Below are 72,089 nucleotides of genomic sequence, written 5' to 3'. Positions count from 1 at the left end.
AACAAACGGAATACGTACATATTAATTGAAATAAAAAATGAAATCAAATGCCATTAATGGGAATTTGTTATATGCCACCTAAGTGGGTTGAAGTCAGGGCAAGATTCCTCTCTGGTGCCTCTCAACATTTATTTTAACCTCTTAGATCGCCATCTAAAAGTCTTACCACAGTGGCAACCAAAGGAAAAGTCCAAAAGTCTTTAAAAAAGGACCTGATTCAGGAACACACTGGGGATGAAAAGCATCACAGCAGCTGCTAAATGACCTACATGTGACCGCCAGGTGGGTAAGAGCGGCCGCACATCATACTTTTTTACTCTTGCAGTGCGTGGCACTAATTATCCTGCCAGCGACCACACACTGCAGGACCCAACCTGCTGCAACAGTGAGGGTAAGTATGTGGCGCTATCATCCGGTGGCCCACCAGGTATTTGCCAGATCGCCAGTCTGGGTCTGACGTCAATGGAAGTTTGGAGAACATAATTATGCCTCTTTACAAAGCATTATTAAAGTTCCAATCAGAACATGCAGTTCGATGTCAGGCACCAAATAATAAGGAAAAAAGTAACTGAACTATAATGAGTACAACGAAAAACTAGACAATAATGAGGGCAATGGGGGATTTGAGCTACAAAGATCATTTAGCTGAATTGGATTTATTTCCTCAAGAAAATAGGAACCTAGGAGGTGACCTTGTCATAACCTACAAATACATGAATGATCTATATGAGGCCCATCACTTCTTCACGCAGACAATAGAGATTGGGAGACAGCACTACTGCGCATGTGTGTTCCTGAATCTCACTGTCCCACCAAGCTCTTCTTTTGTCCCAAAATGCAGGATAGAGGTAGAGCTTGGTGAGACAGTGGGATAAAGTTGCAAAATCGCACACAAAGTGAGACATTTGGGGGGCGCTTGACATTTACTAACTATATAACCATACCTTTGAACTATCCGTGTTTTGCCCGGAGACTCCGGAAGAAGCGCAACACTCCTCCGGGTCCCACCGGAAAACTCCAGGTCGCGCCCCACTCCCTGCCCATTTTCCCCTTAAACAGCAGCGTGTTCCACGGCGTTAGCGTGATCCCATTATGTGTCTATTATTAAATGTTTAATACAACCAGTCTCCTGAAAGCCTTCTTTGCATGAAGCGTCTATATAAAAAAGTCAGTAATCAAGAACACTTCAGAAGAGAAAAATAACCCCCCGTAGTAAATAATCAGGTTCCAATCGTTTTATAAGATGATAAATTATTGTTTTAAAAGGATTTGGCAAAAGCCAGTTGTTTTACGTGATATTATAACACTGCTGCTGTGCTGATCCAAACAAATACCAAATGAACGCATCTGTCCCTTTAAGGAAAGGAGTTAAGGGAAAGGAGTTAAGGGAAAGGAGTTAAGGGATATGCTCATTAGAAACGTCGTCAAATTGAAATCTAAATATTTAAACAGTCAATTACCTCTTTCATAATGCAAGAAGAAAATGCTTATCCATAATATCTGATGCCGTTAACAAACCTTAATGATTTCACCCAAGTATTATTGGGGAAGCCCTAGAAGGAGTAAAAGAAGAAGAAGGTGTAAAATTGCTGTGTATTAAGTTGAGTAAAAAGTTTGAGAACAACACACGTATCAAAAATTGTGTTATCGTTTGTGAAATTCTATTTAGTCCGCTATGTTATTTCAGTTGCTCTATTAGCCGGTTACAAGCAAATCCTTGATCTCCTCAACTGACGTTACACTTTGGAGGACTGTGTCGATTCGGCATTTAAAGCATGGAGAGCCAGGATATGATGTCATAACCCAGCACGCAGCGGTGAGGACCGCAGCTGTGAAGAGTACAACTGGTAGTGCCCAAGGTAAATATGCCACTGCCTATACCAATCATCTACACGCACATTGGCAATATAAAATGCAGAGTATGCATCTGGTGTCCGAGAGTCATGTTATTATTATTCGATTTTGTTTAATCTATTTTTTAAAGGTTGCATTTTTAAGATGCAAGATTTCCTTGGGAAGAATATGATGATGTTGGGGGTATCATGAAGATGAGGGGAATGAAGGTGGTGGGGTACTTATAGGTAGGGTTGAACAAATACTGAGACTAGAAATGAGTACTTGCTGTGGGCAGATGACTCTGTGAAATACAGGGCTGATTTTTATCCCTAGTCTAGCCATGCAATTCGTTCTTAGTTTATTGTTTGGAGCAATATGGCAGCTCAGACATGCAATAGAAGAGAACACATGAAGGGTAGTTAATATACACTGATTAGCCATAACATTAAGACCACCTGCCTAATATTGTGTAGGTGCCTCTTTTGCCATGAAAATAGCCCTGACCCATCGAGGCATGGACTCCACTAGCAGGCCCGGACTGGCCATCGGGCACACCAGGGATTTGCCTGGTGGGCCAGGCCGCGTTGACTTAGGGGCTGATGGAGCTGCAGCTCCAGGGCCCTACCTTAAAATAGGCCGTCAGGACCGGACTGACTGGGCCTATGCGGCCTTTACGGCCGCATTAACGCAGGGCATAAGGGGCACCTGCCTCTTAAGCCCGCCGCAACTGCGACCGGGTCCGCCACTCTAAGGGGCCGGGAAGCCCCCACCAGGGCACAGGGTTTAAATTAAAACATCGGGGGGTTGTTTTTGTCTTTTTGGTTTTTTTTTTACTTTATTTAACATCCTCCATGTTAAATAAAGTTTTTGATAACTTTATGTAACATGGAGGATGTTAAATAAAGTTAACCCCCCCCCCGATGTTTTAATTTAAGCCCTGTGCGGCCGCAGACCACTAAGGCCGGTCCTGGTGGGGGCTTCCCGGCCCCTTAGAGTGGCGGACCCGGTCGCAGTCGCGGCGGGCTTAAGGGGCCCTAAGCTAATGTGGCCGTAGAGGCCGCATAGGCCCAGTGAGTCCGGTCCTGACTGGGCCTATTTTAAGGTAGGGGCCTGGAGCTGCAGCTCCATCAGCCCCTAAGTCAATCCGGCCCTGCCGCGGGCCCGGTCGCAGTTGCTGCTTTCTCCGGCAACAAGGTAAGTAGGGTGAGGGAGGGAGGTGCTGTGAGAAGGGGCAGAGAGGGGTTAGATAGTGAGAAATGGGGAGAGGGGATAGATAGTGAGAGGGGGTACATAGTGAAAAGGGGGAACATAGTGAGAAGGGGCAGATAAGATGGGGAGAGGGGGTAGTGTGAATGCGTATGAGAATAAATGAATAAATGTGTGGATGAATTGTGTGAATGCGTATGAGAATTAATGAATTCATGTGTGGATGAATTGCTTGAATGATTTGTGAGACTGCATTAATGAATGTGTTAATGATTTGTGTGAATGAGTGAGTAAATGCAAAGATGGTACATAAAGGGTGGGCTTTAAAAATAAATACATTAATTAATTAATTAATTAATTAATAAAAATGGGCTGCTCAGGCTTAAATGCCCGAGCCTATTTTTTGTCCCAGTCCGGGCCTGTCTACTAGACCTCTGAAGGTGTGCTGTGTTATCTGGCGCCAATACATTAGCAGCAGATCCTTTAAGTCCTGTAAGTTGTGAGATGAAGCCTCCATGGATGTATCCGGGTGCTGCGTGTTCTCCAGGTAAGCGAGGCACCCGGCCATCCACGTGATGTAAAAGAAAACGGGATTCATCAGACCAGGCCACCTTCTTCCATTGCTCTTTGGTATAGTTCTTATGCTCACATGCCCATTGTAGATGCTTTCAACAGTGGACAGGGGTCAGCAGCCCCATACGTAACAAACTGAGATGGACTGTGTGTTCTGACACCAGTGTAAATTGAGCTACAGTAGATCATCTGTGGGATTTGACCACACACCAGCCTTCACCCCCCACGTGCATGGATGAGCCTTGGCCACCCATGATCCTGTTGCCGGTTCACCACTTTTCCTTCCTTGGACCACTTTTGCTAGGTACTGACCACTGCAGACCGGAAACACCCAACAAGAGCTGTAGTTTTGGAGCTGCTCTGACCCAGTCGCCTCACCATCACAATTTGGCCCTTGTCAAAGTCACTCAGATCCTTACATTTTTCCTGCTGCTAACACATCAACTTTGAGGATGAAATGTTCACTTGCTCCCTAATATATCCCACCCGCTGACAGGTGCCATGATAACAAGATTATCAGAGTTATTCACTTCATCTGTCAGCGGTCAAAATGTTACGGCCAATCCGTGTATAATGACTTAAATGAAAAGGAAAAAAAACTTGATTAATATGTTGTATATATGTTCAAGATTTAAGAGGATAACCCTTTAGGAACAATAGAGAAAAACGTACAGCAACATTTCCTGGCATTGGCCATTAAAAATTGTTTTCTGTGATATATTTATTTGTATAGCTTTTTGAACGATGTAAACAAACATAGCATTTCTAGAAGGTGCCCCACTGCCTGTTTTAAATTGCTAGAATTTATAGTTTTACATTTTCGGTAGTTTCCCAATATCCCATGTTATCACCGAGCCAGTTGATGTTATATGATATCACATGCAACTACCATCAAGGGATGCATTATATGTTAAACATCCATAGAATAATAAATGCTTCTCTACCTTTCTAGCGGTCTTAAAAAGCATTAGTTCAATTATCCACATCCTGTTTTAAATCGTGTCATGCAATTTTCCACTTTGTTCCAAGTAACTTAGGGGCTGTTAAAGAAGCAACATATATCTCAGTAGCATTTATTTTTCATATTGTCTTCTCGTACAAAAGCCTCAATACCCGGCAATGCATCACGCAAGCCCCGCAATATTCCTAGGTAACATTTCATTTCTTTAAGAAGAAACGTTGATTATGAACTTGTGCAGAGCTGCTACACTTTACTAATTCTGCATTTTCTTTGCTAAGCAATACATTTGGTAGGTTCTGAGTACGGCTGAATGAAAGTGACTCAGCTTCAGTGACACGTGAGAAGGTAGCTGTTTGCCATTTAATGACTGTACAACCTCCATTAAAAAGTCAGCTACTTTCATTAACCTTTGAGATGACACTTAAAACCCTAAAGAACGGTATTCTGAGATGTGCAGATCAACTATGTGGGTTCGGAATTTCAAACTTGGAACATAAAGAATGATAAAAACAGACTAATGAAACATAAAATACTACTTAGTTGTTCATTACTTAGTAAAATATATAATACAATATAACACAGAGGAGGGAGAGCTGGGCAGCAGGTCCTGAAGGCAGGTGGTCCCACTGGCTGTAACGTTCTCCATGGAGATCTACGATGCTGGACCTCTAAGACCCAGCAGGAAACGCGTAGCAAGGAAACGCACTTTTTGTAGACAGGAATGCAATACTGAGTGAATATCAGTAAATAGATGTTTTAATTCATGAACAAGCCAAGGAAGGAATAGCAGTAATCAGACAGGATACAAGGCAGAACTCAGGTAATACAACCTATAACAGGCAATGCATAAAGAAACAAGCAGGTTTAAATAGGCCTCCAAGAGTGTAAGCTTTAAAAAATTAATACATAATTGGAAAAAAACATCTCTACTATGGTGAGTAGAGAGTAGAGTGGTGATGAATTGCTTGAATGATTTGTGAGACTGCATTAATGAATGTGTTAATGATTTGTGTGAATGAGTGAGTAAATGCAAAGATGGTTCATAAAGGGTGGGCTTTAAAAATAAATAAATAAATAAATAAATAAATTAATAAATAAAAATGGGCTGCTCAGGCTTAAATGCCCGGGCCTATTTTTTGTCACAGTCCGGGCCTGTCCACTAGACCTCTGAAGGTGTGCTGTGGTATCTGGCGCCAATACATTAGCAGCAGATCCTTTAAGTCCTGTAAGTTGTGAGATGAAGCCTCCATGGATGTATCCGGGTGCTGGGTGTTCTCCAGGTAAGCGAGGCACCCGGCCATCCACGTGATGTAAAAGAAAACGGGATTCATCAGACCAGGCCACCTTCTTCCATTGCTCTTTGGTATAGTTCTTATGCTCACATATATCTCTACTATGGTGTATGTTTAAGGGAAAGGATTAGGATTTTTATAATAAAAAATGACAGCTCCCCTTTAAATAAAAAAAACCCATGCTGAGCTGAGAGAAAATACTTACTATTGATATCAGCAGAATCCCCTACTTAAAAGTATTTAAAAACACCACTACAGTTATATTACATTATATTATATTACAGATATTTATGCTTTGGAATAAAATCCAAACTGGTCTTGTTTGAAATGCCAGTGCGTGTTCTTGAGAAAGACAAGAAGTTTCTCAGCATCCATGCTATGTTTTGATACCATAACCACTTTGAAGCCCCTTTGATGATCATGATGCCCCCCCTAGATCATTAGTTGATCAGAATTTGCTCCCAGAGGCCACTTAATTACAATTCAAGTTCCCATAGGACATAAAGACTATTGGTGACCTCGCCAACGTAGAAGTGTCTCTGTAGGGTGAGGTGGCTTGTTTGGTGAGCTTGTGCCTTGGCCCATTACGTATGGCTAGCCCTACCATGTAGAAATAGGCAGAACTGGAGGAACAATTCGTGGAGCATGTTTAAAATTAACAGTGGTGAAATGGACAGTATATAGATGAGAGTGGGTGGGGCTATTGATAAGCCCGGCCCCTTATTGCCTACCAATAAAAAAATGCTTCCTTGTCTGCCTTATAGAGAATCGGCCTCGATCTGCATATTGTGCTACATTATGCCAGGGGCTTACCCTCCAAGTGAAGACCATCAACACACACCTCTTTATACTAATACTAAAATAGAGTCTTTCTAAAAATACATACATTCATATCACAAAGTATCATATCAAGAATATTTTTCTGAAATATGATATGTAAAATGTAAAAAACAATACCATTGTGACCTCAGTATACCTGACCCAGGTTCTGATTTATGATTTAGACTTTGCGTGTAATTTTGGGAGGTGGAGTAATGTTTTCATTTTTCAACTTATACTTTTCATGCACAATTCAAAATCGCTTCAATGTGTTTATTTTATTTATTTATTTGTATTATTTGTCTTCTTTTGGACCAACAGCAAGGTTGAACGGATATTTGTTTTTTGAAGGTAAATTGTTATGTTACGATGTATTCTCCCCATTATAATATTGTTTCAAAATAGTGTTGCTTCCTCTCTATAAAAAAAAAAAATAATAATAATGATAATTGTAAAATTGGAATCGAATCTGAATGCATCACTGTATAATTTATAATTTGTGTTGTAAATAAAATTATATATTCTAACTCAAGTTGGTTTGTGGAACTAGTAATTGTTATGTTAGCTAGTTAAATTATTCGTGGGTTTATTTTCATGACTACCTAGTGCACACCAAGCTAACAAAAAATGGCCGATTTGCTGCAAGACGGGCACATATGGGATAAGCTACAATGTTTAATTGTGTGGGGAAAAAATGATAGACTTGGACCCACCTAGATAATAATAATACTACTACTACTAATAATAATAATTATTAAGATCTTAGTAATAAGAATAATTATTATTAATTTATATTGATCATACTTTATATTTACGTTACTGCCAGAGGGGAAAGCCATGTACTTTATACTACCAAATTTTTTTTTTAAAAGCCCATTTGCAAAAGGTAAGATTTCCGTGGCGTAATCTGCCCCAGGTCACCCTGTGTTACCCAGAGCAACACTGCACTTGTCCCACACACATCCCTTTGGATGACTGCAAGGTCAACCTCTGATCTGTGCAACTCATGTTCAAGATGACGGGACATGCTGAAACAGAGTAGCAAGCTTGTGCTACTTGGGGATTATTTTTAAACTCATCCAATGGAGAAATAAATAAATTATTCATTGGACAAAGAGAGAGAGAGAGAGAGAGAGAGAGAGTGAGAGAGAGAAAGCAGGCTGCAGCTGAAGTGCTGATGTCAGTAGAAGATTGCAGTAGAGTATGGTGCAGTGTGAACAGGAATGCATGCCAGGCAGCTCCTTTCCAGGCTTCTCTCGTCACCATCAGAGTGTACACACATATACAAAGTGTGAGGGGTCAGGACGATGGCTCTCCCTAAAGAACCCCTTCTGTTTCTCATCTTGCTTGGATGCACCCTACACACTGTACTGCCTAAAAGAGCCGTGAGATGCCCATCAACATGCAGCTGCACAAAAGAATCAGTCATTTGTGTCGGATCTTCGTCCATCCCAAAGAGCTTCCCCAGCGACATCAGCTCCTTGTAAGTGGAACTTAAGCTTCAAAAGTTGGGAGAGAAGGGACACTGTGTCGTGTTAAGGTGGATCCTTGTGATGTGGGGTTCTAGAGTTGTGTAGGTTTAGGACCTTGTATAAAGCATTGTGTCCATGGGATGAGGAATAGGGCTGCAGCTCCTCTGGACATGTGATGGGTATATCAATAGATGCCCTTGTCTTTTCTCATAAAACATTTGTATTTCATATTTTTTAATGCGTAGTATAATAAGAGCATGGCGCATGTGCCCTTCTCAATATCTTTAAGAGTTGCTACCCTCCTGTGTAACTAAGTCATGTTATATGTTAGGATTGGGCAATTACTTACCCCTTTGCTTTAGTTCACTTTAATAATAGACACAGTTAGATGGGCTATACAGAGAAGAGTAAAAAGTGTGTAATGTTTCTCATTAGTTTAGGCCACGTGTTTCAGAGAGCTTTGTTACGCAAATAGTGGATGCGCTGGTCCACATCTTGTAGTTGATGTACTGTGTGAAAGGATGTATGGGATGTGAGCAGGACATTCAATACATAATCTGTTTAATACAATTACAGCCATTATGTGTGTAGCCATCCTAATGCATCTGGACACCCTATACACAATTATATGGCCAGTGACTATGGATTTTTATAATAGGGGGGACATTTTCTGGCTATGGATGGATTGTTTGTCTAAATTAGGCACGTAACTCATAAGTATTTAGGCAGCAGTTAAACCCTGACTGGATCCTTTTTGTGCCCATAGTGTGGGCTTTCCATGCGGCAACTTTTGTGCTTGAGTGTTAGATGTGGATGAATTATGTCGTTTAGTGATATGGGCCATATGGATGGACCCTACAGCTTGACAAAAGATCATATGCATGCAAATAATTGGTGTAAAGGTTAAAGACCCAATATTTGTATAACTTTTTTCAGACTTTACACAGTACAATACCCTATGCTACATTTATGATTAAAATGTTAGTCTAGTTTAGTTAGATTTATCTAATGAATGCATCTTTTGAACATTTTGAACAATGCTCTACACAGACACACAAACACACCTCCGCTGGCACTCAAAGGGTTAATGGCATTAGTGACTATGAGGTCCATGAAAGTGAGCTTTGTAATGCTCCACCGTTTACCGATGTCTTGTTCTGTGTTTTCTCGACTTGTTTCTAGAAGCCTGGTCAATGGGACGTTTTCTGAGATCAAGGACAGAATGTTTTCCCATCTGCCCTCCCTGCAGCTGCTGTGAGTACCGCAGTTTTACAACAAAACACTTCTTGTGAGTGAAGTTGCTTTTATTCCTCCCGGCGCAGGGAATCATTACCATTCCAGACACATCGCTGGAAAACAGAAAACGGGAAAGCTGCTCTCACAAATCTGTATGTTTTCCTAACAAGCGTATGGCGCTACCGAACGTGCCCCTCAAATCCATAAGTGCGCATTTTATTAACAAAATGACCAAAAATGAGCATATGATAAAATGATCCTCTTAAACTTTGAGGAATTAAAAAAGGAAAGTGTTCCTCACCACAGTACTAGAGAATAACAGATCCAAACCCAAAAATAAGACATATTTATAATAATTAACAATAAAACACAAATGGTTCCAAATCTACGGAATCTGACCCTTACGAAAAAATTACTGCAGTTTTTCTGAAGTAATACTGCAGTTTTTTGGACAGTACTGCAGTATTACTGCACATTTACAGCAGTTTTACTGCATTTGTACTTCACTGTACTGCAGTTTCACTGCAGTTATTTTTGTACGGAAGTACAAATGCAATAAAGCTGTAGTATATTGAAGTATAACTGTAGGTTTGCAATATAAAAAAAAAAGTGCAGTAAATGTGCAGTAATACTGCAGTAAAAGTGCAGTATTGCAGTTTTTTCATGTCCAAAAAACTGCAGTATTACTTCAGAAAAACTGCAGTAATTTTTTGTAAGGGGAGGGCGCTATATAAAACAATAAATAGTAATAATGAAGGAAGCCTATACACAAAATGTTTTTAAAAACTTTTCTTAAGCAACCATGGCAAATTGTCCCAAAACTTGATTTCTGTACTGGTTATATAACCAATTTAACTTACACCGGTATATATAACCAATTTGGCCTTTTCAGCATGCGCACAAATAATGAGTACATGATGGTGAATGAAAAGAGCATTACCTGCTAGATCCAGGTAATACATCACACTCAGAAAACACCTAAGAACTCCTGAGTCATCTTAAAAAAACATTAGCCGGATCGGTTTTGTACGTTCTGCTGAGTTGATGGAAATTGTCCCCAGTAGTAAAAAGGTTAACAGCTGCCATGATCCTAAAGCTCCAGTCCCAGCTCCAGCCTGCTTTATCAAAAGACGCCTGAGAATGACTTCAAATACAATACAAATACTTCCTTAATAACCGAAACGCACGTTGGTTTGAAATGGCATCACCTAATTAAAACATGTTGCCATGAATAAATTCAATTGCAGCAATGCCACTTTTTTTTTTAAATAATGAAACAATAGGAATTGGTTTAAGTAACAGAAAAAATATTGCTTTACAATCAAATGTTTGCTACCTTTTTTGTGTAGTTGTCAAATTCCAAATTTCAAGAGTTCCGAATTCTATGTAAAAATATATTAGTAACTCAATGGCCACGTCTGCCAAAGTGCCACGGATACATAGACGTAGATCTTAATTCCATATGTAGATTAATTCTAGATTCTGGTAGCAGGTGTGTCTCCACTAATCTAATCTAACCTCAAAATCAAGTTATTGTGGAGATATGGAATTCCAGAATCTGAATAATGTAATCTAGAAAACACACTTTCAGGATATACAACGGCTCATTAAAGAAGAATATATAAAAGACGCTAACCTTTAAGAAACGATGATACCTTTATCGGCTAATGTAAGAGTAATAGAATGCAAGCTCTAGAAACGACCGAGGACTCTTCTTCAGGCATACTGAACGAGAGACCTAGGCAGTCTTGAAAGCTTGCAATCTATTACATATTGGTTGGCAAATTGTCGATCTTTCTTACCGTGGCTGACGCAGTGCAATTCTATAGCATACGCAGGAAATGGACACAGGCCAGAAAATGCTGGTCTGGAGGAAAGTGAAGGTTCTGTGTCTGGAATCAATTACTCTACATTACACTTTTAAACTCATTGTGACCTCTAATGGAAGTGAATAACCATCAACTACCAAATCCCATGGTGGTTGTAGTAGTAACAGGCCTTTTCAGCCCATTGTGGAATTGAATTCCTCTACTAGGTGTGGGACATTGGGAAGGAGTATATTACAAGGTGTAGGTCCCACAACCAAGAGAACAAAACAGATCACTTCTACGATAGCATGCCCCAGGGGTGCCCAGGGGGTGCCCAGGAGATATAATATTCTACTTCTACTGACTAATATTATTCTGAGACTCTCCGCACAATGCACATTGCCGTAAGTTATTATCAGTATTGCTACAACCAAATAGTTAAGTAATACAATGAGTGTTTAATTAGGAATATAATATAACATTGCCAGGAGCTTTATATTCTATCACATAACAAGAACTGAAGAATAGTAAGGGTCTTCCCATAAGTTAATATTATCAGGCTAGCTGTAGTAAATGTAAGTCCTTCTGACAATTGTGACGGTAAAGGATTTATGCAAAGGTAATCTACTAGCAGGAATATTGTAGGTGTACTTTTGAGAACTAAATATGTATTTGTTGAGATAAGGGTTGTCCACCTTTACTCATCACCTCTTCCAGCACCATGGACAGCAGCATGAATAATTCAGCTTTTTATTTAATGGGAACAATCGCTGTCACTGCTTTAAGCATGCTTTGAAACTGATTTATTTTGCTGTCTGAACCTTATAACAGCAATCAGGAACTTAACAATAGGAGAAAAACCCCCAATGGAGAGGGATAATCATGCCAATCCAGAGAGATGGAAGAAGGGGCACTCCAACCGTCATATGTACTTTAATGGTTATGATAGCCAAGGCCAGATTAAGGATCTTGGTCAAGACTCATAGCAGGACAACTGGTAACAAATATAATTATAACACAATATTACATAAACCACACAAACAAACCTTGCTACCAGTCATTACTCTTCATGCCACTTCCATGCTATCTGGGGCCTGCAGGCCTCTCACCAGCAGGGTACCAGCTCCTACTCAGTCTGTGACTGGGCACACAGGTCTACGTAACATGGAGAAAGGGAAGAAAAATGGAGGCAGGGTGAATTAAGGGAATTCAGCATCTGAGAAGCCAATCAGAGCGTAGTCTGTGCCCTAAATGCCTTCCACTCTTCCTGCAGATGGACACTGGGTTTATCACCTGCGGTAGAGCGGCTCCTCTCTGCTGGTCTCACCGTCTCTCACATTAATCCAGATCTCACAGGCAGCGCAGAGCAGCTCAGGACACTCCAAATCAAGTACATGTACTAGGCTCAGGGCCCTGGTTAATCCAGCCTTATGATAGATTAGATGTCCATTTAAATGTATATAGTGTCCTTATTTTCCCCCTCATGTGAATTTGCACCAAATTTATAAAAAGCATTGTGTGGGTTTATTTGGTGTATAACTGTGAATTATACAAAATGGGAAAAGTTACAGATTGTCTTTAAGAAGAGTTATCCATAACTGGAAAATGATTTATCCAACTAAGGTTTACTTGGGATATAACATTTTAAGAAGTTACCCAACGCGTCTCCTCCAGGCTTTGTGACTTCTACAAGACATGTCATGGAAAATGGTCTCTCTCTTTATGGAGTCTCTGCTAATCCCCGCATGCCCAATCTGACTTCAGAGGCTGATCTAAACCCAGTAAAGAATTAGTTTCCATCTCTTTGAACGCATTAATGATAAAACTAATAAAAATAGTACTATGCAGTATAACAAAAGCCAATTCCAGCTATACATATTTTTCTGTGAAGGCATCAAACTTTAATAACCTTAATTTTATTTTAACATTGTTACTATAAATTACAGCGCTATCCAAAGCTATGTATATGTACCGAAATGCACATTTAATGCACCTCATTAAAAAAGCAAATTCAAAGAGTCTCATTAATCAAAGAATGTTACTTCCAGTTAATGTGTATGTACAGTATGTACAAAACCTATTCATCAAGTAAGGACATAATTAGGTAACATTACGGGATGCTTGGTTGGTAATTTTTAGCAATATATTTTTGCTTCCGTTAAAATACAAAGGTAGCGGCCGTTACTGCTGTAGTTTTTTCTTCTATGAAGGGCTAGTAGATTAAATCCAAGATAAAATGGCCTTGTTCAGTTAATGTTTTAATAAAAGTGCAATATTTACAATGTGCTAAATATGGAGCAATGTGTTTCTATGGCGATTGCCACACATTGACCATTTTGCAGCAGAATGGCTTATAGGAAACACTGTAGATAATCAAGGGGTTAACTGCTGCTATTTGCTGAAATAGCTTGGCTTATTTTCCTTAAAAAATGCGCACCTTTGCCGTTGGTGATATGCATCACTGCAGTGTAAGCATTTTATTCTGACCGATTCAATCCCAGTTACTATGCCCACTGGGATAAATAATCACCACGTCTTTCTATAGTCCTTGAATATATTATTGTACGTAGGATCTCGTCTTGGGTACAGTACACACTCATATTTAATAAATGTGTAGCTAAGGCTACAGGGAACTTTATATACAGGCCATGTCATTTGGAATCATATATAATAAACAGCCTCCCAATATTAGGGAGTATTACATTATTAGATAAAAGATTTTCTTTGAAATAATCTTATTGTATTGACTCAAAGGGAAAAAAGCAACAACATTGTTATAATGTTTTTAATGTACGGTGTACTGGTTTAAATGAACAGTATACTTCCTGCCACCATAAATCCAATAGTTTGAATACAATCTATTAAATGTTCTTTGTAATAGACAGGCTCTGCCACACCGACACCCAAACACACACACATGCCAGGACAGGCTCTGCCACCCCAACGCCCAGACACACACCAGGACAGGCTCTGCCACACCGACACCCAAACACACACGCCAGGACAGGCTCTGCCACAATTAGGGCTGCAACTAACGATTATTTTAATAATCGATTAGTTGGCCGATTATTTTTTCGATTAATCGATTAATCGGATAAAAAAAACAATATGCAAATTTTTAGTTTATTTAAAATAATTTAATGAACTGGATGTTAAAAAACAACTTAAAATTTACATTAACATTCTTATTTTGTTATGATGTAATAAAAAAACAATATTTTCAAAGTACAAAAACCCAAACACAATATTTATGAAACAAAATAACCCCAAACATTCTGAAAAGAGGTGGACTATTACTGTTCAAGAAACTTTGCCCCAGCCCTGGCACTTTGCACCCAGCACTTTGCACCCAGCACTTTGCACCCAGCACTCAGCACTTTGCACCCAGCACTTTGCACCCAGCACTCAGCGCTTTGCACCCAGCACTTTGCCCCACCCCTGGCACTTTGCACCCAGCCCTGGCACTTTGCACCCAGCACTTTGCCCCAGCCCTGGCACTTTGCACCCAGCACTTTGCACCCAGCCCTGGCACTTTGCACCCAGCCCTGGCACTTTGCACCCAGCCCTGGCACTTTGCACCCAGCACTTTGCACTGTGCCCCTGCACCCAGTCTCCAACTCTGCCCTGCCCCCACATTCTGCCCTGCCCCCACACTCACACCCTGCACCCACTCTGCCCTGCATCCACACCCCCACTCTGCCCTGCACCCAGTCTCCCACTCTGCCCTGCACCCAGTCTCCTGCCCTGCCCCCACACTCACACCCTGCCCTGCATCCCCACCCCCACTCTGCCCTGCACTCAGTCTCCTACCCTGGCCTGCCCCCCCACCCCCACTCTGCCCTGCATCCCCTGAAACCCCACCCCCACCCCCGCGAATCGCTCTGTGCGAACGGAGCCACTCGCACAGAGCGATTCGCACAGACATGAAGAATACTTACCTCCGGAACGCGTCACATCCGTCACGCAACTAAAAGAAGGCGGAGAGTGCAGAGCGTGTAGCGGAAGCGGGGAACGCTCGCGGAGGTAAGTAAAAGGAGCCAACAACGAATCGATCACTCGATTAATCGATAACGGAAATCGTCGACAACGATTTCCGTTATCGATTATTATCGATTTTATCGATTCGTTGTTTCAGCCCTAGCCACAATGACACCCAAACACACACACCAGGACAGGCTCTGCCACACTGACACCCAAACACACACACCAGCACAGAGCCTCACTGGGGGGCATGGTGTATGCATGCCAGCCACTTCAGAACCATTAAGCGGTCGGCGCAGGTGGATGGCCCACCCGGAAATCTAAAACAAGTATCAAACTTTGACCATTTGAAAAGGTGGTATGTATGATATACAACTTTTTACCTGGTTATCTACTAACAAAGGCAACTGATCATATAAATTAATTTTGTTTTTGAATGTGTATTTTAACTAGATCTTCTAGAAATGTAGAAACTCACAGCCAGAAGGTAGGGGTGTCTTGTGCCAAGTGTCCTTCTAAAAGCAAACAGTTAAGCTTGACTAATTCTAAACATTGCAATGCCTGGATCCCTTTAACCCGCTGTCTTCATTTTCAGCTTGCTGAATTCTAACTCATTTACTGTCATTCGAGACGATTCCTTTGCTGGTCTCTTTCACCTCGAATACCTGTAAGTTTCCCCATTTCATGTTACAATTTATTTGTTTTGTCCTAAATTTTTGAGTTGATTATCTGTCATTAGTGTATGTAATTATATATTGCATATATATATTTTTTTATTATTATTTTGTTTTATCATAAACTCTATTTTGTTCTTTTCACAATCATTTTAGCAGTATTAAGTAGTAAAATTGGACCTAAATAAAATAGAGCAATATCAGACAAAAAGCAAACAAACATACTGACATTTTAAATATGCTGCTAGTCTTCATGTTTCAGTTTGTGGTGTTATTTTTTTAAACTAAACAAGGTCATTGGAAACATCTTGTAGGATACAAAATACCAGCCTGGTTAAAATGGAGACACGGGGAGGGTTACATTCAGTCCAAGGATGAGGAGGGTCCAATACTAACTCCCCAGGTTTGGGTACCTGAAGCTTTTCTTTCAAATATATTTAATAAAGTTTGCAATATACAACAATAAATAAGGGGATAAACAAGATAAAACAGGGGAGGGAAAGTACCTGAAGCTTTCCCTCTTCTAGGGTATAGTTTCATTCAAGGTGTGGGATTAGCCACATATAGGATACGTCTAGCCCTAGTTAGACTTTAGTCGGTGGGAAGTAGCCAGAAATATGCATGACCGAACATTGCACCCTTGCCCAGAGATTGAAAAAGATGAGCTCTAGTGAAGCATTACTTCATCTGGAGACTCAAACCCAACAAGTCCCAATGTATGTCAGTACTAAAGAAGGCCAAAACACATTCTGGTATTGGCCAACAAACATTCCCCAAGAATGACTTCACAGAAAACCCTTAAAGCATACAGAGAATATACAAGGTATCTGTTGCAGTTAAAACTATAATGCTCCATAGTAAAATTGTGTGCAGATATCAATGCCCAAGCCAATTTCCAGTGTCCATAATCTAAACAGAGTTAGGATCCCACCAATTTAAACCATGATGGTCCTTAAACAATGCGTTAAATAATCTAAATACTTGTTGGCCTTGAGGGAGTCAGGCACTTCTCACTACTAATATGTGATAAATGATGAGAGCCTTGACTGCAGTGTAAGAAACCCATTCAGTTCCTATTTTATCTTATATACTGTTATTGCATATGGTTGGTTCGCTCCCTCCTAGGAGCTCTTCTCAGGCCCTCCTTTGAAGAATATAACACTCAATGCACAGTTGATTGCAGCTGCACCATGTGCAGCGCCTGTAGTTACAATGATGTAAATTATATTAAGACATGGTAATTATAATTTTATGCCATTTATATTCATATTATGACTAAGTAAGATCACAAAAGGCTCAAGCCTAGGTTAGAGGAAGACATCTGTGTTTGCAAAGGTTGAATAAGCTTGAGATCTGGCTCCAGCTTTGGCTTGGCGCACCTGCCTGTCTTTCCTAATAATTTCAGCTGAATCTGACTAGTAATGTCATCTGAGTCAGTAGCTCCATGACTACTTACATGGACTTTGCGGCTTCTAGCGGCCACTAGCATTTTTCTGCTTGAATGCTGAATCTATTTTTGCTGTAGATCTTTCACAAGACATCACATTCTGGTCTTCCTCTCACTATTATGCTCCAAAAAAAGAAACTATACATTGTGGCCTCAACTTACTTGACCTGCAAGCCTTACTTGACTACATAAATAACTTGGAGCATGACAAAAATATTGGTGATTTTAGAGAAAGCTATCAACCACATGTTACCTTTACCACCAGTTTAGGTATTTTCATAGTCTTCCCCTCTATGTATGTGTGCTCTCTGGACAACACAATTCTACTGGAGGTCTTAAAAAATAATTTCATCTGTCCTGATCCTAGAAAATAAGTGCTAGTCATAGCCAATTTACATGGCTGACTCCTCTGAAACTCAATAATCTACACGCTATTTAAAACTTAAAAACACGTCAATTCTTGTAATTTCCTACAGTTTTTACATGGTCACTTATATTTTTCTGCACTCATGAAATTTTGATAATTGTAGCAGGAATTAAAATGCTTGCATTATTTTATAACGTTCTTAAATTGAGTATTGAATCCGTCAAGCGAGTGCAATATCACATTACTACAATATCTTCAAAAAGTCTCAGTGATCTAGTCCATTAATTTTCAACTCTAGACCTTGAAGACCACAACCAGGCCAAGCATTATGTGTATCCTTTTCTGAAAACAAGTAGTTTAAAAACTTTTGTACTGAGATGCTTATGCTCAAGCTGGGGTACCGAAACATTGAGTCTTTGAGGACTGGAGTTGGTAAGTCACTGAATGTTAAATGTTGAGTCAAACTTGAATACACTGTAGCAGACGATGCCCGCTATAGCTACTTAATGATTTCTGAGCAACACTGTGTCGACTGTAAGGTTTTCAGATAAGATGAGTAACTGTTTGAAAATAACCAGGCAGCCTTGACTTTCTATACGGCTGTCTTTGCACTGAACACAGGGACTATGCCAAACGTAATAGTCCAACGAAGTAGAGTTGCTTTTAAGTTCCTCTTAGAGAATACCTAGGTTTATACTTTGGACAATTGTTATCTTAGAAAGGTATCAGCATGTGGGTAAAATCTTCAAGCTGTTCTTGTGCAAGAGCTAATCGAAGTCACAGCTTTTCGTGATACCTATTAAGCCAAACCTTGTTCTTTGACAACTTTTATAAACTGGCTTTCTTAATTCATAGCAGGTTACATTTTAAAGCCTTTATTTGTTGGTTGGAAAATATAACCATCTGTCATCCCGTCATCCAAGTTGAAAATGCAGTTCTGTTGTGTGAACGGCACATAATCAGCATCTGCCCCAAATTATCTTAACCTTTTGTATTTTTCTTAAATATAAAATGCTCAATTTTCAACTGTTTTGTTTTTAGATTTATTGAAGGAAATAAAGTAGAAACCATTTCTAAATATGCATTCAGAGGCCTTCGAAACTTAATCAATTTGTAAGTATCACCAAAAATAAAATGTGATATTTTGGGTGACTTTCCCTGCTTAAACACCACGCTGAGCTGATTCTTTATGGCAATGCTATTAAAGTCTGTTCTTACATAGACTTTCATTAGTCTGGCTGAGTAATTAACACTGAGCCAATCTATTGTTTACCGCAGGGAGTATGGTACGGAGTCAGGGTATTTGTCTAATGAATTGGACTAAGATAACAGAACTAGAACACATACACATGACTAATATGCAAATGCCTGAAAACATTATATTATGCAAAAGCTAAAACGGAACTGTTTTAAAAGAGAAAATTGCACATTTTTTTGAAAACATATTTTTAAATTTAGAAACGCTTTAGAAATAAGTGGAATTGGGAACTGGATTGCCCCTTTAAACTTACTGCTAATGGGCAATGCAAGGGCAATAAGTCAGCCATATTTAACAAACATTAAATACATAATATATATTGCCAAAGCTACAAAGACACATACAATAAATAATTTTGATGTTCTGGTATTCAAATTTCTAGATAATGAACAATGAAAATTAAGTGTTAGAAAATGTTCATAGGAACTTAATGTAGACTTTTAGGAATGTAATATATTATGATATAAATATTTTTCATATGACCTATCAATATAAATCAAAAAAGCGAGCCTCTCAATAAGATTGTTGCAATGGTCCCATTAGAATTTCCAAAAAACCCAAACAGAATGTCAGATTTCTCTTTGCTACATTAATTGTTCATTATAAAAGGTTAACTTCTTTAAGAGAAATTCATAATGCATTATTAATTTGGCGAGAAGAAATGTTTTATGTTCCCTAAAATCACCACTTTAGTAACTTCAACTCGTAAAATGAATTAAGTGATCTCACTAAAACGCATATCTAATCATATATCAGTGGTATTCCAAAAAAAAGGTGACTTAATTAAAAAAACAACACAATTATGGCAATAATAACATTTAGGCTAAAAAGGCTGAAGAAACATAATGGTGTTTCCAGCATAAACCGTATAGATCAGAATACTAAAAGCATACATATTTAGTTCACAGTAAACTTAACTGCTCTAATTCTGTTATTAAATTCATACAATGTTCATACAATGTAATTGTATAAAATTAAAATAATAAAATAAAAAAATAAAAAATAATAAAAAAAATAAAAAATTCATAATCTGAAAATAAATAGGAAAATCCAGTAAATATACTGTATTAGATAAGATTTTTTGAAAAACCTAAACCTTCACTTGCTCCTAATCAGACGTGAAATGACGTAATTCTTTTTTTTTTTTAGCTCTTTAGCCAATAACCACATCAAGACATTGCCAAGAGACGTCTTCGGTGATTTAGATTCTCTCATTGAATTGTAAGTACTGCAAAGCCTTCACAAATTTAATCTTTAATTAATCTTAGAGCGATGTGTGTAAAAAAAACATTTTTTGTAGTTTGCATATTTTACCCCCCCTCACCAAATTGTTTTCAAAATTGCATCAAGAAAACATTCTTCCTTCAGAGTAATATCTCTGAGTTACACGCATATACAGCAGTTTTATTTAAAGTGCATCTGCCACTTTCCCAAATCCCACAATTTGCAGTTCACTGTAATTAACAAACCAGCAAAATGCTGTTTTCAGATCTTAAAATCTCCGTTCCTCCTCCCCTACCTGTATTGTTATTTTTTTTGTGTGCAAAAGGCACATTTCAAGCCAAATCACAGCATACAAGATGAGTGGCATTTTAACTCAGGGGCTCATCAGCAGAAAAAAAGCCAAAAAGCCATGATGGCCACCGTGTCAATGAAAGGCCAGCTTGAGCTGTGCTAATTGCAAAAGGGTTTTCTAACGATCAATTAGCCTTTTAAATTTAAACTTGGATCAGCGAACACAAAGTATCATTGTAACACAGGAGTGATGGGAGTGATAAAGAGCCTCTGTACACCTATGAAGATATTCCATTAAAAATCAGCCGCTTCCAGCTACAATAGTCATTTACAACATTAACCCTGTCTGTCTGATCCATTTCATCCATTTTCTTTCAAAAACAAGGAAATTTGTAATTGACCCCAAACTTTTGAACGGTATATATAATATATATATATAAATGAGAAGAAGCCATAACACATATTAAATCTATGTTTCCAGTCCTCTTTATAAAATATGTAGTGAGAATAAAGTCAGTAAAGTGTTAATCTTCATCACGATGGAATGGAGTCTGCATTTTTTACCCACTCTCAAAGAAATTCAGAAGGATGCATTGTACGTAAAATGGCACATTCATGGCTGGCTGGGTACGGGGCAGAACGGCGGGAATAACATAGTGGTGGGAGAAAACTCAAGAAGCAAATGAGGCTCGTTCAAAACTGGAACAAACAAAGAACATACTAGCATTACGGCGATCAGATATCGATTTTTTAACTACATGGCACTCTTTGCACTGCAATAAATAGTTAATGTAAGTGGAAATTCACCTTTAACTAGGATTTTCCTTTATGATTTATCTTGCCAATTTACCTAGTGCATCAAACAATTCCCAATACGCAAAAGCCTAGCCGCCGTGATTATTAATGTGATAATTTACTTAATATTTATTAACTTTATTGATGTAATCGGCTACCTTCTTGTCTTTCTTACATCGAAATAACATACTATTTAATAATGCGCAATAAAGTAGTTCTGACTTCGCTCGTGTCTCCATTCTGTACCATCGGTATATTGTAATTTTTGTCTCTTATTTACCGCCATTTACCCTTATCTCTTTATTTAATGTTTATGTTAGGGATTTGAGAGGTAACATGTTCGAATGCGACTGCAAAGCAAAATGGCTGTTTTCCTGGCTGAAGACTACAAATTCCACGGTTTCCGACGTGGTCTGTGCTGGACCTTCTGAATTTCAAGGCAAAAAGTTAAATGAAGTGGCTAGTTTCAATTCCGAATGTATAACGACAGGTATTTTCAATCATTCAAAATCTAGTATTTTTGGAAAGTAGGAAGGGTCATAATGGAGATTTGGAGGCCAGAAGAACTCCTGGCCATCAAGATCGTCAAGATGTTTTAATCAATTTTATAAGCAATTTGAAGAGTTATTAGCCATATATTTTATGATGATAGCAATGATATTGTCACTTCCGCTAGAGAAGTCATCTCTAAAAATAACAAATGTAGGCAGTAGAGTAAAACGCTTGAATTCTCATGCATCTTATATTGATAGTCTCCCCTCCGCAGCAATCAACTTAGCATCTCAAGTGTGTGTGGGGGGGTGAAATAAAATTTTCTTTAGGGCACCGATAAAGCTTGGGCTGGCATTTGCACTTTTTCTTTTTTTTTTAAAAAGCAGCTGTTGTTTCATTATCATTTTCAGACTTCATCGACCATCAGAGTTTGCCGTATCAGTCCGTTTCAGTGGATACATTTCACTATAAAAATGATGTATTTGTGGCGATTGCTCAGCCAAGTATGGAAAACTGCATGATTCTAGAATGGGATCACATTGAAATGAACTTCAGAATCTATGACAACATCACAGGTAGGAAATAATCTAAGACACACTGCAGGGAAACGTTTTCAACGCAACAGCCATTCTGTATTATTAATACATTCTTACTAGAAGTATCATGGAGTTGGGGAGATCTTGAATAATACTCGAGGGACATATGCTTTTTTGGGAACCTTACTATTAAATTAAAAGCCAAAACACACACACACACACACAAATATTCTTCAATTACCATTGCCTTTCATGGCTGTGCAATGTCAAAATGACTTACCTATTTTATTATGACTTACCTATAATAAAGACTCAAAGGCATGCTGGATTATAATGGCCACCGTGTTTATGGAAACACTGCAACAATGCTATTGTATATTTAACAAAGTAACAAATATAAACATATTATTTTATCACTAAATTGGTAGCCTGAACTGGCTAATTGAATTTATTCCCTAAAAATTCTGAGTACTGATATAAGTGTAATATTGATCTTGCTGGGTTGCTACCGATGTAACAGGAGCACAGTAGTCACAATACTACCCTCGATGGTTCCGATCCATGGAGAGTCCTGCACTTGGCTACTTCTCTAGTGCCACACAAGCCACTTGTACCTCGGACAGCAAACTCCTACACTGGGGACCCGTGCCACAGCCACGTAGATTAACCTGAAAGAGAAAAAGGAGGAATCCTTGTGGCAAATTATCAAAAGACGGTTGGCAACTTTCTAGCTCTTCCGTATATAGCCTAACACAACCTCAATTATCATGTGGCTCTTAAGACTTTAAAGAACCCAAAGCTGTATTCTGTATGTGAATGCCTTTTCTATATTCTTTTATCAATGCTTACTGTCAGGGCTTTTATTGCATATTGTAACATGCAACTGGATTCTTATCTAGTCAGAAATAACCTAAACCATGTGTTTGGCATGTCATTACTCTTTCATACTCCATAAAGCAGCCATTTATGACAGCTTACTACTTTTCTAGAATGAGCAATATGTATCACTCATAGGACTCTTACCTAGTCTTAAAACTAGAATTCCTGCATTATGTATAGTTTAATGCCTTTCCAACGCTCAGTTGTGTAGCCCTTTCATCAATGCTTAATTACAGTGCTTCTCTTTTTCACAGAAACTGCTTCATCCTCATTATTAGTTGTCTACAATTATTGCATAGCACACATAGAAGTCATATGATGCTTGCACATTCAAACGAAGGTCATGCTTATAGATCAGTTGTAAAGGCTTCATTTATCTATACAGGTATACACCTGAGACTGAACATTTACATACTGTACACATAGGCTATAGACTTTCACAACTCCCTACATTTCATGATACCATACATTTTATTGGCAAGCCAATTACGGCCTCTACTCTGTTCACATCAGAAGTAACTTTAAAACAATTGATTACAGACAGAAGTCCTTTAGCTTTAATTCACTATGTCAGAATTCCAGTGTGTCAAAAGAACATTTTGTTAGTTTTTGGTGGCATTGTCTTTGAATTGCTTAACTTGGATCACAAGTATGGGACAGCGTTTCACAAGCTTCTCATAAGACTTAGCCTGAAAATATTGCCCATTCCCTGACAGAACAGGTGTAACTCAAGTGTAAGTCAGGTTTGTGGGCCTCCTTGCTTAACACACTTTTTCAGTTCAGTCCACAAAATTGTCTACAGGATTGAAGTCATGGCTTTATGGTGGTCAGTCCAATATTTTTTGTTATCTAGAAGCCATTGTGTTAAAACTTTGGAGGTATGCCTAGGGTCATTGACCTGCTGGAAGAACTAGCTGTGTCCAAGTTTTAACTTTCTAGCTGATGCCTTGAGGTGTTGCTTCACTATTTCTTGATAATCCTCTTTCCTCGTGACGTAATCTATTTTTTAAAGTGCACCTGTCCCTTTTCCAGCAAAACACTCCCATACCATGATGCTGCCACCCCCATGCTTCAGAGTTGGCATTGTGTTCTTTGGATTAAAAGCCTCACTACCCTTTTTCCTCTATACATAGCGCTGATCAGTATGACCAAACAGTTACATTTTTGTATCATCTGACCAGAGAACACTCCTCCAAAAGGCTAGGTTTTCGTCCCGTTGCCACCTGCAAACTTTGTTGTTTTTTTTACCATCTTGGAGTAGGGGCTTTTCCTGGCTCGACAGCCTTTCAGCCCTAACCATGAAGGATTCTCTAAGTGGTGGATGTAGATGCCGCAACCCCTTCACCAGCTCCTTTGTTGTTGTCTTTGGGTTCAGTCGAACCTCTCAGACCTCTCAAAATACATTTAGCCCTAGGTGTTAATTTGTGCATCATTCCTAAAGTATGTAGTATCAGTGTGGTACCTGTAGTTGTTTGGAAATTGCTTCTGTGGAAGAACTGGACTTGTCGAAGTCTTTTTTGAGGTCTTGGCTGAATTGCTTGGATCTTCCCATGGTATCAAAGGCAGGAAGGCCCTAGCTCTAAAGGTAGGGCTTTAAATACTGCCACGTGTACCAAATAATTCCTAATTATGAAAATTGGCCAATCAAAAGATCCTAAAAAAGTCATTACATCAATTTCTGGTTTAAAGACACAGTCAACTTGGTATATGTAAACTTTTGACCCACTGGAAAACATTCTTTGAACACCTTGCTCAGATGCATTAGGGTAAGAGAAGTAACTTGTATTGTCACCTAATCATTATGTCAATAGCTATAACATTTTAAAAATGGCTTCATAGAGTATTTGAATCTGTGAGGTTTTTCACATTGGAAAGATTTAAATCACCTTAGTACATTTAAAGTTTGTGGCTCCTTTTTTTGGAATGCATGTTTTTAGTATGATGTGGTAATAATCTACATGTTATTTATGGTAGGTCAGTCAATTGTTGGATGTAAAGCTATCCTCATAGATGACCAAGTGTTTATGGTGGTGGCCCAACTCTTTGGCGGTTCTCACATTTACAAGTATGATGAAAGCTGGGCCAAATTCACCAAGTTCCAGGACATAGAGGTCTCGAGGATATCGAAACCAAATGACATTGAGCTGTTCCGGATTGATAGTGAAACATTTTTTGTTATTGCAGACAGCTCAAAAGCTGGTCTGACTACAGTGTACAAATGGAACGGGAAGGGCTTCTACTCATACCAGTCACTTCATGAATGGTTTAGAGATACGGATGCTGAACTAGTTGAAATAGACCGAAAGCCTTATCTTATCTTATCCAGTAGATCTCAAGTACCTCTAATCCTGCAGTGGAATAAGAACACAAAGAACTTCAGCCCTCACAGTGACATTCCAAACATGGAAGATGTTCTTGCGGTGAAAAGTTTTAAAATGAAAGCTGAGCTCTACATCTCACTCACCAGATTTATCGGTGACTCAAAAGTCATGAAATGGAATGGAAAGCAATTTGTTGAGATTCAGGCTCTTCCATCTCGTGGTGCTATGTCCTTGCAACCATTTTCCTTTAAGGATAGGTACTACCTAGCATTGGGAAGCGATTATACTTTTTCACAGATATACCAATGGGATGCAGAGAAGAAGATTTTTGAAAAATGTAAAGAAATCTACATCCAAGCTCCTCGCTCCTTTACAGCTGTGTCCACTGACCGTAGGGATTTTGTATTTGCATCCAGCTTTAAGGGAAATACACAAATACTTGAGCATGTAATTGTCGACTTGAGTTTGTGATCACTCTTCCCTAGCCATACATTGTAGTGCTGCCTGGTATCTTTATTGTGTAGACCAAGTTGATCGGAAATCAGAACTCCGTAATATGTTGGTCTAATTTAAGAGGAGAAATTTGCATTTGTATTTAAGTTAAGTGCTGGTTTTGGCTAAATGCATGACGAGGGTAATTTTAATAATTTTTCGATAATTTTGTAACCAATATAGGAGGCTTGTTTTAAATAGGTACAGATAAACCTGAGATTTTGAATAAGATAAATTATTTTAGTATTTTGTATTTAAATACAGGTTCCCTAAGCTAATGAAATGATTCCACTTTACACAGATAGCTAGGATCCTCTTTTAACTTAGTTTGCAATACTATTTCTACAATTCCAGTTTTGTATAATTAACATGTATTATTCATTCCTCAACCTGGGGTGATTTTTGAAGCCATAACCTTAAATTAGGTGTCTTATATCCAAAGGCAAAATTTATGGTAAACACGGTACAACAAGAATGCAATAAATCGCCACTACCTTAATGTAGATTTAACTTCTTAAATGATGTTTACTAGTAAGATTTTAAAAACACAATTGTAAATTTAATTCCAGAATCTCATCCACAGAATGTTTTAAATGGTATTAATCATAAAAAAAATCTATATTAAAGTCTAAATACCCCCACCTTTGCCAATTTGCCTCATTTCTGCTTTCTTCCCTGCCACTATATGTTTAATGTTTTTTTAGCAGGTCAGGTACTTGAGCATGAATAAAGAGGAATAATGTAAGAGGCAATACTGGGCCCTCTTCTGACTGCAAGCTCTTTCTGCTACAGTGGTAATGGTGCTAGTTTGTACAGATGGAGAGCAGTATGGTGCCACAAGAGGTGCCACCAGAGTAAAAGATGAGCATCCTGCTGTTGCACCTTGTGTTGCCTCTGGCACACAAACCATACGTAAAAGTTTGATTCTAGATAAAAACAGGCATTTTCTCTTTTGTTTACTCTTTTTAAGTAAATTGATTACTGAGGGGTTTAGTGTATTTGAGGGACTAGACATTGCAGAAGGTTCCCTTGCCTGGCTTAGAGATACCCCTGGGATCAGGTCTCTCAAGATCTATATGGATTGAGAAAAGCTGTCAACAGTTCAGCTATCCCAACATCTGTACAGCTTGTCTTGGGTGAAAACTGTAGTAATAACATGTACATAATCCTATATTTAATCTTCGACTTAATGAAGATACAGGTTTGCCAATTGTAAAAGTTTTTTGTAAAGGGGGCATAGTGATAGGGATCAATATAGCTGCCTATCTGGTTTTATTTGTGGTCTCATTAAATGTTGGCACTTTTATGCGCCCTAACAAACACAACTGTGCATGTCCACACGGGGAGACTTACTGGGTAAAGAGCTCCTTCCTCTGGGCTGTGGGTTGGTATCCTGAATCTCTAGGCAGGGCAGCAGTATTTGGTGATGCCTACTTTCCTTTCACCTTCTCCTTTAAAGTTTAGCTGGTCCTAGCCTTACCCCAAGGTATGTGCTTTAAGAAAAGTCAAAACAAATCAACCATTATATGATTCAGCGGTAAGCATACCTGGGAACTCTCCAGGTTTGACCCAGAGATTGCCGGGTGAAGCACTGCTTCTCCGGTTCCCCGGGTCAAGATCCGAATCCTCCGGGACGCGGGAGCGGGGTCTTGACACGCCCCCCCTTCCCGCCCATTTTCAATTTAAATGGGGGTGTTTCCGGCTGCCGTCAGCAGGAACTCCCACAACGTCATCGGGAACGCCCCCGACATCAGCGGGAACTCCCACTGATGACAGGGGGACATCCCACTGACGTCAGTGGGCAGTCCTGGCCGCGTCCCACAAGGGAAGGCTCCGGGTAGCCTGAGCCCAGAAGTTCCCAGGTATGGCGGTAAGGCTGCTGTCTGACCTGGTAATTAAAAAATATTTAAGGTTACCAGCTTTCCAGTTTTGTGTTTAGATACAAGAAAAATCCTTGTCATATCTTAATGTGAAATGTACAGCAATAAAAATAATGGTCCATGCTTTCATTTCTCGATTGTTTATTCTATAGCCGTAAACAATAATGACCTCAACCTAACGTTAAAAAAACAGAAACCTTTTGTTTAAAAGTCTTTAAGGAGGGAGCCATTATACTGGAGACCAAATTCACTTGTGTCTATGCAACTGACTCCACCAAAATGCCCCATAACAGCTTTGACAATCAGAACTTTTAAGGGGCAGCAATGTTAATATATACATACCTTGGCCTGCTGTTAAGTGACGCAGAGTTACTTGCATTTAAAAATGCAGAGCTTTTTGTAACAAAATAATATCAATATGAATTTGAGATGCACACATGTATGTAAGTTAGGGGGCTGAAGAAGGAAATCAAATTGAATACTGACCCCCCCTCAAAAAAACAAACAAAAAAAGACCAGACGTAGTAAAGAAATGAAACAAGTCTTTCTAAAAGAAAATAAACCTTAACACAAATTAGCCTGAAAAAGAGGTAAAAAAAAGCAGGGCAGCCTTTAGATAAGGCTGATATAGGAGGGCCCTAGCACAGGTATAGAACATGAGGAGAGAGGGATTATATTAATTTTCTCTTTTTCTTTTCTCATTTCTCTCTCCTTTCCTTTTTACTTCCTCTATTTCCGTTCATCTCACTTTATTTATTCTCTTTTCTCTATTTTTCTTGTATTTTCTTTCTTTCTAATTTATTTTCTTTCTCACTCCTCCCGCTATCATGTCTTCTCTTTTCTATCTCTCCTCTCTCTCTCCTCTACACCATCTCTACTAAACCCATAATTTTAGCTGTCAACAGAAAGACCAGGTCCAAGGCCACACTTTGGTCATGGGGATCCATATAGCATATCCCGCAGAACAACTTCTCAAAAATAATTCAGGAAGTGGTTTGTCCTCCAACAGCATCCTTCAACCTTTTCCCAAACACGTACTGCTAATATAAGAACTTTTTCCAGCAAATGTAACTGTGTTTCTGTGTGATTCTAATCTAGTATTACTAACCAGAGCAAATCAGCGTTCTAGCACCAAGTATGTAGAGGTCAATTTTTGGTAAACAGTTAAGACTGATCGGTTTCATAGAAATACTATGCAGGTAATATATAATCCTATTTACTGAAAAAAAAAACATTAAGAATTTTAAGGCACAACAGGAATATCAAAATAAAAAAATGTTAATACAATTTAAAAAACGCACTAATGTAAATTGTAGTTTATATGAACAAAAATCACATTTAATAAACATAGGCTTACCTTTTAAGAATGTACATATATTTATGGTTTTCTCATATTAATACAACGTTAATGGTATGCTGTTACAAACATATGTATTCAAATAAATAAAAATGACAATTAAAATGTGTTTCTCAGTTATTATTTATTATTAAATTAAATTCTCCTTAGAAAACAATATCCATTTTTAAAGAAATCAATTACTTTTAGACTAATTATCAGGGGCCCACAAGGTTTCTCTTAACCCTTTCATTTGATCGTGTATTTTACTCTAATAACACTAATAAATTCAAGAATGTTTAATGAAAATGGCATTTTGCATATTTGCTTGTTATAGAAACTACTGTTTGCTGAGGTTATCACCAATCGTTTAGGATCTATTCACTAAACAAGGACTTTGCGGATGAATTAAACATTTCCACCATGTGACCTTCTGCAAAAAGAGTTGCTCTGACCTTTCGAAATGAATAGTCAAACATGTGATATGAGTTTCAAGAAATATCTCCACATTAACTGTGTTGCATTCTTGAAAAACCAACCCTTCTTGCGGGAGAAATTTGACAGAGCCAGCCCAGGCGCTTAAAATAGGCCCCTGTGATGTGGGGACCTCCAGGTCCTAGGAGGCCACCAAAATGTTCCTTGTGCTCCACCATACTTGGAACCATTAGCTCCGTAAAATAACTGCACATAACTGAGTTCGAATTTCCCAAATGTGAAATTACATATTTATAGGCTTTAAGACGCAGACCAGGATAGACATGAGGAAAGAGAGGCACCAACATTCTGTGCTCTTCATAATCAATTGTGAATACCCCACTGTCTCAGCTGGTTCTCCTGGTTAACATTACGATTGTTAGTAGTTTCAGAGTCCATACCATAAGCATGACTAAATATTGGCACCCATTTCAAATATTTGTATATCATAAGAACAAACAGCCTTTTTACGGAACCCTAACCTCGGCCGAATGATCTTTGGAACATGGGAGAATGAACAGAAGATACAAAGTGTCCCTCCACAGCTGGATTCAGCGCCCCGTAAATAAAATGATATGCGCCACCTTTTTAAATATACGGTGCTTATAACAGTTAATAGAAGCAGCCACTCTTCTCATCTAACAAACCAAACGACAGCCTACAGAAAATAAAAAAAATTATTATATTATTGAAAAGTTAAAAGCACAAGCTTTTGTTAAAGGGAAGTGTAATGTCCATGTAGCCAAAACATTGCACCCCAGGGCTGACACTCACTGCCCCTTCCGATGTCACGTTTTGTGTCAATGGGACCACTTTCTGCATTTGTGCTCTAGGGGGTTCTCTTTTCAGGGCCATACTGTTGATTAATATCAGTCCTGGAACTTTAAGGCCAGCTACCGATAAAACGACATACATGTGGCCACACACTACACTCTCACACCTTTGCAGAGACGACAGGCTGAAGAGGGGATCTGCCACAAGAGGGGCAATAAATGTATATGGGCAGTGAAGACTGGTCCAGGCCTGGCCTTGTTAGACCTTTTGCAATTCTTGCAGCACTGGGGATTCTGTGTATTTACATACAAATATATCTTAACATAAAGGTAACACAAAAATATTCCTTATTTATTAAAGTGCACCTGATGGTCGAGGGGTCCCTTTAATAAAAAAATTTAAAGAACCTTCAGTGTGATGGGGACAATTTTAAACCTATACCATTCATCAATTGCTAATTCATACTGTACTGAGCAGTTGGGCACCTTGTTTAGGAGGGCACGTGGCTTACACATTGCAAAAGCTACCCCTGACTAAACTGAGACTCTGGCGGACCCCAAATGGGGTATTAACTTACTGCCCCTGAGGATTAAATCTTGATACTATGAAGCTACGGTGAGTATGAAGAACCTAAAATACTTTCCATGGTTCATTGCAAGATCCTGCAAAGTGGTGTAAGATGTATATCTTAATGAATGATACGAGTATTAGCGCTAATACAATAAATGCTTCAAACCCCACTTAAGGTATTTCTCTTTAAAACCCCCAAAATATTATTACATACCAACACATGTAAAGTGAGTGAGCATACCAAGCTTACCATATGTAATTGAATATGAAATGAATATATCACCAAAAAATCTTCTGTTATATACATAGTAAGCTTGGTTTGTTCACTCACGTTATATGCGTTGCTATATAATAAGATATATATATCTGGACAAAGCCCATATGAGGAGTATATCTGTAAGCATGATTGACAAAAACCCCAGAGGGCAGTTCAGTGTAGACAAATAAGGTGGGCTGTTAGTTTGCCCTGCGTGCAGTTAAGACGCACGCTGCTATGTGGCAGGTAGAGGTAGAGTAACTGGTTTTTCCCCATATGCTCAGCTCTCTCCCCTCCCTCGCTGGCTGAGTTAAAGCTGACGTAGAGTAAACAAAGCAGCGAGCTGCCACCAGGCTGACGGATCGACAGCTTATGGCTGACCGCATTCCCATATATTGGCAAGGGTACCCGGCACAGACACACAGTCTCACTAACAAGGTCTCCTAAACCATGCAAAGTGATCGGAGCGAGAGTGACTGGCAGGGACTCGTCAGCGAGGTGAGTGCCACACTAAGCAGTCCCCATACATACACCTGCACGCATGGTATCATACAGTCCTCAGCGCTGACAAACGTCTGATGGGTTGTAAATATGTAACAAATCAAGATTTCCGGTAAACCTTCTTCTGCGTTTTTTACGATACAAAAATATACCTAAAAATATTATTATTCCTTTTTTTTTTTGCACAGTAGCACATTTTCTCTGCAAATACTTTAGTAAGTCTGTTGCAATGTGACTTGTCCAGATCCTGCTTCCTGTTATAAACACCAGAATGTGGCAGGTAACGAGCAGAGCAAACGTTTAACATATTTCTTGGCGGGGGTACTTGGCGGGGGTACTTGGCGGGGGTGCTTGGCGGGGGAACGTCATAATGCAATTGCCTTCCTGCGCTATCGTTTTTTTGGATAAGGATGTTTGAAATCAGCTGGCGGCTTTCCTATGGCACCAGGCATGTCTCTTTTATCATAAGGCTATGACTGCAAAGTAATTAGCTTGGCTTTGCTATTTTTTTGGAATTTTTATTAACTAATTAACCAATTGCGGATTTGGAAATGTTGCATTCTTGATTGCGTTATAAAACAGATTGAAATGGAACGCAAGGCATTACAGAATAACTTGATTCTTTTTTTTTAAGTTTAGTGGCCAATTTGCTAACTAAAAACTGTAAAATATAATATCTGGACACAATATCCATGCAATGCATTATTTATGATCCACATTTTTTTTTTTTTAGTTAAAAAGTTATGTTTTGGCCTATATTTAAACCTCATTTCGGCAAGAATTGGGCAAAGTTTTACGAACAGGTGTGCAAATCTTCAGCAAAACAATAGCGAGGACAACTGGTAATAAAATGACACAAATGACCACAGTAAAGAAGAGCACGGCCAAACTGTGAGGATTATGACAATTATGGGTTTTGAGCAGAGTTTTTTAAAAAAATGTACAAATCTAGCCACCTCCCCAGTCTGGATTTTTTTTAATAAATCTTATTTTTTCGAAGATGATATGTGAGGTTGGTCTACAGTCAGCGGAGTCCAAGCCAGGCTTCGGGAATGTATTCCTTTGTGATAAACTGGTTTAAAATAACTCTCAGACTAAAAAGAAAGTTGACATAAATTTTTTTTATTTATTTACTGTTTTTTGTATAATTCCTGCTACTTACTACTAAATGTAATAGCAGAATGCATCCGGAGTCCCGTTACACCCCACCGCCCACACCGTGTACTCCCTTACTACTAAATGTAATAGCAGAATGCATCCGGAGTCTCGCTACACCCCACCGCCCACACCGTGTACTCCCTTACTACTAAATGTAATAGCAGAATGCATCCGGAGTCCCGTTACACCCCACCGCCCTGACCGTGTACTCCCTTACTACTAAATGTAATAGCAGAATGCATCCGGAGTCTCGCTACACCCCACCGCCCACACCGTGTACTCCCTTACTACTAAATGTAATAGCAGAATGCATCCGGAGTCTCGCTACACCCCACCGCCCACACCGTGTACTCCCTTACTACTAAATGTAATAGCAGAATGCATCCGGAGTATCGTTACACCCCACCGCCCACACCGTGTACTCCCTTACTACTAAATGTAATAGCAGAATGCATCCGGAGTCTCGCTACACCCCACCGCCCAGACCGCGTACCCCCTTACTACAAAATGTAATAGCAGAATGCATCCGGAGTCTCGTTACACCCCACCGCCCTGACCGCGTACCCCCTTACTACTAAATGTAATAGCAGAATGCATCCGGAGTCTCGCTACACCCCACCGCCCTGACCGCGTACCCCCTTACTACAAAATGTAATAGCAGAATGCATCCAGAGTCTCGCTACACCCCACCGCCCTGACCGTGTACTCCCTTACTACTAAATGTAATAGCAGAATGCATCCGGAGTCTCGCTACACCCCACCGCCCACACCGTGTACTCCCTTACTACTAAATGTAATAGCAGAATGCATCCGGAGTCTCGCTACACCCCACCGCCCACACCGTATACTCCCTTACTACTAAATGGAATAGCAGAATGCATCCGGAGTCTCGCTACACCCCACCGCCCTGACCGTGTACTCCCTTACTACTAAATGTAATAGCAGAATGCATCCGGAGTCCCGTTACACCCCACCGCCCACACCGTGTACTCCCTTACTACTAAATGTAATAGCAGAATGCATCCGGAGTCTCGCTACACCCCACCGCCCACACCGTGTACTCCCTTACTACTAAATGTAATAGCAGAATGCATCCGGAGTCCCGTTACACCCCACCGCCCTGACCGTGTACTCCCTTACTACTAAATGTAATAGCAGAATGCATCCGGAGTCTCGCTACACCCCACCGCCCACACCGTGTACTCCCTTACTACTAAATGTAATAGCAGAATGCATCCGGAGTCTCGCTACACCCCACCGCCCACACCGTGTACTCCCTTACTACTAAATGTAATAGCAGAATGCATCCGGAGTATCGTTACACCCCACCGCCCACACCGTGTACTCCCTTACTACTAAATGTAATAGCAGAATGCATCCGGAGTCTCGCTACACCCCACCGCCCAGACCGCGTACCCCCTTACTACAAAATGTAATAGCAGAATGCATCCGGAGTCTCGTTACACCCCACCGCCCTGACCGCGTACCCCCTTACTACTAAATGTAATAGCAGAATGCATCCGGAGTCTCGCTACACCCCACCGCCCTGACCGTGTACTCCTTTACTACTAAATGTAATAGCAGAATGCATCCGGAGTCTCGCTACACCCCACCGCCCACACCGTGTACTCCCTTACTACTAAATGTAATAGCAGAATGCATCCGGAGTCTCGCTACACCCCACCGCCCACACCGTATACTCCCTTACTACTAAATGGAATAGCAGAATGCATCCGGAGTCTCGCTACACCCCACCGCCCTGACCGTGTACTCCCTTACTACTAAATGTAATAGCAGAATGCATCCGGAGTCCCGTTACACCCCACCGCCCACACCGTGTACTCCCTTACTACTAAATGTAATAGCAGAATGCATCCGGAGTCTCGCTACACCCCACCGCCCACACCGTGTACTCCCTTACTACTAAATGTAATAGCAGAATGCATCCGGAGTCCCGTTACACCCCACCGCCCTGACCGTGTACTCCCTTACTACTAAATGTAATAGCAGAATGCATCCGGAGTCTCGCTACACCCCACCGCCCACACCGTGTACTCCCTTACTACTAAATGTAATAGCAGAATGCATCCGGAGTCTCGCTACACCCCACCGCCCACACCGTGTACTCCCTTACTACTAAATGTAATAGCAGAATGCATCCGGAGTATCGTTACACCCCACCGCCCACACCGTGTACTCCCTTACTACTAAATGTAATAGCAGAATGCATCCGGAGTCTCGCTACACCCCACCGCCCTGACCGTGTACTCCCTTACTACTAAATGTAATAGCAGAATGCATCCGGAGTCCCGTTACACCCCACCGCCCAGACCGTGTACTCCCTTACTACTAAATGTAATAACAGAATGCATCCGGAGTCCCGTTACACCCCACCGCCCAGACCGCGTACCCCCTTACTAGCCCTTACTTCCCAAACATATATGGCTTTGCAGAAGCTGTTCTTTTCCAAAAATTGTTTGGGTCACAAATGTGTCATTTTTGTGTGTTAAAAACAGTGCTCTGAAAATACCTGCTAATATAATATACTGTTTCTGGGTGTGTGAAATATATTTATATGTGTGTGTATATATATCATAGGAATTGAAGCTCTGTATATGTTATACCAAAGCCTGTAAAACAGAGAATTCGGATTATACCCAATCCAGTTTGTACTCATAACTAAGCAGCTGCTCTGCCCAAACCGCCTCACAAGCTTTATATACCGGTAGTCCTCCCTCCTGCGTGACGTCACACCGAAGGGGAATCCTCCACAGCCACGGATTAACCCCTCGCGCCCTCGCTGCGGCGTGAGACTGTGATTGGTTGGCAGACGTTCCAGCCCGGATCTAGGACGTAGCTGGTGATGCCGCGCGCATGCGCTCACCCTCGGCCAGCCTTGGATTTACAAGGGATCAGCTTTACCCCTGGAAATAACATGAGGAGCGGAGTAGGGGGAGAGGCTGATGATGGCCGGGACTGGGAGGTGAGATGGGGCATTTAATACCGCAGCATGGCGCCCGGTTTATAGATACAGCGGCAGATGACAGCTCGGCGCTAATGTTTAATGGATGTATTTCTATAATGTGCTTACATATGGGGTCACTTACTGAAATCATATTTACCGGCCTGAAATGAAGCATACGTATTGCTTTGTGTCTGTGTATGAAATATGGTCTGTCTGGGAGGAGAACCATTATTTCCATATTTAATTTTCCCAGTAACCCCAATATTACCAGCATATCCATATCCCATGCATTGGGGCGCAGCGTGATGTGCATGGAGCGGGCATCCAAACCCGGGCCGTTGCTGAAGAAGAATATTCCAGGAACGCTTTGCCTCTTGGGTTTGACATCACAGAATGTCAGCAGCGGATAAATGCCTTGAATCGGCTCGGTTTTGGATTTGGTATTCAGAATGTGAATTATTGTAGTAGGTTAACCTGTTAAGTAAATGCGGCTTTATGAACTGTATTTCTATTGCTGTTGGACTCCCTAAGGTTTCCCAGAAATGGTTAATTAACAAAGTACATTTTTGTCGGGGACACTTATTTGTCACATGACACAAAAGCATGCGCTGATAGGCAGTGACGTATCCATGCCTAGGCCGACTAGTCAAGGGGTGGCGTCAGTCCTCCTGCTAAAAATTTGCTAAAAGTTACGCCCTCTTGGGGCCACCGCGGCGCCAGCGCAGCTTCCATAGACTGCATTAAATGGCACAGTGCCTTTTAATTCATTAATGATGGCAGCTGGGGGCGCTGCCCAAGGTAAATAAGCCACTGCTGATAGGTTGTTGCCATAGATCCCAAAAAAGCTTCTAGCTGTTTTTAGTTAAGCATAAAATAACAGAACAGGGAAGGTTTATTTGCTTAACCATGCTGGCACTCCCTAGTATGGCAAGTGGAACTGCAGCTTTAAAGCAGAAAATTATCACAGACATCGGATGTATGGAGCCTTCGTTTATTATTAAAAAAACACTTTTCAGAGAACCTTTAAGGGTCTAGTGTGACGGTTACTCTTATTCCTCATCCTCGCCTACGTAGTCCTCTTTCACTTATCCACTGATTAGATTAAAAGCTTCCAAGAGCCGAGTCCTCTTCTCCTTCTGTACCGGTACGCTTTAACGGGTGTTCATGTTATCATCATTGTATTTTCAGTCCCCTATTACAGGGGTGTCCAACCTGCGGCCCTCCAGCTGCTGCAGGACTACATCTCCCATACTCCTCAGCCTGCCCCTTAGCTGAAAGAGCATTATGGGAAAAGTAGTCCTGCAGCAGCTGGAGGGCCGCAGGTTGGACACCCCTGCCCTATTATAACAGCGCTACAGCATCTGCCGGCACTATGCAAATAAATGTAATATTCCTTTTAGTTGTTAATTTATGGGGACAGAACCGTGTACAATAGACTCAAACTGTGACAACCGCAGCTGCTTTCAAGATGTTGCTAGTTGCTGATGTCATCGTTGACATCAATGGAGCGGTAAAGGTTATCATTTGTCACTTCAAAGGAAAAGGTTATCACCGGATCTGAGCCAACGTTGACAGGCGTGGAAGATGCTTTATTGTACGCATTTTGGTGTGCGTGTGTGCGTGTCTCGAACGTTAAATAGTGATCTTCAGATCATCCCCAAAAGTCCTTCTATTGCGGCATAATTGAGAGTAGATCATGTTTTATGAAGGTTATGAATTTAGTTTCATTATTAAATTCTTTCCAAGCAAAGAAGAAAATACTTACCATAAATTCAATATGAAAAAATATATTTCAGTGCGCAACCTGAAAAGGCATACATATTCAGATTCCTGGGTTGCTTCTGGAATGTAAGGAAGTTTTATTTTACTGAAAGGGTGGTAGATAAGTGGGACAGCCTCCCAGCAGACATGGTAGTGGCTACATACAATAGGAATATGGCTGTCCTGAATCTAAGATTAGACCAAAGACTTATTGTCTGTGTCTTTACATCAGGGAAAACAGACAGGCTAGATTAATTTATCTGCCATCTATTTCTATGCGTCTAACTGTATGGCATCTTTTGTTAGACTACAAATCCCATAATCAGGCCCGGACTGGGATGAAAAATAGGCCCGGGCATTTCAGACTGAGCAGCCCATTTTTATGAAAAAACATATATGTACATAATACTTGGTCATTCAACATGGGAAGCCTGAAGCCACAATTTAGTGCGACTAATCCTTGAAATAAATATTATAGAGCAAATAACACAATACCTTATCTTTTCCACTAAATGATTTCAGGGCCTTGAATGTTTTGTCCCCTGAAGTCACAACAAATTCAGGAGGGCGTTTTATCTCTGGATAAGTAAAAATGAAATAGTTCCTACTGTAAATTAAGGAAACAGATAACCAAACACACACACCAGGACAGGCTTTTCCACACCGACACCCAGACACACACACCAGGACAGGCTTTTCCACACCGACACCCAGACACACACACCAGGACAGGCTCTGCCACACCGACATCCAAACACACACACACACACCAGGACAGTTAAAAAAGTAGAAATGGTTCAGCACTCAACTCCCAGGAAGCTAGGTGCTAGCAGGAAAAAAGGGCAAAACAAAAACCGAAAGCATAACAAAAATAGCAACGTTTCGGCCAAACAGGGCCTTTTGAGCTTGACAAAGGCCCTGTTTGGCAGAAACATTGCTTTTTTGTTTTACTTTCTTTGAATAAAGTAACCTAAGGATTGGAAGCTGATTGGAGTGCTGGGGTTCTCCTCTGTGTTCGTACACACCCCAGGACAGGCTCTGCCACACTGACACCCAGACACACACAGCAGGACAGACTCTGGACAGGCACACCGACACCCAAACACACACACCAGGACAGGCTCTGTCACACTGACACCCAAACACCCATACACAAACACACACCAGGACAGGCTCTGCCACACCAACACCCAAACACACACACACATACACACGCCAGGACAGGCCCTGCCACACCAACACCCAAACAGACACACAACAGGACAGGCTCTGCCACACTGACACCCAATCACAAACACCAGGACAGGCTTTGCCACACTGACACCCGCATCCGGAGGGTTTCCACGGACGGTTTCACTCAGCCTGCCTGTGGCATCTTTGCGCCCAAAACAGCTTGCCTGTGGCATCTTTGCCACCAAAACAGCCTGCCTGTGTCACCTTTGCCACCAAAACAGCCTGCCTGTGGCATCTTTGCCACCAAAACAGCCTGCCTGTGGCATCTTTGCCCCCCCCCTTACACATCCATGCTATCACACACACATATTCATTCACTCGTTCACAAATATTTATTCACTAATTCACAGATAATCATTCACTCATTCAGATATTCATTCATACATTGATACTCATTAATTCCCTCATTCAGATACTCATTTACATATACTCATTCACAAACATTTATTCACTCTTGCATTCAATCTCACATACTCCATACAGCCTCCCTCCCCCCTTACCTGAACTGATGATGCACGCGCCGCTCGCAGACTTCAGCGGATCTGCACAGGGGAAGCAGACGTGCAGCAGGGTCATGTGACGTACGTGACGTACGTCACATGACTCCGTTGGATTCCTGCGTCCCCCTGGCGGTAGAAGAGACGCTGCTCGTGCGCGTCTGCCAGGTAAGTAGCGGGCCCGCTGCTGGAGTGGCAGGCCCGGTCGCAGTTGCTGCGGGCTTAAGGGGAAAGTGCCCCTTTTGCCCTGCGTTACGGACGGCCGCATAGGCCCAGTCAGTCCAGTCCTGACTGGGCCTATTTTAAGGTAGGGGCCTGGAGCTGTAGCTCCATCAGCCCCTAAGTCAATCCGGCCCTGCCGCGGCCCGGCCCACCGGGCAAATGCCCGACGTTGGCCAGTCCGGCCCTGCCCATAATCCTCTGGAAGACTTGGAAGTATTTTACCTAACGTGGGATTTGTAGCAGAACTGAGGCTTCCGGTGTTCATTAAGTAGAGCAAAATGTTTTCTGCATCTCATCTAATTACCATACAAGCTTTGCATTATCTGAAAACATTGTATTGATATAAAATGTGCAGTCCATAAGAAGGAGGGACAGATGCATGCTGGGAAGAGAGCGCATGCATTACTTCAGAAAGCCCTTTTAATTAACAAATTCTTGTCCCTTTAAAAGAAAATCAATACTGAGTCCCAATAGCATTAGTACCATGTGACTGCTGATGTTAAATGAGCCAGTTGAATGCCCTTTATATATCAAAGCGTTGAAGTCTTTCCATAAATACATGAGATGTTAAATTTGTGCAAACTTTTTAAAAACTGTTATTAAAGAAATTTAAGTAAAATATGGTAATACAGTAAGTAAAATATATTGCCATACAGATTGTTGCCTCAGGATGAAGGGGCAGATTCTCAGGGTCACAAGTCTGGAATGGTCTCCTTCCTATTGTGCGCTGCTGGGATCATATCTAAGACTCCAAATAGATGCCTTTGCTACCAGTATGTTGTGGTTTATTATCCCTGCTTGAATGCAGGTGACTCAATTAAGTGTATCTTTAAATAATGACAAGTCAAGGTTTCTACGAGGACCGTACTGAGAGCCACATTAGGCAGGTCGCTACATAGAAGCTTCACGATCGTCCATTAAAGGGTTAATATTTCCAAAGTCTTAGGGTGAGCTCATTTAGAAAATTCCCGGGTTTATGCATTACACAAATCCGTCACATGACATTTAAAAGTGCCGTTCCACATAGACGCGTTTTCCCCATCATTCCTAGATTTTTATATAATTATGTAATAATATGGAATGCATTTTCAATGAGCGTTTTCTTGTTGAAAACACTTCAGTGGGGCCTCTGAATCCTGTCTCCATTCCTAAGCCTCACCATCGTTGGCTTCACAGAAGGGGCGTTAACCTTTCAGCTCTTCTAATAACTGCCATCACACCTATCACACAAAACACCTCATTCAGTCACACTCGCTGGCTGTGTACACGGGAATCTGTGCCCTTTCACATGTATGCGCATGCATGGCAGGTGGGAATGGCTGTAGGCAGTCGGACTGCTTCGATGTAATTCGTAGGGGAGGGATTTGGAGGTAGGTAAACTCTCTCTTGCTAGGCAACTGTAGCATGAATAAACACTTTAAACACTGTTTTAAGAGACGGGGATCATTAAAGGAAAACACAAAATAAGTTTCCTTTTTTACTTCTCTCTACATGATGCGGAACTTACCTGGATGTATTTTAAGAGACCCCCTATGTGGAGCAGCTCATTTATCATCCAAAGATTGTTTTCCTATGTATAGCCTTCTTGTGCTTAATTAATAGACTGCGTTTGGATTTTAAACATAAATAATGAGTGTTTTGTTCATTATTCTATACAGTAACGAAAGATCAGTACGGCGCCATTCTATACGATGACGTTATTGCGCAATCATTCCCAACGCATATGGAGTTTAGCGTAATTTGAAAAGCACGCTGATAAAAATCCCACTTTTTCTTTGTTTTAGTTTCTGGTTTGTAAGAGGAAGCTTGAAAGCAAGAAGGAAGCTTTGTTAATCCTGTCTAAAGAACTGGACACATGTCAGCAGGAGCGAGACCAGTACAAACTAATGGCCAACCAGCTGCGGGAGAGGCACCAGTCCTTGAAGAAAAAGTACCGGGAACTAATCGTACGTAAAAAAAAAACAACAAAAAAACCCTCCGATTCCTATTCTGGGCGCGCTTTGTCATCTGGGTGCGATACACAGCATTAAAAGGAATCTATCGTGTAGAGGCAGGATCGCTGGTTATTTGCTGATAATCGTTCTTCTAGGTTAACGGCAATCTGGGCTTCATAGGTCTTCGTATTCTTACCAGCAATGGATAAATGATGATGATGACAGTGAGTGATTTCTACGCAAGCATCCCATTTAATTTCTGTCCGGTTTGTGTTATGCACCAAAACTGGGGTTCCCATGACTAATGAACATGACAGTAATGAGGGAATAAAAACATGGGTTAATTGTAGTTTTTAATACAGAATTGTATCTTCTTTTGCAGGATGGAGATCCATCGCTTCCGCCGGAAAAGAGGAAGCAGGTATATTAATGTCTTTTTAGAGAGAGAGAGATGTGAATGTTCTTATGATCTTTTTTTTTTTTCTTGCATTTTTTTTTTGATTTTAGGAGAATATAAAAGGTGTGTATATCATTCAAAAGTTTGGGGTCACCTAGCTGTTGGAAAACATGTACATCTCCAGCTGTGGAACATAATTGCAAAAGGCTTTTCTAATGATCATTAAGCCCTTTGAACTTGGATTAACAAACACAACGTGCCGTTGGAACACAGAAGCGATGCGAGTGATAGAGGGCCTCTGTACGCCTAATAAGTTATTTCATTGAAAAATCAGCTGCTTCCTGCTAAAGTCATTAACAACATTAACAATGTCTACGCTGTGTTTCTGATCCATTCCGTATCATTGTAGTGGAGTGACCCCAAACTTTTGAATAGTAGTGTATCTAAAATATATATTGTCTTTTTAGAGATATGTGTATGTATATTCTTATGACACCCCCCCCCTTTTCTAAATTTAGGAGAAGAAAGTAGATTAAATTGGTGACTGAAAATAGAGAGAAACCTCTGCAAATATTTTTGAACAAAAAAAAAGATTATATGGATAGTGCTCTCTCTCTTCTCGTCTCTCTCTTGCGCTCTCTCTTCTTCTCTTCTCTCTCTCTTCTTCTCTTCTCTCTCTTGCTCTCTCTCCTCTTCTCTCTCTTGCTCTCTCTCCAGGCCTCTCTATCTCTCTCTCCTTTTTTATTCTGTATTGTTACATTGTCAACAGGCAAATCTGGCACAGCTTCTTGCTGATTCTAGAGAAAAAAGCAAAAAACTGGAGTTAGAGATAAAGGAATTGCAGCTGAGGCTGGTAGAAGTTGAAGGAGACAATAAGGTCAGTCATGTTTTCATTTCACTTTAGGCAAGTCTATAAGATGGTTTTTGTGTTCCGTGCACCTGAAAAAGATGCCTCATTAATTAAAATTGGAATCTGAGAGAGCAGACCACATCCATGTGTAATAAACATACATCTTAATTTTATCGGTTACTCTCCATAGGCAAATTCTAGATCTCCATATTCCATAAAACTTCAATTTTGCATTGCAAAAAAGTCATTAAAAACAGCTGTCAAGGTTATTCGACTGTTTCCATAATGAATTTGTTTCCATCATTGTGGGTTGTCTTCTACGTACCGCCTTACAAGTCACTAGTTTGCCCTGAGCCCTTCCTCCTTTTCATTTGCCCCTATCAGGTTTACCTGAGGCAAGACTGGGCAAACATTTCTACTGTTATTATTAAAGATCAGTCCAGTAAAAATGTTTTCAAACAGAGGAACAGGATTTAGAGACTAAGAATACAGTAGCAAAGAGCTTATAAATATACTAGTACCCGGATGAAACAGACGTGTAAATGAGGTGTAATACATAGGGGTCTATTAACTAAATGGAGAACTGGCAGGAGAGTAGTCACTTCACTATTCATTATGAAGGGCCATCGCTGTTTCTCGAGCGAGAAGGGCTAGCTGCAGGCAAGAAGTTAAAACCACAATCTGTCTGTAAAGTCTCCTACCAACTGTCCCTTTAATGCATAAACCCCATAGTCATTGTTCAAACTAATATAAAAAATCACTTCTTTCCAGCTGGTGTGGGATTTTGATAGCTTTGATCCCATTCTGTGTTCCCAGCTACTAAGAATGACTATTGCCAAGCAGAGACTTGGGGATGATGAGGTTGGAATCCGTCACTTTGCCCCCCATGAGCGAGAAGATCTTGTTTTACAGCTGGAAAAAGCACGAGAACAGGTATTCACTTTTGTTACCAGAGCTTCAAAACCTTGCATGCTTTAAAGATATTAGGTTCCACCAAGAGAGCCATAAAATGTGTCCAGACCCCCCTTGATGCAAACTGAAGTATTGTTTGATTATTTTTATCTCAGTTGGCTGGCTAGAGGTTTGCTTTGACCTGTGTTAGCGGTTGTACTCTGAAAACCCATGATGACTATTCAGGTTTAAGCTGAATAGCTAACCATGCATTTTCCACCAGTTTAACATATTTAAGGTGTAAACCTCTCATTAAAATCATTCCCAAGAAAAATCATCCTATTTTAGCACTGTTCAAGGTTGTAAGATTTATTCTGTTATTACATATGATTCAGGACTTTCTCATCACAAACTGGAAGCCATGACTTAAAATCACATACTCTTCGTGTTTGTGATCACTCACCTGGAAAGATTCACTATGGTGTACATCATCTTGTCAGATTCCGTTGTATGCGATGATATTGCCCTGTTTGATGAAGGCATCTCACCCTTCCTTGTGACCCTGAGTGATTCTTTCTTCTCAGATTGAGACTCTTGAGCATGAACTGCAGTCCGCTCTAGATGAACTGCAAGATGTGAAGCAGGAACGCTCTTTTTACCAGGATAAAGCAGAAAGGCTGAACCAGGAGCTTAACCATGTTCTAGGCGGTGATGAGAAACGCATCATAGACATTGATGCCTTGTGCATGGAGAACAGGTAGGTCATTATCTCAAGACTTCTGGTAGAACAGGTTGAATGCTCAGATGACACAACCACAGGTCTGTGTTTAAGACTAGTGCTACCAGTAACTTCTTCGTAGCAAAACCATTAGAGTGCCTCCTGGGTACGGTGCTTCAAGCACCCATCAGGCAGTGAGCGGGACCATCCGTTATAGAAAAACTTAACTTTTAATACTCAATATAAAAAAGAAAAATGATATTGTTTTACTTCATGTCACAGGACAAAAGAAAAAAAAACCTTAATAAGATAGTGGTCATTTGTGACGCATTTTGTTGGATTTAGTCCAAAGCTACGGGGCCTTTGATGGGGTTCTACTTTAGGGCTCTTGCTAGACTTGATGGTACCTCAGTAAGTAATACTTTGTGGCCGTCAGTTTGCTAGGGGGGCCTGGTCAATCATCTTCACTCTCTTAGATAATTCATTTTGGGGGCACCTATCATCTCAGTAACCTCGGTGGCGATGCCCTTTCTTCCGGAGCCGCTTAATCGTTGGCTAGAAAGACTAGAAAGGCCTTTTATACCAGAGCAAAGTATTGTGGACAGATGACCAGAACCATGACTGCAAAAATGACAAAAACGTCCAGGCCAGGTACATAAGCGTGTCATATGTTGATTTTATTGGAACATATGTTCTGTTCACTGGGCTGTTTTGTTTAAACATTCTTCCTATTTGAAGATCTCATAATTATCTTATTTCATTGAATGTCTGTATTTTGTATTAATGTTTCACGGTATAATCCGCCACACTATTTTTCCCAAATGTAATCGCTTTCCCCTGTTTGTGCTTTGCAATTTAATGTTCTGCCACGTAAAGGTATCCAAATGTAGAAATTTCCATTTAAATGTGCGGTAATTCTTGTGAAAGACGGAAGAGACAAATATTAGCTTTGCGCGGATCCGGAATACCACCCTTGCATTCATCTCGTACGTTTAAAGATGGAATGAGCTTGCACCTATGAATTAATTCTTGCGGCTCAAAATGAGATTATGGATGTTAAACAACTAGAAGTTTCAACTAATTAAATTGTATGTACTGGGATGGCTCTCTTTCGATTAGAATGGCGGCGGCATGAAAAATACTTGATTAATTACCTATCAAGTTCAGACTTTTCAGCTATCCCTAGATACATTGATCCAGATGAAAATAATCTTCTAATATTATAATTGAAATGTAATAATTACTTGATGTGGATCCTAAATATGATCAAGCAGTTGGCCGGACGTTGCAATAGCTGACTCTGTAAGTTAAATGTGTAAATTAACCTGCACAATGTAAAGAAAGCCGTAAACAAGTCGTAGGAACGGTGAGCTTCGTATAAAAAATAAAACTATTGAAATAATGGCATATTTACAGTAATATCTTAAAAAATAAGATAGAAAACCAATTTCTATCTTAAAATTGCATGAATTTTGGTCAAAGCATAAATTGCATGATTTTGGTCAAAGCATAAAATACTTGGGGTATTTCCCTTATGTCATGTAAATGATTATTAATTATTATTATTATCCTTTAATAACCGCCAACAGTTTACGCAGCGCTTAATACAATACATCAATTCAAGGGATATGACAAGACAAGAATTGACAGACTAAGACAAACCGATACATTTGGTGGAGAGAGCCCGGCTCGCAAGCTTACAATCTAGAGGGAAATGGGGTGACAAACATAAGGCACAGAGAAAGGGTGAGAGGTAGTGTGGTGGTTGTATCGATGACAAGGAAGTTCTAGCAGCTAAGATGGTGCGGCTTCTCTGAAGAAGTGGGTTTTTAGATGTTTCTTGAATGTTGGGAGGGAGGGAGAATGCTGAAGGTTCGTGGAAGTAGATTCCAGAGATATGGGGCAGCTCGAGTGAAATCTTGTAGACGGGAAAAGGAAGAGGTGATGAGTGAGGAGGAGAGCTTTAGCCCATGGGAGGAACGTAGGGATCGAGTAGGAGAGTATTTGCTAATGAGGTCAGAAATGTACGGAGGAGCGGTATTGTGGATGGCCTTATATGTCAGTACCAGGATCTTAAAATTAATTGTAAAGGTAATTGGGAGCCAGTGGAGGTTTTCACAGAGGGGGGAAGCAGAAGAGGAGCGACGTGCAAGGAAGATGAGCCTAGCAGCGGCATTTAGGATAGACTGTAGAGGAGAGAGTCGAGACAGTGGAGTGCCAACCAGAAGAGTGTTGCAGTAGTCAAGACGGGAAGTGATAAGGGAATGAACCAGGGTTTTTGTGGATTCTTGGGTGAGGAATGGGCGGATACGAGAGATGTTTTTTAGGTGCAAGCGGCAGGATCTGGCGAGGGACTGAATGTGAGGGATGAAGGAGAGGTTTGAGTCAAGGATGACCCCAAGGCATCGGGCCTGGTTAGTAGGAGAGATAGTCGTGTTGTTAATGGTGATAGAGAATTCAGGGAGTGGAGTGGAGTGGAGATGGAGGGAGGGAAGATAATGAGTTCAGTTTTAGAAAGATTAAGTTTCAGGTAGTGTTGTGACATCCATGAAGAAATAGCAGACAAGCAATTGGTAATACGGGACAGGAGAGAAGGAGAAGACAGGTAGATTTGGGTATCATCTGCATATAGGTGATGCTGGAGGCCAAATGAGTTGATTAGTTTGCCAAGAGAGGAAGTATAAAGAGAGAACAGCAGAGGGCCAAGGACTGAACCTTGGGGGACACCAACCGAAAGTGGAAGGGGCGATGATGTCTTGCCAGAGAAGTTGACAGAGAAGGAACGGTTAGACAGATATGAGGAGATCCAGGAGAGAGCTGTATCTCGAATGCCTATAGAAGCAAGTCAGTCTAGAAGAAGGTGGTGATCAACAGTATCGAAAGCAGCAGAAAGATCCAGTAGAATTAGAATAGAGTAGTGACCTTTTGCTTTGGCAGAGAGCAAGTCATTGGAGACTTTTTTTATTTTTTTTAATTTTTGTAATTAACCAGTGGTTAAGATATGTTTGTCAAAGTTTAATAATAAAAGATAATAGCATAGTTTTTATGTACAACATTTTGTGTGCAATCCAGTGTTATATATTGTGGAATAAGTATGTGTGTAGGGTACTATATGTATAATATATATATTAGGGCTGAAACAACTAATCGATAAAATCGATAATAATCGATAATGAAAATCGTTGTCAACGATTTTCATTATCGATTAATCGAATAGATTTTTATCGATTAAAAAAAGAGGTTTTTTCAGAGCAAATGCTCTGAAAAACTCCTCTCCTTATATAATCCGACCTCAAACAGAGATCGGATTATAACACCGGAATCCAGATCCCCCGCAACGCTGCAGGGGACCTGGATTCTCCTCACTGTCGGCCGGTCTCTCACTTCCGTCTCTCTCCCCCCTCCCATCTGCCTCCTCCCCCCTCCCATACATCACTCTGCCTCTCTACCCGGCTCCATTACTGACAGGCATTTTCCCTGCAGCTTCATAGAAGCCTCAGTGTAAGTGAAGGGCAGTAACGGAGTCTGTCTGTGCGGTCTGCATCGCACAGACAGCCTCCGCAGTGAAAGTTCCTGTCAGTAACGGAGCCGGGTAGAGAGGCAGAGCAGTGTATGGGAGGGGGGAGGAGTCAGAGGGGTGTATGGGAGCCACCCTCCCATACACCACTCTGGCTCCTCCCCCTCCCATACGGCACTCTGCCTCTCTACCCGGCTCCCTGGTGTCTTGTCAGCAAGGGAGGTTCACAGGAGGCAGAGTGGAGTATGGGAGGGGGGAGGAGGCAGAGTGGAGTATGGGAGGAGGCAGAGTGGAGTATGGGAGGGGGGAGGAGGCAGAGTGGAGTATGGGAGGGGGAGGAGTCAAAGTGATGGAGGGGGAGGAGGCAGAGTGGAGTATGGGAGGGGGAGGAGGCAGAGTGGAGTATGGGAGGGGAGGAGCCAAAGTCATGTATGGGAGGGGAGGAGCCAAAGTCATGTATGGGAGGGGGGAGGAGGCAGAGTGGAGTATGGGAGGGGAGGAGGCAGAGTGGAGTATGGGAGGGGAGGAGGCAGAGTGGAGTATGGGAGGGGGAGGAGGCAGAGTGGAGTATGGGAGGGGGAGGAGGCAAAGTCATGTATGGGAGGGGAGGAGCCAAAGTCATGTATGGGGGAGGAGGCAGAGTGGAGTATGAGAGGGGGGAGGAGCCAGAGTGGTGTATGGGAGGGGGAGGAGGCAGTGGTGTATGGGAGGGGGAGGAGCCAGAGTGGTGTATGGGTGAGTTATAGTGGTGTATGGGGGGTATTATGAATTTCAGGGCATATAGGCATATCAGGGGGCATAAACATATCTGGGGGTAAAAGGTATCAGGGGGCTCAGTGGCATATAGGGGGTATAAGGCATATCGATATTAGGCATATCAGGGGGGGCATAAAACAAATCTGGGGGTAAAAGGTATATCAGGGGGCTCAGTTGCATATCACTGGCATATAAGGAGTATAAGGCATATCAGGGGCACAGCGGAATCTGGCATATAAGAGGTATAAGGCATATATATGGGGGCAGAGTGGCAAGCTGGGGGTCAGATGTGCATAACTGGGGGCAGTTTGGTAAATAAAAAAAAATGCAAACAAGGCTTTTTTCTCAGTTTTTATTAAATATGAAAAATAGTTAACATATGAATTAATATTTACTAATAACTTTGTATTAAAACCTAGTTTTATCTGTCAACTTTTAAGTTCAAAAAATGTGAACAGGAACATAACACCAAGTATACAGGTTTATAAAGGGTGGAACTCCACCCCCTACCTGCTGCAATCAGTCTCTGCTGGTGTCCAGGGCTCAGTCTGGAAACCTGAACAACCGCGGAGACCAAGAACAACCATGTCCGTCTCCCCGGCAACCACAGACGCCAGGGAGGCGGTCTGCTGAGTGTGGGGGCCGGTCTTCCTCCTGGTTCGTCTCCCCGGCGTCTGTGGCCGCCAGGGAGACGATCCGTGGGTTGCAGGGAACGGTCCCCTATTAGACACGTCTCCACTGCGTCTTCGATCGCCGTGGAGACGTGATACAGAGTGCTGGGATCACCCCCTCGCTTGAGCCGTCTCCCCGGTATCCTTGATTGCCGGGGAGACGGGACGCCGAGTGTGGGGGCTGGCTCTCCTACTGACATATCTCCCCAGCTTCCTCGGGACAGGGGCGGGGCCTCCACTGGTGGGCAGCCGCGCGATGCGTGACACCCTCCCCTACAATTTCTTCATCAGATGCCCTTGTGGCTGTGTGTGCCGGTACAGGGAGAAGGAAAGCCCAAATCTCGCGATCTCGGACGTTGTGAGATTTGGGCTTTCCTTCTCCCTGCGCCAGCTGATGACGCCAAGTCCTGTGACGAGAGATCCCAGGAGTTCTGAGTAGAGCTCGGGGACTCACTGGGGGGCCCTAAGTTCCGTATTTGGGCAACTGAGCTGTGGGGCCGTATCAGTCCGGAACGCGGGCCGCAATTGGCCCGCGGGCCGGACTTTGGACATGCCTGATTATATATATATTCCCTAATTTATTGGAAAATGTTACAATGGTGGCTAATACCTTGACTATTAATGCCCCCAATTAAACTCTTCATTATGATGGGTCTACCAAGTCATGTTTCTCCAGAGAGAAAGGCCAAGTAGGCTTCGCATAATGCATAGTTAATTTGGTGTAATGACATTAAAGAATGTGAATAAATGGAACTGAATTGCGTTCTCGAATGTCATCCCAGCAAATTAGAATGTTCACAGATTTAAAATGCAAGCTGACCTTAAAACGGGTGATCCTTGATAATACATGGTGAGAGGAAAAAAGAAAAATCAACTTCCAGACTTCACTATTTAGAGAATAAACCCCTTGAACTGCCAGCCTCTGCACAGTGCCACTGTTGTTTTATAACATATATATATATATATATATATTCTTAGAATGCCATTTACCACTGAAAATGCTTTCATGCTTGTATTTTTCTCCAGGTACCTTCAAGAAAGATTAAAACAGCTTCAGGAAGACGTTAATCTGCAGAAAAGTAATATTGTCAAATACAAGGTAAAAACACATTTTGGAAAGTGCGCTGAAAATGTCTTAAATGAAATAGCTGTTTATGTATAATTGCTTTCGCTTGAAACAGTCTCTCGGATTTTATAGACATGAGTTATTGCGTTTGTTTGTTTCATGCGACCAAGTGAATTCTTTTTTTGACAAGACTATGAAATATAGTTGACATTGAAAATAACCGCTTTTTCCTGGCTACACGCAATTGCTTTCCTGCATTGCTTACCAATGTAAATAAGAGCGCAGCAATTCTTTTTTTGTTGTTGATATAATCCTATTTATTATAGTTTAAGATGGTGTTTTATTTTACAATGGCAGCAATGTGATACTATGATGTCTCTGGATGATACTTTAACGTGAAAGGAACAGGAACCTGCATTCATTATTTAGTGGAGGTAGAAAATTAAACTTCTGCCTCCTTTGCCTCCTCCACCAGCTGCATTAGTAGGTACTTCTTGCACATGCTCAGTAGCACCTTGCTGAAGTCATGTCAATGGAAGCAGTGGGATTAACAGCTGTCAATCACTTACATGCAAGCAAAACATCTGTGTTCAGATAGCATGCGAGTTATTGGCTACTGCAGCAGAATGGGAGTGATTGGCTACTGCAGCAGAATGGGAGTGATTGGCTACTGCAGCAGAATGCGAGTGATTGGCTACTGCAGCAGAATGCGAGTGATTGGCTACTGCAGCATGCAAGTGATTGGCTGCTGCAGCATGAGAGTGATTGGCTACTGCAGCATGCCAGTGATTGGCTGCTGCTACTGCAGCATGCCAGTGATTGGCTGCTGCTGCTGCCAATTAAATCAAATGTTTGTTTAAATCCCCTCACTGTATGATGGGAGGCTCTTCCATTTACCTACCACTCTCAGTAAAGTAAATCTTCCTTACATTACATCAAAGCCTCTGACCCTTTCATTTTAGTTTATGACCTGTTCTTCTAACATTTCTCCTCCTCTGAAATAAACTCCCCTCCTGTGTTTTGTTAAATCCATTTCTTCTGGAGTGGGGTCCTGACAAGACCCGCTACCCGCCTAGTGGAGGCCATGCAAAATTGACTGCAATATGAGTTTAACATGAAAATGGGGCTGAGGTGGAGCATATAGTGCGTTTTTAAAAAACTGCGGAGCATTTTCTATGTGAAAGATTTTGTAAGCTCTGCCCCTCTTGTGTCTCAGGTTGGACATATCTAGCAACCTAGAGTCATGGCAGCAGGATGGCCCCTTGGAGAGTACATTGGAGGCGCGTGAATGCTTACTCCCAATACCCATACGTCCAAGTGCCATGAAGGTTAACGTTGTAGCTTTTGATAAGCAATGTGCCTCTTCATGCAGAAATAAAGCCAAATATGTACCCTTTCTAAGCTGTGTTGGCCATTTTGGCATTAGCCGTGAGCGGCGGCTGATGGATCAATATTTTGTTTCTAGAATGCTCTGGAGAGGCGGAAGAACTCCAAGTCTAACATCAAATCAAACAGCAGTGCGCTGACCGGAGTGCTGTCTGCAAAACAAGGTACAGAATCACTGGAAACGGTCCAGATCCAACATGATTAAAGGGGAAATGATCAGCCGGTTATAGCTGTATGGGGCACAGCCCCTGGAGGAGCCCTGGGCACTCACCCTCACATCCCTACCTTGAACTCTAATGCATTGTTTTCAAGGTAGGGGTTTGTAACATGGTGGTCATGGAGGGGTTGAACTTTTTTAACATGGTGGGCCCTGGGGGAACATGGGGTGGGCTTTTTTCTTAACATTGACGGATTAACTTGGCCTGGACGCCAAATTTTAATTGTGGGTGAAGCAGACAGTGTTTGCTTCAACGATGCCTGTCTACAAGTGGACACCACTCGTCGTTCACTGTACCAGCGACTGGGGCCCACCTCATGGCAGGCAGCTTCACAGGGTGCGCTGCACACAGGTGTCCACCACTGCATTGGCCGCTAGCAATATGCTTCAGGATTGACTCTTCCTGCGACGGAGTTGGCCCTGAATAAGCATAGTTCAATATCTGAGACTTCTTGAATGTCATCTCAGCAGCTTGGCAAAATGCAGGGCCTACTCTTCATGCAGATGTACAGATATTTTTGGAGAATGAATACAGTTGCACTCTTCTGTTGTGAATCGTAATGCAATTCGGTTATATGGTGGGGAACCAGAGGAAATGGGGGGGCTGGCTGAGAAGGCCTGCAAGCTGAGCCAAGCCCGCTTTGGAAGCCGAGAAGGGGAAGGCCATGCTTATAGCCGGGTAACTCTGTAGCAGCGAGCTTAAAGCCACAATGGTCAGACAATTCTACTTATTTCCCCAAAAAAAAAACCCGCAGTGAGCCCTCCATGCAATCTTACAAACTGAAAGTCTGTAAAAGTACGATTACAGCTGAATTTCTGTCATTCTCTTTCAATCTCCAATGTTAACTTTCTTATGGAATGTTACATCTTTTACCTTATTGGTGCGATCTCATTTTATGAAGTTTTCCGCTGCTCCGATTTCACGCATCTTTAGTTCCGTTTCTTTCCTTTAGGTTCTCCATCAAAATATTTGTATGTTTTTTTTAAATTGAATCTGTTTGTGTTAGTGTGTTCTTCAACTCCTGGGATTATTTTCATGTTGTTTTCAACTGCTACATGGTTTGTGAACTGGATAATTTATATTATTCACTTTTGTCTATTTTGAATATGGTCTAGAGTTTATTTCCAGTTTTACAGGATATTCTATAAAAATATTAACATTAACTAATTAATTTCCTTTCCGGAAAGCTCTTCTCACCCAACTCCCTTAGGAAGGCAGCATAAGTGTATAAATTGGGTTTTTAACACATATACAATACTGTGCAAGAGTATTAGGCAGGTGTGAAAAAATGCTTTCAAAAATACAAATTAGTGGTTAATTGTTATCACTTAAAAAAAAAAAGAAAACAGCATTAATTCTTCTAGGTACGCTTGAAGGTCAGGGATTCTGTAGACTTGCCTAGAACCTTTTGCACAGTACTGCACTGTATATTTTTGATTTTTAACCTGTAAACACCATTATACAGGTTTTCTCAGCCAAAAAAATATTTTTGGATAATTGTGAAATTTACTTTAAAATTGGCTAACAATGAAAACAGTTTTTTTGCAAAATGTAATAAGCAAATATAACTGGTGAAGAAATTCTTCACAACAGCCTAAGCGGCATATGCCTACCCTATCTATCAAAACAAACGTATTAATGGGGGGGGGGGAGCATAAATCACTTCCCTTCACAGTAACCCATGTGGGAGGATTTGATTCATCAGCGGACACATTATCCTCCTTCCTCGGTTTGTTTTTCCCGTACAGTTCAGGAGTTACTGTCGGAGGAGCATGGATGCAGCCTGCCAGCAACTCCGCAGTCTATTACGGATCTGAAATCCCTGGCTACCGCCTTGTTAGACACCATCCACGAGAAAAATATGGTCATTCAGCACCAGCGCCAGACCAACAAGTACGTCCTGTTTACAGCCGCCGCTGCTTCCTTTCGCTGCCTTCTGCCAGTACATGTTTTTTATTTATTTTTTAATTTGCCCTTTTTTCACGAATGCATAGTAGCGGACGCATTATTCCCAAAAGTTGTAAACTGTATCTAAAATAAAATGTAACATTTTATATGAATTTATGCTAAAAAAAAAAAAAAAATTAACACCCCTCCTAAAAATCCCAAATCCATGTGTAATTTATTTATAACATATATAAAAACCCTAAAATTGAAACTCAAAGGGATAAGCTCACAAAACTGGCTCCATATATTCAGAAAAGCAAGTATCACTCTTTTTTGTTACTTTTAGAAAAAAAAAGGTTTTAGGTAAATGGAATTTTAATTTTCTGGTGAGCAGCTATGCCACTTCTATGGAATATTCTTCATAGATAATCATCGTTTTATTTCACTGGGCACAGGGCTTCATTGTTGTTGGCATGCAGCATACATATAAAGGATGGGCCATTTGTAGGTATTTAATGGATATCATAACAACGTTTTTTCATAGAAAATGAATTGGTAACCGTGAAAACCGTGGAATATACTTCTTTAGTCGTACAACCAAATATTTCATGTTAGTGTTAGGAGAAAAGATATATAATGTCCTTTATAAAAAAACATGAAATGGATCAGAAATACAGTAGCTCTGTTTTAATGGAATGGCTTTATAGGCCTTTATCACTCCCATCACTCCTGTGTTCCAATGGCACGTTGTGTTCGCTGATCCGAGTTTAAGTTTAAAAGGCTAATTGATAGTTAGAAAATTTCTGTGTTGCGTTACTTGAATACATGATGTTGCAAACTGTATTGCATTTAGCTGGCTGTGTAAAAGCATTTAAGATAGTTGACCATCACGTACCAGTCCCCCCAAAACCCCCGCCCCTGGTAGATATTTAATATATTAGATATTTAAGTTGATTTAGTCACCCCTCAAGTGCCTTTCACATATGGATCCGAAATACTATATACAAGAAAAATGTATTTTTAGTTAGCGACAGACTCTTTCTGCAAACGTGATGACGTGTAACGTGGAAAACATTAAAGATTGGGTAGTGTTCATTTCTGCGATGGATTTCTGAGCTTCACACCGGCAGCTTCTGAAGCTTGTCTGTAGGCAGTTGACTTTGCGTAGTTTCAATGCGGTACTTGGTGCTTCTGTGCCCACATGGACCTACATGTTGCACCAAGCCTGTTTGATCTGGTCCTTTATTATAAGTATAGCTTGTGCTTTTTGGTTTGTCAGTTGCGGTAATCGTTCGGATATATTTAGTTTATTAACCTTGTGGAAGCTGAGACTGGTGACGGTATGTGGCAGGGCCAGCATTAACAGATCAGTTTTCTGGCCTGAAGTTCTCGTCGTCCTCCTTGCCCCACCGTTACAAAGGATGCCTGAACCAACAAGCAACTTCATAGTAGAGCAGAGATCATCTAATGGGGATGACTAATCTAATATATATCTACTCTATATGGCAAATAAACTCTAAATGTAGGATTTGGGGGGAGGCACAGAGCCTATGGGATGTTCACCCACTGAATTAAATACTGCTCAAATGTTAATATATTCATTCGTATTCATATCTTCAGAATTCTAGGCAACCGAGTGGCTGAATTAGAAAAGAAACTTAGAACACTTGAGGTGTCTGGCTTATGGAGTCTCCCAGGTAGGTTTATATATTGTTGTATTTTATATTGTATTCCTAGAATTTAAGAAGCAAATGTTTATGTACAACTCATTAGTGATTGTCCACTTTTTGCAGATTGTTGAAGTGGTGCTTCTTAAAATCGGCTCTATAAATCACTGTGCATTTACTCTAAAATTAGATCTAAGATTAAAGGTTGTAGATTAGTACCTGCACAGTGAAGGAGAATGGAACACAAAATACAGGTTAAGACATTAGGAAACAAGTTGTCTGTGCCACCTTTGGCCCCAAACAGCCAGACACAGTGTGGAGGCAGGTCGGGTGATCTGTACGCTCTCCGGAACGCTAGCTGCTGGTATTGCCTATTATAGGTGGATAAGTGGTCACAGAGGTCATCCGAGCCCTCTAGAGTGACAGGCCAGGGCCCCCTAGGTGGCCCTACCTGGTGTTGGGAACAATAAAGAGCGTCAGTATTTTAATTCAATAAAAATAATTAAAAAGCCAATGTTCCTTCGAGCCAAGTGTGTGCTGTGAATACTATTATCTAAAATCAGGGCAGAGTACAGCATACTACGTCAAAGTGTGTGCACACAATTCTTAGATGGAATTTAATATAATAAGCAGTGAATTAACTGGAATGTTCAGGAACTTTACAAACTCTTAATTAGCCTTTCTGTTTCCCAGTGGCAAAATTATATACCGTATTTGCTCTGAAAAATACCCCTCGTCTTATAATCGGGGTTGTCTTATAATCAGACCTCAAATAGGTCTGACTATGAGACGACTAAGATCCAGATCCCCTGCAGGGGACCCGGATCCTCCTGTCTCCCCCCCCCCCCCCCGCCCCACTTACCGGTGCTTCTGAGTCCCCGGTGTGTAGCCGGGGCAGCGTGTAGATGTATACGCAATTCGCGTAGACAACTTCCGCTGCAGCAGGAAGGAGGTGTGGCTAGCAGCGGGGGTTGTCTGCGTCCATCGCGCAGACCTTCCCCGGCTGTCAGAGATCACTGGCGCCGGTGCGGGGAACTCTGATCTCTGACAGTCAGGGAAGGTCTGCGCGATGGACGCAGACAACCCCCGCTGCTAGCCACGCCTCCTTCCGGCTGCAGCGCTAGTGCGTGGGATCTACACGCTGCCCCGGCTACATGACAGGGAACTCGGAAGCACCGGTAAGTTGGGGGGGGAGTGTTAAATGTGGGGCATAAGGCATTTCTGTAGGCAGAGTGCTCTGTGAAATGCCTTTTAACCCCCTTGATGCCACTTTGCCTCCAGAAATGCCTTTTTAACTCTCTATACGCCACTCTGCCTCCTGAAATGCCTTAAACCTCCCTATATGCCACTCTGCCCCATAATATGCCTTTTAACCCCCTTAATGCCAGAGTGGCATATAGGGCTATAAGGCATTTCTGGAGGCAGAGTGGCACATAGGGGGTTAAAAGGCATATCATGGGGCACAGTGGCATATAGGGTTAAAAGGCATATCATGGGGCACAGTGGCATATAGGGGGTATAAGGCATTTCTGGGGCAGATGTGCGTAACTGGGGGGCAGGTTGGAAAATAGAAGGAAATAAAACCAAAATATTTTTCTCAATCATAGCTTTTATTAAAAAAAAAATAGTTTACATGAATTAGCATTTACTGGTAAAACTTTTTTCCTATAGGGTCCTCTTATATTCAGGCTTTTTCTTTTTTTCCTAAATTAATATTCAGATTTGGGGGGTCGTCTTATAATCAGGGTCGTCTTATAATCGAGCAAATACGGTATTACATCTCAAAAAAAAACAACTAGTAGAATGGAGAAATAGCTGCTTGGGCTATTGTAAAGCGTGTGAACACACGCCGGTGCTCATGACATGGCACCGGCTTGCACGTTTAGTTTCAAGATAAAATCTACAATGCAATTCTATACTAATAATATAAAACATGGTGGAAAGAATTAAAAAAAGGGTCTTTGTCAAATGTACGCTATTAATCCAGGACCCGAGTAACAGCTGGGCAAAAATTAGAAAGATGTCAGAGTAATTTATTATTAGAAATATGAAAAGTGACAGTTTGATCATAAAACTGCTATTTTATTCCCCCTTCTTTATGGGGCTTTTGTTTTTAGCCCCTTATACTTTATAGCTATACCTTTATTGTCCAGTATTAGACTCTTGGACCGGGATCCCATGCTACGAAGCAGGATTAGCAACATAGCCCAATAGATTTAAGTTTTATGGACACCCTGTTTGGAATGATTAGATGTTACTTTGTTTCATTTAACTCGCCAACTTTTCTGTATCCAAATTCTGCCTCTGTGGACCCACACTGTATTCGGCTACCTTGGCACATTCACACCATATTCCTGTAAAGGTGTGTAATACAATCAATTACAGCTTCGTTTGATCTATAATGGTGGAAAACAAGAGAGATTGTCTCATTGATAGGCCCAAGTGGTTGTCTCTGTCCCCACTTTAGAGGTACTTTAGGTCATTGCGTCTAACTGTACTATTGCTAGATGATAGGCGCACATGTATAGAATTTCAGAGTTGAAAAATAAATATTTTTTTAATTCCTCTTGTATTTTATGATGGGGAATATAATCAGGTTGGCAGTATCAAAATCAGCTTAGTTGTTTTTTTGGGATGTTTTCACTAAGTTTTAACTTACAGGCTTCACTGCTGAGTTATGTTGGCTCAGCCTGGTGAGCTCGTCCTGAAGAAGGGCAGAGCCGGCCATGCACAAAGTAGAATTTGTTAACTGGGGTGGCTTTGAAGAACCCTCTCCCCATAAACTACATACCGTATTGGCTCGGATATAGGCCGCCCCCGTATATAGGCCGCACCCTAAAAGTTTGGTGCTTTTTTAAAGAAAAAGTTTTTTTCTTTAAAAAAGCCCCAAAAAAACATGCTGCCACTCTGTCCTCCCTCCACGAGATATGCTGCCACTGTCCTCCTCCCCCCCCGAGAAATGCTGCCACTGTCCTCCTCCCTGCCCGAGATATGCTACCACTGTCCTCCTCCCTGCCCGAGATATGCTACCACTGTCCTCCTCACTTACCGGAGCAGACTCCCGGGTGTCTTGCGGGGCCGGCGGGGGACATCTACGCAATACGCGTATGCAACTTCCGGCACCGGAAGTTGTATACGCGTATTGCGTAGATGTCCCCCGCCGGCCCCGCAAGACACCCGGGAGTCTGCTCCGGTAAGTCGGGGGGGGGGAAGAGGTAAAACGCATCGTGCGGACGGTCCGCACGATGCACCTAGACAACCTCCCGTGCCGGCACACCCCCCCCCCCCCCCGTGGGAAGTGCTGGCAGCGGAGGCTGTCTGAGCGTATCGGGGATTAGGATGCAGGTCCCCTGCACCGCTGCGGGGGATCTGTATCCAAACCCCGCTGCCTGCCCGGCGCCCAGGACTGCATGTCCCGGGCGTCGGGCGCTAGACCCCGAATATAGGCCGCACCCCCACTTTAAAAACTTAAAGTGGGGGAAAAAAAGCGCGGCCTATATTCGAGCCAATACGGTATTATGAAGGAGCAACACGGCCCTTCTTGCAGGAAAAGAGCCCTGTGGTTGACCTTTCATATTACATAGTGACGTTAGAGATGTTCAACTCACCCTCAGATTCCCATGTTAGTAAATTCTTACGTCCCCTGCCTGATTCTTATTGTTACCATTGTTACAATGGTTCTTTCCTTCTCTTTATCGGTGTTTCTTAGATAATGATTCTAGTTGTGACCACAGAAAACTCACCCGCTCATTGATAAGACTCTTCACCAATATTTCATGAATGTATATACAGTTTCCCTGAATTGATGAGTAAAAATAAAATATATTGGCATAATGAAAAAGGAGTTAACTAATCTAACAGGCAAGTAAAACTATGCATTATAAAAGGCATCTCTGGCATGGTTCTTTGGCGAAAGGGCTGAATTGTCCCTGCGGGATGCATAGATAACCTGGGGAGACGTCTTGAAAGCTGCCTCTCTGATTTAACTATGCTTTGTATAGGGTCATCCTATGTCCTTCAAAGGAGATGGCCCTTCATAATGCGGTGGAGTATTAGGGGTATGTGGAGTATTAGGGGTATGTTCAGCTTTAAATTGTCTCTTTGCTCTATTCATTGTCTGATTTGGTAAGTATGACCTACCAAGTATCAGGTATTCGAACATAAATACAATAAATTGTGCCATGCAGTCAAGCAGCACGAAATAATGTAAAGAATAAATACGTGAAACAAGAGCTATGCTTCTAGTTATCTGATATATCGCCATTTCTCTTCCTACGCAATTATTTTCCTGTATGCGGAGAGCACAGCTATTGCATTTTTTGGTAAACTTTCTATCAATAACTCTTTTCTTTTCTCCTTTTCCTGCTTCGGGAAGGCCTGAGCTACAATGTCTCTGTGGGATTCGGGAGTAGGTTCAAATTAAAATGTTTTCTTCCAATGTTCTGTTTTGCTGCATGTTTGCACTGTAATCTTTCATACTTTTACAATACACGTAGGTGTTTGTACTGTTAAAAGATCGGTCTTGTTTGCAGAGGAAAGTCTTTTTCACATTGAGCTGCAGATGTACCGGTTCCTTATTAGATTTCCTCTAAAGCTGTTAAGAGATCTACAAAAAAAAAACATCCAAAGCCATGTGTTGTCCTTCTTTAACCTAGTCCTTCAAGAACATGTTGTGAAAGCTGGTTCTCTTGCTTTACCAAGAGTGTAGACATTTAGGAACCGTGTAAATAATCACAGATCATTTTCAGGTGCCCTTGTAGACCAGCCGCTGAAGATCCATCCTGGAGCCACCTCAAGTCCTCTTGAGGGAGACATTTGCCAGGGTTACCCCTGTTAGTGAGTTGAAACTTCAATCAACTCCCCCACATACCCTAGCTTCCGCTGTGTTAGAACCTCTTTGTCCTTCCTGATTATAACACTGTTTTCCCTGATTGTAACATTGAGATCAGCAATTGAAGGATGAATACAAGATCTTGTTCATTGCTAAGGTCCCCCAACAGGATAGCAGATGTAATATTGGTGATAAAGAACTGTATGGTGCGCCATTTTCTGGTGCGATTCAGTTTTGCTTTTCCATAACTAGGTTGAGGAGACTTCTATGCCTGACAGCCTGGATCTGCTTTGATCTTTTTCACCTGAAAGTGATCCCTTTAACGCTCGTTATTCTTATCTACAGAGTGTATCCATAACATATAATTTCCCAATAATTAAAGACTATGGTAATTAGACGTTACAAAAATGTCCACTTTAAAACTGCATATCAAACACGCAGTCTAGTGGAAAGTCAACTTTTTTGAGGTACTATAGGCAAAAATAGTTACTTCTTGCTATTTGTTTAAACTTTTTTACTAGTGTTGTAGTTATATGACTGTTTACACTGTCCGCTTAATTCCTTATTCATAGGAAAATGTAAAAATAAAACGGGTAACACTCGGCATGATATTCTGCTACTACAGTATCCGGATTAATAAAGTTGATTTATACTCATGATTTCAGTATCTACGCTATTGCGCATGGCATTGAGATATTCAGGCCAATACCACCTAGTGTTTCTTGAGCTCCTGGATGGAGCTATACATTGTGAAATGACAATGTATATTAGTGTTATCATTTGTTCACAAAAAGGCTTCTTTTATTGTGTTCTTGGGTTGCCACCGAGCTACGGATCATTTTGCTGTCAAAATTTTTTTTGTAGTAGTGACAGAGCAACCAATGGTCCCTCTATCTTGGACTTTAACCCCTTAAGGACAATAGGCGGTCCCTAAACCCATTGAAAACAATGCATTTTGAGCCGTACATGTACAGGCTTTGTCATTAAGGGGTTAAATATGCTCTACTACTGTACCTATACCCCTAAAATTACCTTTGGACATATCCTCATTATTCAGACTTAGTGTTTTTTTAGATTTCATACGAAGAAAATTAAAGAATTTATCATATTCCATGCTGATGGGTCAGAATCACCTTTTTTATTTGTGAGTGCAACACATCACTTTTCATTTATTTTGAACATACAATCTACACTATATTGTGTTATTTTTTCTTCCCTGCATATGTACCTGCGCCCCATACATTTTTGGTTCGTTTATATTTCTACACTTTGAGGAAGAGTTGTTTGGGCAGCTGCGGTCTGTTTTGGGAAGTATTATTATTTCACCTATTTTATTATTTATTTCATTTCACTTCACTACGGTAGCACGTATTTTTCGGTTTATTCACGGTGGTATACACTGTTTTCAGACTTAGTAATGTCCTTTGTCAGTCAAGAGGGTTCAGTTGTGTAGGGGCATGAGATGTGGAGTAAAGCTAAATGGTACTGGTGGGGAATTAAAGGGGGTGAGGACTGGGGGTCAAAGATGGAAGGATAGAAAGAAATGGAGTACTGAGAGAGTGGGCAATAGAACTAGGATCCCAAAATGATTTTTGCTTATGAACATGTGTTGTACATGAAACAATATGGCAAACATGTCCCTGGACAAAGCGCTTTTAGTGAAACATCCTGGGTTGGTGGGTTGTGGAGATACCGGCAGCCTTATCAGGTGCCTGTAGTCTATTCCCTATTCCAGCTAGAGGTCACTTCCAACACTTATTTGCACTTTATCTGAGCGCGCTTCTGTTTGCTTGACCCATAGACTTCTAAACTTGTATAGAGGGAGTAAGGTTGTTGTTTTATACTCTAACGTATCTGCTTAAGGAGCTTTCAAACATTTTTATATTTTGTAACACCTAAACCCCTTCTAAGTTGTTTAGTTACGCCTGAGGGGCTACTTCTGTGTCTCTGAACAGTCATTGACTGTACAATGATAATATTTAATAATAACATTTTCATGTATTCTTTTGTCCTTCCATTATATATTTTTGTTCTGATCAAATGATGTTACGTTTCGATTCTCCTTTGCTTCTCAGATGTGTAATTCCATGAAATAGGGACTGGTTTGTAACGTCCTGAAGTCCAGCCCTGTGTCCTCTTCTTGTCCTGTTACCCTCGTTATCTGCCCGATGTTCTTTAGAGTTCTTCACACCTCTCATTGCCCATTCCTGTCTGTCCTCTTACTACACTTGCTTACTGTTTTAATGTGTTTAATTAGACGATGTTATCATTTACAAAGCAGTATCTAGCTGGCTTAGCAGCATGCTCACTGACGTTTTATAAAATCTTTCAGGATAAATTGATATCTGCTAACGTATAGATGCTTTATGTCCTTAAGAGGGACAGTTTTTGCGTATGGTGGTAGTTCATGAATGGTAAGGTATGTGTTGTCGCAGATAATACAAAGGTCTGCAACGGGCTATACGTTCCTGACGGAACAAGCCAAATGGCAATGTCAAGTAAATGTATAATTCGAGAACTGCAGTTTAATGTTGAAAAATGTAAAATAATGCATTTGAAATGTAAAGGCAGAATATAGCGCCAGGGATACTGTTCGGAGTAATTATTTCCGATGACTTAAAGGTAAGCAGGCAATGCAATAAAGATTTGGAAGAAGCAAGCAGGGTGCTGGGTTGTAGAGCGAGAGGCATTAGTAGCAGGAAGAGGGAGAGGGTTCTGGGGCTCAGACCTCACCTAGAGTATTGTGAGCAGTTCTGGAGAACCCCATTTCCAGAAGGTTATTGATACATTGGAGAGAGTTCAGTGGAGGGCGATAAAAATGGGAAATGGTTTGCAGGATACAAATTATCAAGAAAGGCTAGGGGATCTGAATATGTAGCTTATAGAAAAGACAGAGAGGCGACACACAAACATTTACATACTTAAAGGGATTTAACAAAGTACAAAGTACAGGAGGAGGGTAAATGTTAAAACAAGAGATCATAATCTAAAAAGAGAAGGTCAGAGGTTTAGCTGTAATGTAAGGAAAATTTACTTTTATCGACTCCAGAAGCCTTAGAGGTTAATCAGTAAGAGAATTTAGACGTACATGGGAAAATACATAAAGCTATTCTGAATCTAAGACAACGTCAAGGACTGATTGTCTTACAAAAAACGGGCTTGTCAGGAAAAACGGGCAGACTAAATGGGCCGAATGGTCCTTATCTGCTGTCCAATTCTACGTTTCTGTGTAATCCTGCAGTAGATTTGCATCAAAAATATAACTCTTACAAATAAGTGACTGATTTGAAAAACATGTTTTCCAACCTGAATGTGATTCAGAGTCATTATATCTCAATTGAATATTAAATCACCTTTTATCCAGTCTCTGCCTTTGGGACATTTATAATTCCTCAGGCTTATTTGGATGTCTCTCCAGCTGTGTTTGCCAACCGCTCACATGCTGCAGGATTTTAACAATGCCTTCTACGCGTCAAGGAGAACATTCTATTAGAACTGACAGTTTTAGGCGTCTAAAATTGTGTTCCTGAGATTGAAATTATACACTTGAAAATGGGTTTTTGAGTGACCTTAGCAACAGACTAAGGTTTAATCAGGGGGCATATTCTGGCGTAGGTGGTGGAGAGGTCTTAGCAGAGAGGAACATGATTGTGGAGGTAAATGGTGGCGCCTTTAAACTCATCGTGTGAGTCCAGTATGGACCTAGAGGAGGACACGCTAAATGCCATACATTATACATGTCCCCTGTACAGGAGAAACATGCTATGTACTTTATAATACATAATCAAGACAGGCAATTGAAATGTTTCATCTAACCAACAGATTCCCTACAGAACGGTGCTCTTCCACATACTCTTCTTAATTTAACGCTTTTAATTAACTAAATCCAGCCTTAGAAACATACATACTAATATTTCTGAATGAAAAATTATTTAATCATATTTTTTTGCCAGGAGTTCGTAATTGTCATGTGACACAAAAGCATGTGCTAAGAGGTTTTAGCCTTTGTATCTAAAAAGGCTACCTACTTTTATATATTTTTTTATTATATTAAAATGATAGGTCATCTAAAGTGTTTTGTATAACAGTGCTTTGTCTAAATAGAATAAATCTTTTATGTGGCCTCAAGAGGACTGCGAAAAAAGACTCCAAACAGAGAGAAGACTCTGGCGTTGTGTACCTTGAGTAACTTAGAATGTACACATCGCCGAATGGAATCACTGCATCCCCCTAACAAAAGGCAATCATTTCATTAATTACATTTACCTTCATATTGGTGGCCTTGTGCTTTCTAGACCCCCAAATGTAGTAACCATTGATGGAGTTTACAAGTAGAGAGGATGTATAGAAGTTTGATGCGTTGAATGGTGTGAAAAGATGAGTAATGAATCCACAATAAAGGGACAGTTTGTGTGGAATCTGTGAAGCACACCAACGCCAGTTCTCGTGACATTTTTTGAGATTATATATAATGTTTTTTCTTGTTTTTCATGGCTCAATTAAATGTTTTCTCTTGTTTTTTTCCCGGCAGGAGGAAAGGACACAATCTCATTACATGATCCCGCACCTCCGTCCACACAGAGGCCAAAATCCCCAATGCTGGCATTTACTGGTGTACCTTGTCATAAACCATTAATCTATGAAGGTAAACGCTGATTATAGGTTTTTTTTTTCTCTCATTGGCAGTAATAAAATCTACCTTGGGGTCCTATAACTTGCTTTCCACAAATAGCTTTTTTTGATAGAATGCCATCTTTTTAATTACCAGTGTTATAAATATATTGTTGTTGTTTAAACAATCAGTACAAATAAAATTGTAAAGTGGAGATTTTTTTTCTTCTACTTCAGTGATTTAATATGGGTACATTCTGTTTCTTAAGCTCACAGGCAGCCCAGCATTGAAATATGTTCCACAGCTTTGGAAATGACAGCCAAGGATGAAACCACCCAACAGTTAGAAAGCTCTCAAGGTCCCCTTGGCAATGCTTATGAAAACGTGTATCTCCATCCCCTAATTCCACTGTTGGGTTCAGACAAAGAACATCATGGAAAGCAAACTGTTGAACTAGCAGAAGAGCTGTCCGCGGTGGAATTGGAAGAAGACCCTTTACAAAGCCCTGCTGAGACCCACAACGTAGCCACCTGCTACACTCCCCAGAGCAGTTTCGATTCACCCTTGTCTAGTCCAGTGCTTACTGATACAATGAAAATGGAGACATTCCCTGGAGCTGAGACCACCCCCAATGAACTTGCAAAAGCCAGCGAAGGACTGTTAGAAAGTTGTGATGGACTGTCGGAAATTAACGGGCAACTTGTAGAAACAAGTGGCCAAGACCAGCATGAAGAGACTCAAGATGGCAGAAGAATAAATTATGAGAAGATTGACAGCCACTCGCTAGACATGAGTTCGAGTAACCTTAACAAGAGCGAACATTTTGTCGATAGCGGGTCTTGACTATTTTGCCAGTTCCAAAATAGACCAAAAAAGTTTGTGTGTATATATGTGTATATAATATCATAGAGCACAACCTATTGTTAGTCAAATCATTCCCCTCTGTTATTGTCCTGCTTGTCTGGCTCCAGAGAATGTATTACTCAAGCTTTTGCTTTTATGCCATAGTTTTTCAAAGCTATGAAGTCACATGTAGAATTTTGTGAAGTTATAGAAGCAGAGCTAAGTGCATTAGATAAGTCCTACCATGTTGTGACAAAAACATTTGAAACTACTCATCGTAAAAGAAGTGGCAACCTCTATGAGTTTTTATAGAATATATTAGCATCAGTTGATCTTTTTGCACCTTTTGGAACAGGACACTCTCCTCATTGCAATATTCTGGTTTTATCTATAGATCACTTAAGGAACCACCATTAGTAACGAATTATTTTAACAAACTATCCCCAGTAACCTTTCGATCAACTGGTACCCGGTTGCAAGTGTGACTCCTGTCTCAAGATAAGCAACGGTAGCTCAAATTGCACCATGTGTACAACAAAATGCAGACGTTCCTAATGACATTACTAATCTGAGGACTTGTCCTTGAGCAGCCTGTTGCAGCATTAAGCTATCCAGAGGCCCAATGCTTAGGTAGAGATTACACTTTAGTTTTGGTGGAAAAGATTCTGAATTGTGATGTTGAAATTTTTGATATAGACCTCTCAGGCATCTTGGAGCCTGGGTACCGATCTGTTGACTTCCCTGCATGTGCCTTCAACAAGGCGCACAATGTAGAGGTGATTTTTTTTTTTAATATATAATGGGAAATGATGTAGAACGGGTGTAGGCCACACCACCTACTTACTGACGGGTTCTGGGCTGGTTAATGCTGACATCAGGATATATTCACCGAAGCAGAGGTTGGCAGGAGACTTGTGGTTCCAACTCCCTCAGCTGACCATGCATTATATAGGACCATCCATGGCAAATTCTTCTGCAAGAGGCTGAATTGGCCCTGGAAGCGCATAGCTAAATCAGATTTTTTTTCAAGAAACCTCCCTAATTCAAATACATGCATTTTAAGTTGGAGAACTGAAACTGCAACTCTCCTGGCAACTCCATTGTAGCGAATAAACTCCAAAGACTGTATTTCATATCATACTGGCCTTAATTGTCTTTGTTCTGTATTATTTTCTAGCATTTCAGCAGGAAATCATCGAACTTTTCAAAACCATTACGTTGAATAATTTTAAAATACATGCATATAACTTTGTTCTGTTGTTGCAGATGTTTTTCTTGTTGAATGTTTACCATCTGTGTGATTTAGTGATCCAAATTAACGTGTTGCCTTTAGCTCCTTGCACCGCATTCCTGTTTATATTGTGCTTTGTATTCCATCACAGAGCCCTTTTACCAAAGCTGATCATTGTCAACCTGATAAAGAAAATTAAAGTAATTAATGAAAACGACCAATAATTGGTGGTGTCTTTTTTGTTGTTGTCTGTTTTGTTCCTTTTGATGCAAAATGTTAATTGATGTTCAAATGTGAACAGAGCTCCGTATGTTTGTATGTATGTAGGTTTCAAGCACATATAGGTACTCACCATGAAGAGACCAAAATTGTGGAGTCTAGGACTACTACCGCTGTGTTTACCGTATCCCAAGGAAAAGCTTGTACAGGGCACCCAGGATTTCTACCGTTAGCCAAACGGGTATGTAAGACAGAGACTGCCTGTGCCAATCCCCATAGAATATTATGGAAAAAGTAGGCACTTCTCCCCATAGCTTACGATTGGTCGTCCTTCCCTGTAGCATATGACGAGGATAAAAGGCTGTGTTTATTTTCCCTGATAAAGAGTTCATCTTGATACCAAGCTTCACAAAGGGCTATATTGCTATTATACAGCAGCAGGGCTTCCCCAGGTAAAGGGATAGCCAGTGATGAGTGGCAGGGTTTAACCATTGCAACCCTGGTTCCTGTCACCCCAAGCTCCCACTACCCCAAAGCGCTGAATGTGGATCCAATAGAATACAGAGTCCGTATTTTAATAATCCTCTTATCGGCTAAACACTGTATCCCAATTTAGAATACTGACTTGGGTATTGAGACTAAATATATGTATGCATAGATATGTAATCTGCCTATAGACTTTATATGTATCTATAAGAAAAACAGGACAAAAGTTTTTGACATCATGCCCAATGGACACTTGATGGTTTATTATACTTAAGTAAGCAATAATCTATGACTAATGTCATATGTTCTATCAGTAGCTAATGCCCCCATTAACCCACAAGTTAAATCAAATGGGAAATCCCAGAATCGAAGCATTTATCAAAAAATCTCCCTGCATCGTTTGATAAGAGATTAAACTTTGAGTGATGGATTTGGTTTTTGCTGCACTTTTTTTGCTCTTCTTTGGACTCTTGTATTCTTCAGCCCGGCGACCACTTCCATATGTTTTTCCCAGTTGTTCTTGTTACTGAATCCAATGACACAGCAGGCGAGGCGCTTGCCAGCGTTTCCGTTTTCCAAACTAGCCTGGTTGTTGCCCTTGCCAAGGTCGTCTGCCTGCATATGCACAACAATGGATCTGCCAATAACTGAATATGGACCAAACATTGTAGCTTCAAGATCTGCAAGATGTTTTTGGATCTTTCCTTCTTTCACACGGAAATTTCCAAAATCCCCAGGATGACGTGGATGGTTTACTGAAAATGGGTTGTAATGTCCACCAGCAGAGTCACAACCATCACTGAGATCTCCAAAGTTGTGGATGTGAATGGCCCTGACAGACTGATTGTTATCCGCAGGAAATCCTTCGATTGTGAAGATTGCTTCTAGTTTTCCATCTGGGTAGGCTTGTTTGAATAAGACCTGACCTGATACCTTTATATCTGTGTCTTCCAGTTTGGTGCTGGGGTTAAGATTACATGTAGCGTATGAACTTCCGTCGGCACTTGTCAGGAGGGGGTTTGCATGAAGCAGCATGCTCCAGAGGTCATTCACTTTCTGCTGGATATCTATCATTGGGTCTTTTTCGTGTGTTCTCCCCACGTCTGCTCTGATGAAGCTGACGGTGGACACAGCAAAGATAACGGCCAAGTAAACTTTGGAGTACATGGTCAAAATGATCTCTGTAAAACAAGACATAAGTGCAAATTGTAGTAATGTTCCATTGTTACTAATCCTGTGGAACTGTAATGTTTAAGCCAATAAAATATTTATACCAACCACAAGAAGTGAAAAAGACATTTGCAGTCAAAGGAGGAATTATATATATATCTCTGATTTAGTCTGGATTAACAGATAGGGATACATAGAAACTTTGTTCAACCTGTGTAACTATATGTAATATTGCCATTCTTGACTGCCCTGCTTACTCTGCCCCCTGGATATACTGTTAGGTCGGTGGTCCGGAGCCTGCGTTTCCTCTTTAGACATATTTTATCTTAGACATATCTTGTCTAGAACTACAAGTAAAAGGAAAAAGGCAGTGGCCCAAATCTTTAAAACCAAAGCAGTGTGCATGTTCCCTTCTTGCCAGCTCTTTTACTATGTAATAGCCCTTTGGATACTTGGTGTTCAGCTGTAAAAGCTGAAGAACGGAGGGTAAACCCAAAAAACAACATCATGGAGGTTTCAAAGCATACGGTGTTCACGGATGTAGTTTTACATATCCTTGTGTAGATCTCTTTAATTGTCACTGTTTAAAGGGGAACACTCACTTTTCTCAGATTAAAAATACAACACAAAGAAAAACACTTTTCTTTAAAATCAGTTAAAGTTTTTGCCGAATAGAATGTTTTCAGACGCATTAGTTATTTGTATGCATTCTTGCTCTGTTATTTTAGCTTGATCTACTACTCAAACATTAAGAGCTGACTTTAATATGCATCCTTCTTTAATAGGGTTGTCCCTTTTAAAAGGAACTGCGTTAACGTGACGAGGTCTCTGGAGTCTACATACTTACTGTATACTTTATTATAATACCCACTTTAATGTATAATAAGAACAAGAACATTCAGCAACATCCGTATATATGCAAGAAGGACCCATATGAAACAGTGTGTTGCTCAACACAGCTAAAGTTGGCATTGCCAAGCATAACATCCACTGGCAAGCTGGGGAGGGAGTTATTGTGCAAATAGAGCAATGGGCAGGAACAGTAGTTTTGGTTGCCATGGTGACTGCACAATTTTATCTCCTTGCACCAAAACTGGAACCACATACTCCCCCAGGGTGCTTGTAATGAAGCAGAAAATGTCAAAAGGATGCCCATAGAAGAAACAAAAAACACTACTATGCCATAACTCGCTACTTTGCCATAACTCGCAGGGATTCCATCGCCATCCATACAATCATTTATGGGAGACGATTTTCCTTGTCACTGCTGTGTTTAATCCCTCGAGGATAATAAAGCTCTACATTAACATGAAGTAGAAGGTCCAGAATGACGGTTTAAGCAGTGCCCCTGTAAACCTTTCCCACTTTGTAGATAAATGAGAATTTTTAACAGTAGATCAAGATAACCAGTGATGGACAAACTCCAGCTGCTGTGAACTGTAGTTACTACGCGCATGCTAAGAGTTGTAGTCCACAGCGATTGGCGAGCCAACTCTTGACTGATGGCCACCAGTATCTTATACATCCTATCTGCTCCAAACATATGGTAATAATAAATATTACAAAACATAGAAAAAGGGGAGCATCCCCTAACAAGCATATAAATGCAGGCTGCGTGCTTATGTTTTATAGTGTGATGGAATCCCTAATATTTATGGTATTCCGGCACTGCATGTGTTTGTAGATTATGGGTACGACTCCTGAACGCCTATTAAATTGTTGATGATCGAACAATACGTTAATTGTCCTACTTGGCACCAGCAAAATCCATCTGCATCTGATGAGAATATGTGTCGTGATTCTCCGCGTATCCGTCTTACCTCTTTGTATGCCGTGGTCCTGTGTGCCTGGAGAGCGGGTATAGTAGAGTAATGCACGGGGTATCGGGCGCTTGTGGTTTTTAACAAGGTTAGGTAACTCTATCCTATGGGAGGGGCTCTAGAGAATGACTGGAGCAAAAAGAGAAAACCTGGACAAGTTACAAAACACACATTCCAGTGAATTTTTTTTTTTCCAGCTACGTTCAGCAAAAAGTCTGATCCACAACAGTAATGTCAGGAGTGTTTACTGGGGGAAAACACACTTTGCTGATCATCACAGAGACAATTATATGAACCGCGTAACGTTTTTTGGTAAATAACTACCAAATTGGTATAAAACTTTATGAGAATTGCATGAAACAAATAGTAGTGCAGTCTCCGGTTTCATTTGGCAAGGTCTCAGCAGGTTATGATACCCCCTAGGCTGCCCCTTTTTTCTCCCCTGATGCCCCTCTTATCTAGGAGCTACAGCTCTAAAAGTCACAAAAATGAATACAAAATGTGTGTTGGAAAATAAAACTGTGTGCATTTTTCAATGAGGATGTCATCAAACAACATGGAAAGCATGACAGGCGTAATGTCCACTATATGGCCACTAAATCGTATTCAAATAAAGAGGCACGTGGATAAAACCCTAAAATCCTAGTGTACATCGTGACCATTTATTTTAAGTTTAATAAAATATATGCAGCAATTTATCAAACTTGTTGGCTTAAATTTGCTAACCGATGCAATCTTCATGACTGTCTGGGGTCCCTGAGACTGCTGGCATAACAGTCCCTACACGTTAGACACGCTTCTTGTCACCGGCTAGGGATCCAGCCCACGGGGAGTCCGGCACCTAGGGACTAGTGCTGGTTCCGCGGATTAGCCAAACCTCAGACAGCTAAATTCCACATTGATGCCGACACACAGACCCGCCGGCCACCGGCCAGACCGGACACAGAAAAAAAGGAGAGGGGGCAAATCGTTGTGATTTATCCAAAGAGGTTACTTTTAAGTCACCCCTTTTATAACCTTCTATGATTCTGATACGCCCATCCCCTTTCTGTGCCGAATTTGTTTTGGCTTGAACCCTGGGCACTGTGTAAATTAATGATATATCATGCCCAATCAAGCAGACCCTTTAATTAATGCTAAAAAGTCATTCTCTGTGTCATTCGGATACTTTCATTGAAGCCTGCTTACTAAACCAATAAGTAATAACCAGATGTACATTTAATGACCATTCCATGCACCATCACCGTCAAAAAAAATATTTCTTGGCTCCAAAATGGCAACCTGATTTCTCACTGGATCAAGGAGCTGTAACTAATCCTGTCCTTACTACTG

General features: G+C 41.0%; 3 protein-coding genes across 3 annotated transcripts; 2 read left to right on the top strand and 1 right to left on the bottom strand.

Annotated features, from left to right (window-relative positions):
* Positions 1 to 7,994: 7,994 nt before the first annotated feature.
* Positions 7,995 to 25,939, top strand: LOC149281329 (leucine-rich repeat LGI family member 2-like). The gene is made up of 8 exons (XM_089499418.1): positions 7,995 to 8,170; positions 9,342 to 9,413; positions 15,780 to 15,851; positions 18,714 to 18,785; positions 20,080 to 20,151; positions 21,561 to 21,730; positions 22,143 to 22,307; positions 25,122 to 25,939. The coding sequence occupies exons 1-8, from the start codon at positions 7,995 to 7,997 to the stop codon at positions 25,937 to 25,939; spliced, it is 1,617 nt and encodes a 538-aa protein (XP_089355544.1).
* Positions 25,940 to 31,700: 5,761 nt separating this feature from the next.
* On the top strand, positions 31,701 to 65,831 carry LOC149281328 (coiled-coil domain-containing protein 149-like). Its single transcript, XM_089499432.1, has 13 exons — positions 31,701 to 31,748; positions 41,372 to 41,533; positions 41,904 to 41,942; positions 42,688 to 42,795; positions 43,585 to 43,701; positions 44,244 to 44,416; positions 50,348 to 50,420; positions 51,853 to 51,937; positions 53,740 to 53,884; positions 55,499 to 55,575; positions 59,921 to 59,953; positions 64,908 to 65,021; positions 65,257 to 65,831. The coding sequence occupies exons 1-13, from the start codon at positions 31,701 to 31,703 to the stop codon at positions 65,829 to 65,831; spliced, it is 1,749 nt and encodes a 582-aa protein (XP_089355558.1).
* Positions 65,832 to 68,178: 2,347 nt separating this feature from the next.
* On the bottom strand, positions 68,179 to 68,934 carry LOC149281327 (extracellular superoxide dismutase [Cu-Zn]-like). The gene has a single exon (XM_089499431.1). It carries the CDS (start codon positions 68,932 to 68,934, stop codon positions 68,179 to 68,181), a length of 756 nt encoding a protein of 251 aa, XP_089355557.1.
* Between the last annotated feature and the right edge of the window lie 3,155 nt (positions 68,935 to 72,089).

This window comes from Sceloporus occidentalis, unplaced genomic scaffold, assembly GCF_023333645.1.
Source record: "Sceloporus occidentalis isolate IW3139 unplaced genomic scaffold, rSceOcc1.0.p SCAF_135, whole genome shotgun sequence".
Classification (NCBI taxonomy): Eukaryota; Metazoa; Chordata; class Lepidosauria; order Squamata; family Phrynosomatidae; genus Sceloporus; species Sceloporus occidentalis.
This window is presented reverse-complemented; position numbering and strand designations above follow the sequence as displayed.

Excerpts from the sequence above, each read along its gene's own strand:
- LOC149281329 (XM_089499418.1), top strand. The coding sequence starts at position 7,995 with ATGGCTCTCCCTAAAGAACCCCTTCTGTTTCTCATCTTGCTTGGATGC. Across the intron at positions 9,414-15,779 it reads CTGCCCTCCCTGCAGCTGCT|CTTGCTGAATTCTAACTCAT; the intron begins GTGAGTACCGCA and ends CTTCATTTTCAG. Across the intron at positions 15,852-18,713 it reads CTCTTTCACCTCGAATACCT|ATTTATTGAAGGAAATAAAG; the intron begins GTAAGTTTCCCC and ends TTTTGTTTTTAG.
- LOC149281328 (XM_089499432.1), top strand. The coding sequence starts at position 31,701 with ATGCAAAGTGATCGGAGCGAGAGTGACTGGCAGGGACTCGTCAGCGAG. Across the intron at positions 44,417-50,347 it reads GCCTTGTGCATGGAGAACAG|GTACCTTCAAGAAAGATTAA; the intron begins GTAGGTCATTAT and ends ATTTTTCTCCAG. Across the intron at positions 55,576-59,920 it reads TGGCTTATGGAGTCTCCCAG|GCCTGAGCTACAATGTCTCT; the intron begins GTAGGTTTATAT and ends TGCTTCGGGAAG.
- LOC149281327 (XM_089499431.1), bottom strand. The coding sequence starts at position 68,934 with ATGTACTCCAAAGTTTACTTGGCCGTTATCTTTGCTGTGTCCACCGTC.